The sequence below is a fragment of the Cordyceps javanica genome, chromosome 1 (assembly GCF_051103115.1).
Source record: "Cordyceps javanica chromosome 1, complete sequence".
Taxonomy (NCBI): Eukaryota; Fungi; Ascomycota; class Sordariomycetes; order Hypocreales; family Cordycipitaceae; genus Cordyceps; species Cordyceps javanica.
In genome coordinates, this window is record NC_139295.1 from 5,620,021 (window position 1) to 5,684,542 (window position 64,522).

Genomic DNA, 64,522 nt, shown 5'->3' on the forward strand with positions numbered 1-64,522 from the left:
TCCCGGTCGAGAAGGAAGAGAGGAGCTCTACTTGGCTGGCGCGGCTGTGTCTGTTGACGAGAACCGATCCGCAGGGCACATCACGCGATGGCCAGGACCTTGGGTGAGGAGTTTGTGCATCGGACGGGGTCAGTAATATCTCAATGAAAAGCACGCAGTACATGATTCAGCTTTTATCCTTTTTAGGAAGCTCAGCTTCGTTCAGCGACAGGGAGGTCGTCCAATAGCTCAGCAACGTCCACACCACCACCTTTTGCAGAACTGGACATTGATAAGTAGGACTCATGTTCCAAAGCGCACTTTGCGCATCGTGACCAATTAGCCAAGTAATGGAGGGGACCAAAGTTATGATGCTGGCCGGCCGTGTTACATTTATTTTATTTTGATCGATTTTCGTTTTCGTCTTCAGCGAGACCCAAACTCCTCCAGCTCAGCCGGGTGTGGGTAGCGCCTCCTTCCCCGTCCAGCCTTGCGGTGCGGCTGGAGCTGGACTAGGGTGCTTACTTTTGCGCAAGTAAGAACGAATCACGACGACGCAAAGAGCGGGCTGTAACCAGCCCAGCTCGTCGCAGCTGTGTGTGCGTCGTTTACTCTGAGCCTCACATGGCACAGCTGCGAGCGAGAGGAGACTTGCCGACGACCCATGGGAGAAGAAGAAGGGCTGGGGTAGCGGCCAACGCATTCGAGGCTTTACTTTGCTGATGGCAAATACCCGCGCGGGCGTTGCTAGCCTCGTTTGAACGACGTCAAAGGAGTCGTATAGTTTCATGGTTGGCATCACCTGACGGTCGTATTCCATCAAAGATGGGCCATTGGCTTGTGGGCGAGATATCTCCGAGAGGCCCTCACTGGGGGGGGAAGCTACGCACACCCAATGGCCAAGAGCCACTGCCATCACGTCAATCGTTAGCTTGACGGAGCTACTGTAAAGGTGGTCATTTCGACTATAAGGGCTTGGCACCCAGGAAGCATGCGTGCATGCTTAAACTTACTACTCAGTACATTGCAGATGCACATGCGCCAACGTAGCCTCTGTAAGCTCAAAGTCGTAGTAGGGCGTGACTGATTTGCAGCCTGCGAGGATGGTAGCCTCGGGTAAGCATCTTGTTTGAACCTCTTTGAGATCCACAGCGGTTCAGGTAAGAGGATCCGCGGCAGGCAGTAAGAGAAACTCGGCTTGAAGCATCGTACTATCATACTCGACATGTGGGAGCATTGTATTCTCCAACGAATTGCCCATTGAGGTTGTCAAAGATCTGCCGAGGGAGAACAAGTACCACCCAAATTCGGCGATTGTACAAGTTTGGCTCGTTCGCGAAAAAAAAAAAGAAAGGAAAAGAGAAAAGACTGGACAAGGAGCCAAGAACTTGCCGGCCGACAGGGCTGCCATCGCGCCCAGCCACCGTTCTGGGGTATCGGTAGCTAGCGGTCCTCGAGTCTTGCCAAGCATCTTCGGCCATAGTCCGGAGCTCAGCCGGTATGGAAGGGGTGTGAAGCATTACTCTCTGGAATGATTCAGCTGAGCATCACAAAAGTGCACCGAAGCAGCTTTTGCCAGAATGGAAGCGCCGCGGATCATCAGCGAGCGCGAAAGAACACGGTGTCATCCCCTCGGCGATCTTTGACGTTGTTTGCGTCAAAAGCCTCTCATCACCAACAGTAGCAAGTAGGAATCGAACAAAAGAACGGAGCATTGAGCTGAAATCCCGAATCTATTACGATCGTCAGAGTCTGAGTCGTAGTATAGATGTGTGGTGACGGCGGCGCGGCGACGGCGCGGAGAGACCTGCCATTCTCCCGCAAAAAAAGAAAAGAGAAGCTTCCCTTGGACGCTATTTTGCAAAATAGGGCTTGAACCAGCCGCCACATGAGGCCGTCGAGCTGAGAGGCACTTCTCACTTGTAGACTAGTCAGTTGGTCCAGGGATCATAAGTCAGGTATAAAAACGCCACAAAGCGAGGTTGGGGCGTCTTATTATCCTCAAGACGGCGCAACTCGTCCATAAGTTCTCCAAGAAGTGCTATTCAGAACGCATAGCTTGGCATTCTTCAGCGAGAACCCACCAGTGGATTGAAATTTGTATTTTCGTTTGTAAAAAGTTGAATTCAATTGCTCTGCCGACAATTCTTGCAAGGCTTCTTCCTGCCAGGTTATCTGGTGGGAAGCGGGGGGTAAGCAGGGGCAAAAAAAAAAAAAAAGGAAAAACTAGCAACGGCCAAGACTACTGGTAAGCCGCCCGGAATATCTTGTCCTCCTGTAAAAAGGCCAGTATATCAACACCAACAAGAAGGCTCACGCTTTCGTATACCGATATGGGTTAGAGGGCTGAAGGCGTCGAGTAGCAAGGTGAAGGGGGGGCCCAGGCTAGTCGGTAGAAGGGGGCGTGTAGTTTATGTCGAAGCGACTGAGCGGCTCAAAAAGATGCGCTATAAGATGTCTGGCATATTAGGCTGGAGCTAAAATAAAATAAAATTAGCAAAAAAAAAAAGAAAGGTCGAAAGAAGCTCGGAACAGCTCTCGCGGATGGGTGTGCGTACCAGTAGACGGAGCCAAGAGCAGAGGTTCCGGTGCCTGCCGCCAACGCGTTGCAGAGGCCAACAGAAGGTGAGATGTCACGGTGAGACGTCGGCGAACAAGACAGGAGCCGCAGGTGTAAATATGGGGAATTGTGCAATGCTGCAGGGAATCTAAGCAGGAAGCCAAACGTGGAAAACCCCGAGCAGTCAGTCGTTGTTGATGTTGTATGCCCACCGACCGGAGTTGAGAGCATAAGCTCGAGTGAAAGAGTGGACGATGAATCGAGATTGGAAAACGCGGAAAGCAGACAAAGACGACGTAATCCGCAAAAATGCAAAGGTGAACTACTAAGTAGCGGCAACGGAGCCAACGCCCGCATGGGTCAAGGGCAGTCAGTTTATGAGAGATTGGGGCACTACTCAGATCATTGAGCAGTGGCGCGGCATCAGTACGTTGGCGGTTTGGACCCTGGAACCGGACGGGTTACGGCGACGGGAGCGGCCTGTTACCGATTTGGGAGATTTGGAAAGGGTGTCTTGGTGGTGACGGGAGCGTGATCGCATCTGTCGATGGGCCCCCTTTGTGCCGCATGCCGGTCATGTTACATCGGGATGGAGGCAGTATGAAACCCGTCTCTCTGGGCTGGGCGCGGAGCATTGAGATGAGTTGGCTTACATATTTACTTGGCCGGCAAAGGCTGACGACTGGACAACGCACACAACACACTGCTTACACGGGCGAGGGGTTCGGCGCGAGTGCCGTGAGCAGACCTTGCTAGTCTCCCATTTTTCTTCGTTCTTCTTCCGCATCGTCTCGGTGAGGGCACAGAGGCGCGGCTACGCTAACCAACCAACTATACTACTACATGATCCAAGCTCGTAAGCGTCCGGGCGATGGAGGCCGAGAGCGACATGGGCGGGACATTAAGGGGAAAAAAAAAGAGAACAGAGCCGCGTGGGAAGGGGCACAAGGGCGTGAATCCCGTTTGCGTAGATGGCATCGTAGCTTTGCCTACTGCTGATGTTTGATGATGGTGATGGGCGGCTGCCTGGAACCAGGTTGGCCGAAACCGATAGGGCTTACAGACAGACGAGAGCGAAAAGAAGACTGAAAGGGAAAGGGGTGAATCGACGAGTTGGGAATGAGTATTGTAAATAAGTTGAATGGATAAGACAGCACGAGCCCAAGATGACGAGAGAAGGAAGAATAATGGGTGTACGTGGTTGGTGATGCTGGTTGTTGTTGTTGTTGTTGTTGATGATGATGGTGTTGGTGATGAAATCATGGTGTTTATGCAGGAAGCAATGGAACCGGTTACAGCTTATGGCGTACCCCTTAGGTAGTTGGTGACTACTTACAGCGGTTTTATCGTGGCATGCGCAGCGTCACGACACTTACCTGTAGTGCCTACAGAAATGTCTGAGCAGAGATGCAGAGTGATTGTGTGGTGACTTGTCCCGAGCTCCGGTTCTATGTAGTTGTCCAATGGGGAGACAAACGTAAATCATGCTGACCAGGTATTAGTACTAGGTAGTAGCCCTCATAGGGCAAGGGTGACCTGTAGACGCCGAGTACAGGGGCTACGGAAAGTTTGTCCAGACAGCTTTGCAGGGTGCTTCCTGGTCTGTCTGGGGTACGAATAGTTGCAAGGCCTACGGAATGCCAGGGAAGTTTATTGAGGGGGCGGTTTCATGGAAGAATAACATGGGTGGAAAAACTCGCTGCGTCATCAAAAAAAAGTAGAGAACCCCCCGTTCTTCTGTTGGTTGGCTGGCTGGCTGCCCGTCGACGTTGCATCTTGGCCGTTTTTTCCCAGCATCGTTTATCTGATACGACCTCAGAGTGGTATCCGGGCCGATTGTTTCCAAGAAACAAACCAGTCAAGATTTTTCTCTTGGTTGCACTACTCAAGAGATGGATCCCGGCTCCCGATCTTGCTGCCTAGGACAGATACTCGCCACCATCTACAGGCACACCCCTTTTATCATCGCAAGACCGGCGAGCCAAGACGCCAAACTCGGAGTTGTTGCCCACCGGACACTCTTTTGTCGCAAATCTAGATTCCACTGTGCTCTCCGAGATCCATGCGTAAGATGACTTCTCTTCTTTTCTTTCTTTTCCTTTACCTTTATCATTTTATTTTTCGTCTTTCTCTTTCCCGTCTCTCCATCCGCCGCCCGTCATCTTGCTTACGTACTGTGGAACCTCGGCATGTCATCACTCGGCCGAGAAAGTTGCCTTGTTTGGCTACCAATTCGGCGACGCACTTTTGACTCTCTACTTACTCTCTCTCTTCTGAGTATACAACTCATACCCAGTCACTGTTTTGGATTACTCTCTCGTGCTGTAATCTCAACCCCCCTTTCGGGATAATCTGCACCTAATAACCCGTAATCCCCTCCACCCAGCCCCCTGCGCCCCCTTCTCCCCCATGTCCCCCTCCCATGCTCGCCAATCTCACTGGGTTACCTGCATCGCAATTGCTCGTACCCTCCTCGGCCCCATTTACCCGGTCCCCATGTTGGCCGCCCTATTACGCCGTCACTTTTTTTTTTCTTCCCAGGCTTATCAGCCAAGCGCCCAATTTGTCTTGACCTTTTTTTTTTCCTTTCCGGCGCAAAGGCGGTGGGAAATCCCGGGCGGCGCGCCCCTGGTCATGCTCTGCGGCCCAATGTTTGACTAAAAAGCGTCTGTATGAGGCGTCATAAAAACCGGATCTCGATAGCGCGAGACCCGCGAGACAGATTTCACGGGCCAGATCCAAGCAAACGCGAGAGCCACGTCTCCAAGATTGATTCCGGAAACCCGCGGGACCATTCGCTCACAACAGGAACCCCCTTGGCAAACTATCAAAAATGATGCAGTAGCTCCGGATTTCGCTCATGCCGTGACACCTTCCTTCATCCTATCCCCCTAGACCGCGCGGCCCGTGTATCTGGGCGCCTTGCTTCGGTGTGCACTGATAATCTCTCTCCCAACTCGGTATACGGCGACATTGCCCCGACTAGCTCTCCCGGGCCGGGAAAGCCAAACAAGCGCCAAATTTTCACCTTGCCTCTTGCTCACCATGTTAGTTAGCCTCATCGCGACTCTCGGCTAGCCGTCTGCCGCTCACCGTCAGCTATTTCATCGGTTCTAGCTTCGCTTCATCCGGATCGTAGTCTCTCACCGCGGCAGTCTAGACTCTACTCTACGCACTATTGCTCTGTTTTAAAGTCTCATCACCGCATACACTCCGCATGCGGCAGGTTTAGCGGCCAAGAGTCATCTCCAAAGAGTCAAGACACGCACGCACAACAAAAGTAAGCACTTTCCCCAGCATAAGAGCATAGTAATTTCTCACTCAGGTGAGCAATTCCGGTGACCTGCTACGCGGCCAACTTGCGGCTCCTCCGGTATTGGCCGAAAATAGGATCTCGCAGGGCGATGAAGCCTTCTTGCCCGTCGAATTACGATGCGCGTGAAACATTGCATGGGTTTCGGTGCCCCAAAAAGCTCGAAGCTAGTCTACTTACAAGCCCGGGTTGGCGAATCCCGCCCGAAGCCAGGTGGGCGGTGCTGATACACCATCCAGATCACGACTAATTCTTGGTGGGCATGACGGAACACTTCGGCACCAACTTACACCGAGCGGGCTTGTTGGCATCATACTTCCGAAACAGAGTGCCCTGCCCAAAGTCTTTGCTACTAGGGGACTCTTTGGCTGAAGTGCGGGCATGCTGTCGTATAGCACGGTGCTCCGCTGCAGTTTGCTCACCGGGTAGCACGTGTACGAAATCATATCCATCGCATCGATTGACAAAAAAGGCAAGGGCACCTACTAACAGCGTACGTAATGAACCCAATTCCTGGACAAACTCACAGTTGCAGCTGAGTCGATGCGTGAGCAAACTCTGAGCTTGTGCCACTCCATTCACCGCACACGCCACAACCATCCCAAATGAGTAACTTTGCCAAGAAGGGTGACCGTGCTCGAGATTCCGCCGTTGATGTCTTTCCGAGTGTACTCCGTACTTTTTAACTAGAAATCTCTCGGTGTAGCGGCAAACGGCAATCGACACGGGCCCGTGAGTCGAGCCCTTGAGCACTAACAAACCAGACTAGGAGGAGTAGTACCAAGAGGCCACCCGATACCCGTCCGGTAAGTGAGATTAGGCCCAAGGACCGCAACCGGAGAGTGCCTGCTCAGGAAACACGTTTCGATGCACCGTGTTGCTGCGATGCAGGGGGAGGATGACGGGGGGAGGGAGGGGGGGGGGGGGGGGGGGCCTTCTTATCTCGCGATATTCAACAGTCATACATACATATACTCTGTACTTACTACTTGGTACTCCTCAGCATCTCCGGCGACCCTGCAAGCGAGGCTCTTGGAGGGGGGCGTGTGCGGCTTCAGCCTCGTATACAACAGAATATAGAATATAGAGTACAGACGCCAGACTGCAAGGGCATGCGGGTTTTCTCAGAGATGGAAGTAAAAAACGAGAAATATAGCAAGTGATAGTAGGTCAAATTAATGAAAATCCTACCTCGCTCTGCAACAGTCCAGTAGAATCACAAGACAGGCTGCCCGCATCTTGGCAGGACGCGTGAGCAGGCGCCGATTATTCCCAACACTGGCCAGAAGGTGGATGGATGCTCGCGGGAGGGAGGGAAGGAGGGAGGGAAGGAACCTGCATCTGCATGCACAGCCCGCTCTCTGTCAAGGTTGGACTACCATCTGTTGACCATCGCGTGGTTTGCGCTCCCCCGACATGACGGGGAGAAGACGCCCCCCAGCCAAAAGACTCTTTGGCAAGCCCCATGTCGTCGGCATCGGGGGGAGGAGCGGGAGCCCGGGGGAGGGGGGCGGGGGAGGAAGGCAGGCAAAATGACCGTAGACGGGTATTACTTTTTTATATTCGTGTCTCCCGTGGTCCCGAAAGAGGTAATGCTTAGATCCGTATCGACATTGCTGCTCCCGTCCCCCTCCAGGGAGGCAGAAGCAGCAATTTGGGGGAAGGGGGGGGCCACCACCGACAACCGTTACGGGCTGGGATATTTGGCTCGGCGCAGCGTCGCGCACTTTTGCAAGCTTCCGAGCTGGGAGGGAGCTGAAAAGGCGAGCTGCATCTACTCAAAGGTTGTGCGGGCCATCAGCCACTAGAATCAACGGGAGCATGGAGAGACCAGGAGCGGCTGAGAGACTAGTTTGCGGGCAATGTCTGGTTGGGGATCATTTTTTGGTGTTGCAAAAGTCAAGAAGCAAAAGTGACTCTGGAAGCAAACCGAGGCACAACTTTGTAGCATTCTGTATTTTTTTCTGTACGGAGCGCGTCGCTCCTCGCATCACCACAAGTCATCAGACCAACCACGACGGCGGTCATTCTCGGGAACAACACCACCCAGCACCACGTTGTACGTACATACATACATACATACATACATACATACAAACAGGGTTTCACGATGGGGTAAGTAGACTACCAGTAAGTATGGTTGTCGCCGGGGCTGATCGAGGGTTACATTGGCCAAGGGAGCCTAGAAGACGCCACCCCCGAGAGGTGTGGTGAGGTCACCCACCTGCCCTACAGAGGAGCCCATCAGCGTCCGGAATGTGTAATAGCTGGTAATGACAGCTCTGTCATTGCTGGTAAGTAAGTTGGTAAGTACTTTTTTTTTACCTGTCAAAATTGCGGAGACGGGGTTTCCTTTTTTTTTTTTTTTTTTTTTTTTTTGGTTTTGATTTTGGGTGTCAGGACGCATGTTGAACCAACCCAAGTTGAGCAGTATCTCCGATTATTACTTTTGAGCCTGACGGACGCTACCAACGGTGAAGCGGGACTACCTTGGTCCAACTTGGTAATGGCTCGTAAGGTCAACCACCGCTGGGGAAAAGGATTTGGCATGCGCGCGCTAGAAGGGAGGGCCGGATTAGGGGACATGGGGATCGAAGAGCACCACCAAATGCCAAAAGGAAAAAAGGAAAAGGAGAGAAAGAAAAGATGAGCAAAAAAAAAAAAAAGAGTAAAAAACGGGCATCGAATCTGTATTTGCTTGGGGGGTTCGGTCTTTTGCGTCGGGTCCGAAGACTGAGCCGTTCAAGCACGACATTGGGCGTTTCGTCTTGGAAAGTATTTATATACAATTCTCGTGCGTCTGCATTTGCATTCCCACTCGGACTTCCGGATATACTGGTAGTTGGGAAGACGGGCAAAGGGGGGAAAAAAGGGGGGAAAGCGAAAGGTGACAAATGCTCATTCGAGCCGAGAATCTATAGGCAATCAAGTTATATCGGCCAGCGGGTTTTGAGCTGGCTAACAGGTAGTTTTTTTTAGTTTTTAGTTTTTTTTTCTTCTTTGGGCCGGTGCCAAGACAGCGACGTGAGTGTTCATGCTTTGCCGTCAAATGGCGATTAGTCGGCTTTTGCCTTGCTCTCATGCGAGTTACAAGGGGGGTGTTGAGAGTTTGACTCTTGATGTATCAGTGTGCAACCAGTAAAAAAAAAACAGGACGAGTAAGTTACTTGGGCAGCGCTCTCTCAGCCCCGGGAGTGTGCTACTTACTTGGAGATGTGGCCTTGTTAGTCGGCCGAACCACGCCCATTCATTGAAAAAAAAAAAAGGGTTGAGTCAGCAAAGCCACTTTGCCTGAAGAGATCAACGACGCGCCGCCGACTGTGCCAGCCCATCACTTACTTACCCGCAAGACTAGCTAGGGTATCGGAAGACCAGTTGTCGTCGTCGTCGTCGTCCGACCCGCCTGTCGCTTGTCCGTAGACCCTGTCCAGCGGCGCCGCGCCCAGGCACGGTACATACTAATCCGGCGCTGGCTCTGCGTAAGAGCTTGACCAGAGTGACCGTATCATCTATTTATCCACTTCTCGTCATGGCTCATTCTTTGTGCAAGCCCTTGGGCTCCAGGACGCGGCCATAAAAAAAAAGGGTTGACCTTATTCGAGGGGACCTTGGAGAACCCCCCCCCACGCCCCTCGAAGCGTCAGCACCATGACTAGAAGGATGAAATAAGTAGTGATTACGCACAAGGAAAGATGAGCGGGATGTCGCCTGCATGGAGAAGACGAAAGCAAAGGACAAAAGGTCAACAAATTAAAAAAAATAAGCTACAATGCAAGATAATCACACAGGCTCGCTCTCCGAGACGCGGCGCGGAGCATCGTCACAGGCATGGGTAGAGAGGAAAAGAAAGGTGTGCAGACAAAATGAGCAAATCATGTTCGCCGGTGGCTTGGTGGCTGATTTCAAAGCTGCTCAACTGCCAATCTGGGCATGTACTGTTTCCGAGAGGGCCAAGTGAAGACGTCGGCGAGCCGACGCCGATGAAACAACCACCATTCCAGCCAGCCTTTCATCTCGAGTCGCTACTTGTTAGCTAGTCATATTTAGTTTATTCCTATTAGGGTCTTGCAAGTTTGATTCCTCAGCCGTGACAAAGCAAAAGACCAAAAAAAAAATTGAAAATAAAAATAAAATAAAGCGATTGGGAAAGCAAAGGCAAAAGAGAATGACAAAAGCCCAACGAGGTTGACAAGTCTTCAGCCTCTCTCTCTCTCTCACTTCCCCCTCCCCCCGGAGTTTTCATGGCCAAGATGACACGCAAAATCAAGCACGGCTTCTACCGACGGCGACGGCGGTGCCCCGACGGACTCCGCGCGCGCTGGCGCTGGCAAACCTTTGCGGCGCTACAGCAAGTAACTCCGTACTTGGCAGCGACGAACCACCACCCCCCAGGTCTCTTTTTTTTTTTTTTTTTTTTTGCCCTCCCAACAGCGAAAGGGCGAGCTCGGCTTCGGGGCGGCCACTAATAAGTAACAATAGGGGGGCGACGGGGAGCTCGGGGCGGCGCGACATAACTGAGTATGGGCCATGCTGCCCCCATGGTCGCCTTGTTCCCCGCCACAACGTATCAGTAACCTTTTTGCATGGGCTGGCCCGCAAAGCCCGTTATCAGCTATATGAGCTTCTCATTACTTATAACTCGCCTGATCTTGCAGGAAACTAGGCACATGGCAGGCATGATTTCTCAGATCTGGCATTGAACCCAACGACTCATGCGGAGGGCGAACCCGAGAAAGCAAACTCTCGTCTGCTTCTCCTTTTGCCCCTCTCTTTGAGACCCTCTTGCCTCCTCTTCCCTCTCCTTTATTAGTAAAACAGCTTTTGTTGCGGTGAGCAAAGGCTTTTGACCTTGACCGTTTGAATGTGCTCGCTCTCGCTTCTCTTTCCATGACCGCCACAATACTCTTGATGTTGTCATTGTCTTGCCACTCTTTTTTTTTTTTTTTTTTTTTTTTTTTCAAATCACCGGATGACGGCAAAAAGTCAGTAGGTTCCGCCTCTTTCTCGGTTCACTTTTTCGGGATGGAAAGGAGTGTGGCGCGCGACCTGGATTATTTCGCTGGCCGTTGCCGCAAATCATTGGGAGCAACAAAAAAAAAAAAAAAAAAAAAAAGAGGACGCTGCTTCTCGCGTGGAACTTTGTTCCAGAAAACTACGGAGTATCCGTACCAAGTAACCAACTACTGAGTATCAATGCCAACGCCGTCGCCGACGCTGCCAAAGGGGGCCACCAAGCAAGTACTACTGAGTACGACACGCCCTAGGACACACGCCCTTTTTCCAACCCAAACCTTTTTTGCCCAAGTAAGTAATGCTTTGTAACCACCCGAGGATGATTTATTCAACGGAGAAGCCCTAGACGGTCATGTTGGAAAATTTAGCCGGCGGAATCTCCGTGGACCTTGTAGCATCGAGTTCGGGGATCGAGGCCGGACAACTGTGTGTCTCATTGACGGGGAAAACCGTCTTCTCATTGCGCCTCGTGCTGTAATTTTCCCCCTTGTTAGTTTTCTGGTTGCTTGTGCCCCCGTCATTGTATGAGCCTGCCCTTGCTGCACATCTCTCCCTCTCCGCCCGTCCGTTCTCGTCATGTATAAACCCTTGGCAGCTCATCCTGCACCCCAGTCTTCATCATTTCTCGGCGCGGCGCCGTCATTGCCCAAAAGTCATCATACATTTGTTGGGCAGGGCTCGTTCGAGTTCGGGTGGTTTATTAGTGAGCAGAGCCCGCTGGCCAAATCCAAAAAGAAAAAAATCTCACCACTCTGGATGACATCAGTCCACAAGTCACCCAACCGGCCAGGAAAAGATCGGAGCGTGCCCGACAAACGCAGGCAAAGTAATGCAGATGGAGCAGGTTACAAAAACCTCTTATAATAGTGTCCAACTCGGATTTGGCTGCCTCCTCTACCTCTTGTTTTCCCTTTTTTTTTTTTACCGCGACGGACTATATTTCACAACTATAATCTAATCCAACTACCCTTTTCTTTTCTCTCTTCATTTCTTTCTTTTTTTTATTTTTCCAACGCTGTTGTGAATTTTCCCGCCTTGGTTACACGGTTTCCCATCCATATACAGACGGGAAAACACGAACCGGGCAAGACTGATATAAGTCAAGGATATCAATCTTCAGCCATTTCAAGTGTGGTCCCTTTGTTGGGCTGACTACATATTCCCTACCAGTACGACCTGCAGGCGCAGAGACAAGTACACCCCGCCTGTGGAAGCTCCAGCATCGTCATCGCCCTTTCACGCCACCCCCCTCTCCCCGAAGAACTTGAGGCCACCCCCCCCCCTGGCTTCTCCCTGATAGCCTTTTTCAGTGGAGTTTGCTCACGCTGGTCCCGTTAACCGCGAGCCCGGCCTATTCGTTAGGAGACAAGGGGCTACTGAGTAAGAGAAAGAGCGAGAGAGAGAGAGAGAGAGAGCCCAGTCTCGTTCCAGCGGTCTCGCCGGCTTTGGCTCGCCCGAAGTCCGCCCACTACCCTTGCGCCAGGCCCAGCATACTTACACACTCACTCACTCACTCACTCACGCACACACTCTCTCCCCTACGGATTACCCATAGCTCGGTCCCCTCTCGACACGCCCATCCCGAGCCCTGTCTACAAGTACTGGTAACTGCTTGGTACTCCGTAGTTCGACTACGAGACAGTAGACACTAGACACCACCATCTCTCGCACCCCCCCTTGCGCCCCCCCCCCCCCCGGCCCAACCCCCGAGAGCTGGACAAGAGAAGCAAGCCTGGCGAGAGAGAGAGAGAGGAATAGAGGCTCCGCTTTCCTCTTTCTATCCGTCGCCTCTTCGTTTTACACAAAAGCGCCTTGATGCCCGCCGCATGACAGGCCCAGCCGCAAACCACCAAGCCTCGCTACTTACTACTTACTCTCCCTCTTCCTCCTCCTCCTCCTTCAGCTCCCAGCTCTCCACCATCCGCGACATTGCCTAAACATTAAAAAATCCTTGCATTCTTCTCATTGCTCCAGGATACCAGTGCATTGCAAGACAACCACGACCTACAGCGACATTGACCCTCATCGCAACGTTCACTGTCCATAAAAAGAAACCTTGCAGTGGCGATACGGCTCCGGACCTACTTACATACATACTGAAAGCCCACTTCCCGCTGCGGCCGCCACCACCAGAACTGAAGAGGCGGCTCACCTATATACAGCCTCGACGCCGCACAGTCCCCCCCAAGGAAAAACCAACATTACAAATTCGCATCCCGCCAATACACCGGTCGACGGCCTTTTTTTTTTTGGTCTCCGGAGAGAGCTCTCAACTTTCTTCTTCTCCCGTTCTCCTCATCACTACCACATCATAATACGAAGGCGGCCAGCATGGCAACCGACACGGACGCCTCGTCGCTGCCTACAAACTCGCAGGGTACCGATGCCCCTACGCCCGTCACAAGCTCCGCCAACGATGGAACCAGCCGGCAAGGCGAGGATACCATGGGATTCGGCTGGGATGGCAGCGCCTGCATGCCCACGGCTATAAACTCGGCCGCGCCGGTACCTTCATCGTCGGCCGCGCCGTCGACAACACAGCACTGCCCGAAGAAGCGTAAGATGGACGACTCCGAGTTGGACCCTCGACTCATGGGGTATGTAGTATACGCCGACGGCTTTTCTCGGCCCAACGACGTTGAGCCTCCCCATTCTTCTCGTCCCTTTTCCACTAACAGTGTCTACAATAGCGTCTGCCCGACGTCACGGAGCATCGAGGAGCTCTCGAAGCGTTCGCTCGACCACTTTCCCTGCCCCGACCTTCTCTTTCCTATGCCGGCCCTCGAGTTTGACTTTCGCATCGCCGTCTCCCTCAACCCCGAGCTGTCGCGCTCCGAGAACAGAGTCCACAAGGAAATCATCACCGTCACCAGCGGTAAATGGTCCGGAACGTTTGGCAACGGTCGTGTTTTGGTACGTACTTATATTTCCTGCCTCTTTTGAGAGTTTCATATCTTCCGTCACTTTCCTGCCGACTAACAGCAAGAATTGGTAGGCTGGCGGGTATGATCTGGGCCAAGCCCGTGGCTTTCGTCCAATCCGCATTGTTGAAGGCGCCTTTGTCCTGCAAACCGACGAGGCGGCCCCTGCTGTGTACGTTCTATGCCATCGTAGCCTTCCTTGTCTGTCTGTTGCGGTTACTAATAGTCCCCGCAGCTTCGAGATGCGCACTCGCGGCTCACTCTCCGGCCCCTGCAACGTCCTCGACGTACTCTTGAGCCCTCGCAAGCCAAAGGATATCGATCCTCGACAGTACAGCTTCCGCATGTTCTGCACCGTCAAGGCGGCTGACAAGCGCTATGCCGAACTCGTCAACTGCGGCCTTTGGGTTGCTAGTGGCGTATGGAAAGGCGAGGAACTCATCATCGAGTACGTGTATGCCCTCGCAACATTTCTTCAAGCACCTTTATCTAACCATGGTGTAGTGCCTTTCGCGTCACGTAAATTCTCAACACTCTTCATCTCAAAATTATGCCCAAATTACCCTCTTTTCCGCTCTCCATCACAACACGGCGTTTTGGTTTATCAGGAGACGCCCAGTGCCTCTATGATTTGTTTCATCTTTGATTTTCTTTCTTGTTGCCCTTATTCTCATTTACATGGCAACTTGTGATGTTCTGTTTCATGGATTCGGAGTTTTCAGGCACATGGTTGGTTGCATTTGCATATTGGCGCCCTGGAATGGTTTTGCGGACACCAAGATTGGTCCGAGGTTTTTTCTTCTTTTTTTCTTGTTTCATCCCAATTTTCGGAACATATACACGTCTTGTTCTTATCAGCGATACCATGTAGAAGCAATGCCCACAATATCACGGCAAATGAAAAATATCCATCGCTGTGCATTGAAATGTGATTCTTGTCTTCTGCCTTTGGTGGGGTCCAATATCTGCGGGATGTATGCACACCAATCGGCCCGCTTGCTTGTGCGAATATCGGACGCAAGCCGCAGATACTGATGTGGAAAACGGATTGCAGAATGGCAACCGGCACAATTTTGCCGCCAGCAAATTTTGGAGGCAGTATTTAGGCCGGGGTTTGACTGATATTTCGAGAAATTGGAAAGCCACATAGCGAGCCTCCGTGGGCTCCGTGGGCTCCGAAAGTTCCGCCTCCGCCAAGCATAGACTTCGGCGACATTGTGCTAGTCCGCCACCCTCCAAAACGAAGGCACTGCTTGCGGAGAACTGTATACTTATCGAATCTCTCATATATGTGCGAGTCGCAGCTTGCCCTGCCGCTCCGGTTCCTCAATTGATTTTGGGGCCGGGCTCCGAATGCGGCTCCATTTATGCAGGCGCGGCAGGCACGTCTACTTCAAGCTCACGACAACTTCCAGGCAACTTAACCGACGGAATCGACTCTCCTCTTCCTCTGGCTCCACCGCATCCGTCTCTCCCGCCGCCCTAATGCCATCCACTGTCGCCACAGTCCGTGTCCTGACCGCCACGGCGCAGTCGGGCTGCTGCTCGAACCAGCTTGCTAGCGAGAGCGTCTTTTCGATTGCTTTTCCGGTACCCATGAGCGTGACGGTCGCACCATACTGCTCGTTGGCACTGCCGGCGCTGCCGGCGCTCCGTTCCACGTCGCGCTTCAGGTTCTCGATGCGTGAGTGCAGAGACGCGTTCTTGCGCGCAGCCTGTGAGCTCCCACCTGATTTGAGGGACCGGTCCAGCTGTTTCCGCACGCGTTTCACAGCCGACATGAATGGTGTGCTATAGGACACGTAGATGATGCGATCCTTGGAGGACGCTGGCAGCGGCCGTCGTATGAGCGGCCGCTTGTGCAACTTGAAACCTGGATTCAGGAGCCATCAGTCAGCAACCTTCTGAAATGGTATGGAAGAAGGGACTCGACCAATTGTAGATGAGGAATACCTTTGGGAATAGGGTTCAATTTGGTGGCAGAGCCGACAGTTCGCCCTTGACGCCCAATTGCTGCCTTTTCATCATTGCTTGCCATGGCGGGTGATCTGTCTAGGCTACAATATTGCAGCCTGTCTCGTTTTCAACCCCGTCAGCTGTATGGTCCAAGTGGGAATGACGATTCCAATAGCGGATTCTGTGAAGCCTCGCTAGTGATGGTTTGAGAAATTATGACTGTTAGAGACAAGGTTGTATAAGTTGAAAATTGTCCGCGATGGTGTTTGCCATTCAAAAGTTTAGGCGACCTCCAAACTCGAAGCGCTGGGATCCACTATTGTACAGGTACCTGTGAGCAGGTACGGAGTATAAAACAACGAATCAGGGAATTTGGACGCTTTCGCTCAGAATACCTTGGAAATAACACATGTAATTTTGAGCGGAAAGAATCGACTTCGAATCGCGCCTATTTCTAGATCTTTTCGGATCTTTTCAAGTTTCTTTCCCCTCAATATATCTACGCACAGTCGTCAAGCTCCTCTGCCGCTCGACCCCACGGCACGTCACCCGGCCCACCTTCCAACGACAAGCTCGCTCTCTCCAACCGTTTCGCATCAACAGCTTCCTCTTCTGCCTGTTCTCAGAACGACAGTAACAGGGGAAATGGCTGCCTGTGCTGCGCTGCAGCCGCCTCCCTAGACCGCCCTGGTTATCTTTGTCCGTCCAAATACCTTCTCCAGACACCATGTCCTTGGAAATCTGGCCACCTGTCTCCCTCGAGGAGCGCAAACTTAAAGAGGTAGAAACCTTGGTACGTTTGGCCCTTCTGGTCTTGGTGTTGCTGTCCTGCTTTTTTATGGGCTGCTCGAATCTGATTCATCGCGCTCCCATCATGCTGACTCGTATCCAGAATAATGAACTGGCCTGGATAACGGCCGAGAGTCTAGACATCTGCCGCGACCTCAAGCATGGCCTCGAGGACTGCTATGCGCTGCTTGCGCCCGTAGACCCGGGCAGCACGCTCGTGATGAGCACGCCGCGCAACGAAAAGGTCAAGGGAACCATTACCCGCGTGGGGACTCGCCTCGTCAAGGGCGTAAGTCGAGACAAAATGCCACTGCTGGAAGCATCGACAATCGCTAAACCCATGACCTGCACAGACTCTGAATCTCCAACTCCGAACCACGTCGACGACGTCCCTCACCATCGCTCCCCAGCAGCCCATCTACATCCCTGCCCTCGACTCGCTCTACACACACCTCACCGAGGCCGTCAACCTGCTCGATGTGACTCTGGGTCAGCAGCAGCCCGACCCCGCGACGCTCGCCTCCTCCCTCGCCATACTTGCCGAGTCGCTCGATCAAGCGACGGCACTCCTCAAGGGCCGCCCTCTCACCGAATCCGATCCGACGTGGCAGACGGGGTCCTGCCCCGCGCAACATTTCACTGCCATGGCAAGCACCAGCTCCGGGGCTGGCAGCGGCTCAGCCAGTGTTGGGGCGTTCGCGGCTGGCTTCGCAGCCGGCAGCGGTGGCAACGCCAACAATCCCATCAGCTTCCACATTAGCATACAGGAGAGCTGCGTTGTGCTCTGGCTGCGTGTGCTCGAGCCTGCCAACGCGCCCGTGCATTTTGGCGTCAAACTGGGCCTCGCCATCGGCACGATGCGCCGCCTCGAGCACGATGAAATGGACACCGTCTTCAACTATAATCCATCTGGCGATGGCTCAACGCTCGGTCATAAAAGGGGCAGCGGTGGTGGGGGAAGTGGACCTGCTCTCTCTGGGAAACGCGGTGGAAAGGGCCCAACAGCTGCTGAAGAGGTACATGTTCGAGAAAAGGTCCGCGTTGTCAGTGCCGACCCTTCCTTGATTTCTCTCTTCTCCAAACTTGGCTACCTCAGCCATGTTCTCGGACAGACACGCCGCAACCTAGCCGCGGTGCTCGGTAGCTTCCCGCAAGACTAGTAATAATGCAATTAAAGAATGCCGAATACGTCAATGATCACGACGACCGATGAAGTGTGGTGTCTAAAATGTGCACATGCTATTGAATCCAGTATTGCTAATAAAAGACGTGTGAAATGGCTGTTATACAGGTTCTCCTTGACCAAAAGCCAATACGCAAACATGACCAAATGTGTCAGATTCCATCTACAGCCCAATTGTGGCTATCTGATACCGTCGACTTGATTCTTTAACAAAGGAAAAAGCATGCCTTGATGGCTGACAGGTCGCTTCATCTATAAGTGTGCCACAGATGGAAACGTCGGAATGCGAGGGATGCGATTAGGCCACAGGAGACCACGGCATGGGGATCAAGATGCGAGACTGCATGTTCTGGATCAAAGGTACGGTTTTGTGCACTGTGTCACTCCAGCCTTCAACAGACCAGCTCTTCTCTCGGCGGTCACGGCGTTCCTCCAAGTTGGCAAACTGCCAGAGGTGATGGACGGTGTTGAGATCACCGATCTGGACAAACCAAGCACCAACTCCCTCCATGACCTCACGGCGGGCCTTGAGGCCACGTCTCCAGTGAGTCTCCCATTCGAGCAGATTGCCAGGATGAAGCGTGTAGGATCGAAGCTCAAAGACACCACCTAGTTGTCTGGGAGGGGTCGTCGGCCAGAATGAAAATTCTTGCATGAGATCAATCTTCTTAGAGTCGATGAGCTTGTGAAGCTTTTTGTTGTTCTCGGCGAATTCCGGATGGTTGCAAATGGAGTGGCGAGACTGGTGGTACCCCTCATACTTCTGGTACTCCCAAATGTGAACTGCATAAAATTGTTAGACTGAACTGCCTCACGTTTCCAAGAGGTTAAACGTACTGAAAGTGTCACAGTCACCGATCTCCGTCCTCCAACTTCCTACGAGGTGAACCTTATTCTCGGGCCTGTTAGCAATGGTGGGATACCAGTTGCCAACGAGGTCAACGTATTCGTCAACCTTGTCAGGCTTGACACGGTGGAAAACTATCGAGTGGACGTATTTGCCGCGAGCCAGGACCTGGCTAAAGCTAGCCTCGAGCTGCGCCTCCATCTCACGGCCTTCCTTGGTGCCGTAGATGAGGTTGGACAGCGGTCCTGACTTCTTATCGGGCGTAGCCTGGGTGGCTGCGGCGCTCGCTCCTGCAGAAGTTTTGGGTGAGCTGTCTGCTGACGCGGCAGACTCCTGAGGGTGTTTGTGGGCATCAAACGCACGAGCTCCTTGTTCTTTCTGTGCCTGGACTAGCTTCTCTCGGAACGTCTTCTGCTTGTCGTGAAATGCCTCGACGGAGGACTTGGCTGGATCAATGTCGCCCATGCTGGGAGTCTTGGACTGCATCGCAGCCGTCGCGCTGATGGTCCGGACGCCGGAGCGCGCGACAGCTGCTGCTGCCAGAGCTGGTCGAGAGAACCGACCGGGAAGCATGTTCGGAGGCGATTTGTCGAGAGTGCTGAAACCCGCACGAGTATCACAACACAACGGACAGGGACGAACTCGAGGAGGGTTCGATGACGGGCGGCTTTTTCTAGCGCGTCCTAAATCGAGACAAAACGATATAAGACGGACAGAGGCGGAGTAGAGAGAAACAGGACGAGAGAGCGAGCGAGACACAGACACAGAAGCTAGGAAGGAGCCGTGGTTTAGCAGCCGGGTGAGATGGAGGGTTGTTCCTGCTAGTGATTGGGTGTAGCAGAAGAGGAGGTTGCAGTAGAATGCTGTCACCCCGCACTTTGTATTGCAGGAGTAGCGTCAGGACGAGTCGTGCAGGTATGAGGTAGTGGTGGTGTGGCAGTCGGTGCGGTAATGGCTGCCTTCTTATTGCTTGCGAGTGTCGAGCTTTGCTGCGCTCAAGGTACGTAGATATTACTACTGCCATGACTACTAGTCTGATGCCTCCGCATTCTAGGTGGACCTGCCTCCCTCTGGCCAAGCTGTCCTGTCTGGCCAATCATGTACGCCAATGTGTATCCACCTCAAAACATGGCTGGTCGCGGCTTTGTGCCTGGTAGCAAAACGGGCTCACGTGAGCTGACGCCTGACATGACACTTTGACTGGTCTGCTCTCTCGGCCGGAGAAACACGTACCGCCGACTTCCGAGGTTTCTCCCTGCCTCAGGCCTCGACTTCTGATTCGACGAACACCAGGCTTGCAGGGAGCTTTGCTTAGGTAGACGAAAAAGGCTCGTTCTATCTCAATCTCCAAAACAACCATTCAATCTCTCCCCCCGCCGTCCGCCGCAGATATATTCACAACCGCCATCATGTCTTGGCTCGGCGTCACTCCCCTCAAGAAGTTCCCGGCTCCTTTCCGTACGTCAATGTCGCAACGTCACGCGCGCCGTCCAGCACCGCGAGATCCCCCCCCGAACGATCCCGAGATTTCGTGCTAACCGCCACCAAACCACAGTGAAGCCTTACTGGCCCTTCTTCGTTGCCGGTACGTAATGCGCAAATGCAATTCCGAAGCCGACGACAATTCCTACCGCGGTCCTGCGATCCAATTGCGAAACTACGATGTCTAGATTGGGGTCGACAACGAAGCCTGTCGATCGAAATGCAACCTACTAACTCGACTTGCAGGTGCTGTCATCGCCTACGGCGCCAACTCTGCCCAGAACGCCATGATGGCCTGTACGTTATCCCGACATGCAACTTTTGGTTGGATCCGGAGAACTATTTGCTAACTCGATACCAGCCGATGAGTGGAAGAACGACCCCCGCAACCCCAACGCCAAGTCTGCTGGCGGCCACTAAACATATCTTGAACAACGGGAAGGAGGGAAGAAGAAACGAGGGGATGAACATACCTACCGGATGCAGCGAATGCAGCCACAACCAAACCGTCTGATTGTACCATAGACTCGCATATCGGGCATAATAGACCCTTTGTACTCAACCAACAACGACCCCTCGTGATGTACCTTTTACTTCTCGCTTGAAGAGAATCCGCGAGTCATTATTGTGGGAATTGAACATCATTGTCAACGTAATGCTTGACAAGCGCCTGTTGGTTACTAGGTCATAACTTGCATGGAATAGCATTGTTGATGCATTCTCATTGGTTCCAGAGAGGAACATGTTGCCGATATGTGCATGTTTAGATGCTTCATATTGAAAAGGAAATCTCGTCCTCGCAAGCAATTTAACCATTATCCGAACTGTTCTTGTGCGTACATTGTCCGCGGCAATCATTATGGCTTGGGGTGTCTAGTCGCCGCGGCGTATGACGCTGCTCGCCGGAAACCCACTAATAAGGCAAGAAATAGTTACAACATCCGACCACGGACAGAGCCTGGACATCTTACTTGAAGAACAACCCTCTTTCTGTTCGCGGCTTCTACGTTGTTGATCATTCTCGCCGCCTCCACTTCGTCCCTTCTCTTTCTTTTATTCAGAGTTGATGAGCCGTTCTCTCTGCGTGCTCCCTTCCCCGAGATTGCGTACCGCGGTTCTAAGACTCTCATATCAACCGTCAGCCCTCATCCGCCGCCGCACCATGTCTACAAGCACAACCGGCGCTCCGGCGCCCAAAAAGTCGACTGCGCCCGAAAAGAAGACTGTCAAAATTCTCATGATTCACGGTTCGGCCCCTTCTCTTCCTACCCTCCAACCGCCATTTAAAAAAAAAAAAAAAAGTTACCTTGTCAACCTAACGCTTGAGCCCTTTCCCTTCCCTCCAATCTTAGGATTCACGCAAAACGGCCCATTGTTCCGCGCCAAGACGCGCGCGCTGGAAAAGGCGCTCACCAAGCTGCTGGCGCCCGTGTCGCTCGTCCCGCAGCTGCTGTACCCGACGGGGCCGATCCGGCTCAAGCCGAGCGACATGCCCTTTTACGAGCCGCCGCCGGCCGGCGCGGAGGCGCCCGACTACGAGCCCGAGACGTGGGCGTGGTGGCGGCGCGACGACGCCACGGGCCGGTACGCCGGCATCGCGCAGGGCATGACGACGCTGGCGGGCGCGGTCCGCGACGCCGGGGGTGTCGACGGCGTCGTGGGCTTCAGCCAGGGCGGCTGCGCCGCGGGCGTGGTGGCGGGCGCGCTCGAGGCCGCGCGCCGGCCGCTGCCCAACCCGGCCGCCGTGGACGACGGCGATACCGAGGCCTGGGTCGCGACGCTGCGCGCGGCCAACGGCGGCCGGCCCCTCAAGTTCGCCGTCATCTACTCGGGGTTTCGCGCCGCGGACCCCGAGGTCGCCTGGCTGTTCGAGCCCAAGATTGCGACCCCGACGCTGCACATACTCGGCAGCCTAGACACGGCGGTGGACGAGGGGAGAAGCAAAACGTTGATTGATGTTTGCGAAGACCCTCTGGTGGTTACGCATCCAGGTGGCCACCATGTGCCCGTCGCCAAGGAATGGGTCATGCCCCTGGCAGGCTTCATCAAGCAGCATGTATATGACAAAGAAGTCAAGGCCGAGCTATAGAGCTGGTTTTGCGGCACATACCTTAACGACTAACGCAGACATAGAACAGTTTAGACCAAGACTCTAATGATGTTTCACTAAGAATGGTTTGTTTGCTTCCGCTACTTCCCTCTTCTATATCCCGGCTATCTTTACAATTACACCAACTAGAATTCTCACCCCTCTTCCTACTCTATTTTGTGCTTGTGGGTTGGATACGTGCCATCATTTCCTCCTTGGTAATAAGGTGGTCAATTCTCTCCAGTAGACCGAGCAGGCTCTTCATGTTGTGGCTCCATTCGTTCAGCACGTCGTCGGCATCTCTAGGCTTGGAGAAGCTGACGATGCGCGCCGGACGATCAATTCTCGCATAGACTGTCTTTGACGTGACCAGCTCGCTAATGTACTTTTCCGTCTCATCTTCCGTGAGATCAAGGAGCTCAGTTAGGCGTCCCATCTGGACGCGGGTGTAGTACTTGGCCACTACGCGAACATTGTGCTCAATGACGCGCTTGCGAAGGTCCTGCCAGCGCTGGCGCGCTTTTTCGTCTGACGAATTGCCCTTGGCGTCAAAGACATCGGTGCCGCACAGGTGCGGACCAAATTTCTTTGCAACCTCGGGCCAGCGCATTAGCTCGTGGATGGTGAATAGTCGTAGAAGCTCAGCGTCCAGAGATACCTGGGCATTGCGTGAGTCTTTGTGAATACGGTGAAGAAGGTCATGTTGCTCATTATCATATGGTGCCAGAATAACAAAGTAAATGATTCGTTGTAGGACCTATGTCGGATTAGCGGGGCCATTGGCAGCGAAGATCAGGTGATAGGCGTACGGGGTGAAGCTTTGCGGGATCAATTTCGACAGCTTCAGTGTCGAGGACCTGTCTGTAGTTTTTGCAGACCTCCAGGTACTTGTCGTCGTGCTTGGCGAGCATGATCTGCTGCTCGTAGTAACGAAGCTTGAGGTCGGTGGTATCGTCCTCCTTCTCCTCGGGAACCTCCTCACCACGAGCCTTCTTCTTCTCGCGTTCCTTGGCCTCCTTCTCAAGCTGTTCAGCAGTCTTCTTGGGCTTGCGCGAGAGATACTTTGTGCTAATCTTGCGGCCAAGGATGCCTGCCTGTGTCCAGTCGCCACTCTCAATGCAGAGCGCGACTTGAGCGAGGATAAACTCGGTCTTCTCCCTACGGTCCATAGACCCAAATGTCTCGACCTGTAGCTCGCACAGAATCTCGGTAGCAGCCTTGAGGTCACCTTGTTCCTTCTTGATATCGGAGAGGATCCTGGTGACGCGAGCACGCTCGACTTCGACGAAAATCTTGCCCTCTGTGACGGTTCTCAGGGTCTCAATGACGGAAAGCTTCGTGGCCAGGTCGGGGGTATCGTCGAGGAAGCCCACAACAGTCTGTACCATCTTGGTGATGGCTTGCTTGAGCTGACTGTGCTTCTTGGAGAGCACAAGCGTTTGCTCGTTCAGCAAACTCCAATCGCCCGCATTCTTGCATAATGTTACGATACCGATGAGAATCCGCGATGTCGAGGCCAAATCGGACGCCTGTTTTTCTCGTTAGCGGGTATTCCCAGAATCGCCACCTCGTCTTGTCGTACCTGACGTGTTTGTTTCTCGAGGGCAGCGAGCTTCTCGACAGCACCTTGGAGGTTGCTCTGTCACTAGATTAGCACCCAGCTCTATTATATCATCAATGCTATCGCGGAAGCTCACGGTTGCAAGCTTCTCGGCCTGAGGAAGCTGCTCATCAACCTCCTTGGAGAAGTCCTTCTCCGGCTTCAATGTTCCCTCGGACATGCTTGCGGCGCTGGGGTCGCAGGCGCGGACTGTCGTGCGGTAAATTTGACGTTATTTTCTGGTCGAGGTTGAAGTGGAGATGCGACTGTCACACGTTGGTCAGGAGATGTGGTTATTTAATGGGCGTGCACGAATTGGCGATTGCTGGAAGCTCGATGATGATGAACCAGGCCGCACGGCTGCACACTGATGGAGCCCACCACGCAATAGGCGCCTGCCTGTCAGCGCGGCGCACCCACCACAAAGCTATGGCGGGACCAACTGTTAATCCGGTAGAAGCATTCTGGTGTAGAGTCACGTGCCATCTTGCTGTACGCTGCTGTCGTTTCGAAGTTTAAGTATGCAGTTTCCTCCTTCTTACTCTGATAAATGAAATTAAATAAATGACTACTCAATTTGAATGCAAGGTCTCAATTTTGCAGGCTGGCTTGGTGCCTGGCTCTAGAGCTTGACACCAACTCATGCTATCCGCTTGTTGAGTTTGTGCCTTCACGAGGTCGCGCCACTACCCTTGACTTTGCTGCTGCTCTAGTCGCCTGACATCTTGCAAGATACAGTGATGTTGATTTGCTAAAAATTCTTCTATTGGCGCCTATTTACTCTTATTTTATCTGTTTGGTCTCTATATCTACGCAGTAGGCTCAGCAGTCGCTGGCGCCGTGTCGGCCTTCTTCGTCTCTATTGCGCCTCCTTCGGTCGGCAGGCTGTCAGCGGCGGGCTTGGGACGACCGGGAAAGCGAGTACCCTTATCCTTGACTTTCTTCACTTTCTTCTCAGGAGGAGGGTAGGCCTTGAGGGTAATATCTTTCCACTCTTGCGAGTTCTCGAAGGCGGCACGAATCGGCGCCGTCAAATCGACAAGAGCCTGGGCGACCGCAGGCTTGAGGGCTTGGGGCGTAAGCTGCAATTGAAAGAAATTAGCAGACATTCGAGCTCATGGTTGAGTGGCGTGTATATGAGGCGACAAACCTTGTCGTTCTTGTAATCTTCGTGCATTTCCTCAATGCTGGTGTAGACGAGTGGTGTGTCGTCACGGCGAGGGACTGTGAACTCTTTCTTGCCCTTGAGAGCGGCAGCAGGCAGTAGCACGTACTCGGTGAAAGCGAGAACGCCATTACCCTCGACGACCTTGGGAGCGCACTCGGCCTTGCTGATCTTCTTTCGGATGGCATCCTCGGAATCGAGCAGGTCAATTTTGCTGTCTTTTTCCTTGTGTTAGGGCCGTTCTTGGCGTTGAAGCGCTTTGGAGTTTACATACTGGGATCGCTGGAGCTCATCTTGGCACCCTGAAGACCGGGGACTAGCGGGTTCATCAAGTGAGCACGCTCTCTGTATCCAAGCTTAGGCAGCCACTCCTTGGCGGCGATGAACAGTTTTCTTTGATCCATGCCTACAGCAATCAGAAAAAGTTAGTCGCGGCCCTCTGTATATGATTTGATGGCGAACCCGCACCTCCAAACTGTGCGTCGACGTCTAGGTACTGCTCGTCGAGAATCTGCAGGACAGGGTAGAGCAGGCCGCTGAGCGGGGGGTTGGCCGATTGCTTGACTGTCTCCGAACCGGCGCGGCGGGCGTCATGCTCTGACACGACCGAGGCCATCCGGTACACATCCATAACGTAGTCGGGAGTCTTTTGGTAGGAACTGCCGAGCACAAACTTGAGCTTGTCCGTCGGGATGCCCACGGCCTCGAGGATAGCTGTGATCATGAAGCGATAGTACTGTGCGCGCTGCTCCACCATTTCGATCGGTGCCTTGAGGTTGTCGAGGAAGGCGTGGATATCGGCGAGGAGAATCGTCATCTCGCAACCGGCGGCGAGCAGCTGCGCAATCTTGATGGCCGGCACGAAGTAACCGCAGTGCGGCGGTGCCGTCGTGGCAGTACCTGCGGACCCGCGCCCGTTAGCGAGGACTTGCTCGAGACAAATTGACTGTCCGTGAAGCTGAAGATGCCGACACTACATACCCCAGTAGATCTTGGGGTTGCGGCCCTCGTCGAGAATCTTTTCGAGAATCTCCTGGTTCAGCACCTCGGCCAGGTTCTCTTTGATCAGCGCAAGGCGCTCGCCTTTGGTTTGCGTAGCCATGCTTTCTGATGGCGTATTGTGCGGCTCGGATGAATCGTGTACAGAAATGTCAGGCAAGACGCGCAATCGGTCGCCGAGTGATTTGTCCTCCTAATGCGACTTGCTCTTGTGAGTCAGAAAACCTTGGAGGGGCACTCTTTCGGAGGGGTTGAAAATGGCGGGGCGCGGCGACTGGGCCAGCCCGCATTAACAAGCCCACGTACCTTAATTTGTGCGTCAGATCTACTACAGCCGATCAAGCTTGTGCTTCCTCATCTCGTGGCTCATATTTTCCTCGAAACATGGTAGGAATCATCTTCATCTAACTCTAGCGAGAAACCCGTGATGAAAGTCAAGATCATATCATGTTCCATACAAAGTGCCCATGCAAAACCGTCTAGTCATCCCGTGCTAGAAGAGTCAAACTAGCATTGTTTTACTTGGTTATAAAAACGATCTGTATACACCAAAGATTCCGTTCTATTCCCTTTAATTTCGTTCTATATAAACTGAGCATGATCAGCAGTTGAAGTATACACTCAGTGATGGCTTTGACTCTTTCTGCTGAAATTGTCCCTGCTCGCCAAGCACACTGCGCCGTATAGAGTACACTAATAAACAAGATCCGAGCCTTCGCGATTCCTGGCTGTGCAAAATGACACGATTCCTACTTTTTTTCACCTGAAATGCCGAAACGATGCAACCAACCGTTCTATACAAACAATAAAAACGACATTGTGAGAAGAGAGTAAAAAGTGAAGAAAAGAAAAAAAAAGGACTCATGCGTCGACCCTCTACGGTCATGCTCGCATAAAACGCACGGAGGACTCATCGAGGGCTCTTTTGTGTGCGGCTCTTCGCTCTGCCATTTGAGAGCTTTCCGACACGATCGTGTCTTCAGAGCCTGCGGTTGATGATGTCGTAGTGGTTGTCAGCCACACATCCTGCTTTGTTCGTACGTCTCCCGGTGGCTCAAGTCCCTCCACCGTCATTGTGGAATCGACGGAGCCCTGCCGGTTGACATGTCTTATTGACATCATGTAGGATCCTTCGGTCTCATTTTCTGACGCCGAGATGGCACGTCGTCTGGCAGCGCGTGCTGCCAGTTCCCTCTGCCGCTTTGCTCTCCGGCGCTTTCTGTAAAGCAGACATGTGGTCACACATGCGAAGTAGAGAAAGAGTAGCAAGCATACCGGCACCAGAAATGGCGCGGCCCACGTAAAGCTGCGGGCTTTCTATCATTACCAGTCAGTATGGAGTGTCAGCTTCACACAAAGTACGAATTAGGTATACCGGTTGCTTTGCGATCCAGGGCGGAGAAATGGCAAAGCTCGGGTTGGATCCACGATCACTCGCCAGCCAGAATGAGTACAGATCCTCTCCCAAACTCTCGGGTTTCCATTTGCAGTATGTCGGTTGAAGGCAGTCTGCGACATCGTGTCAGTTCGTAGCTTGCCAGGGGAGAATGTGCCCACAAAACTAAAGATCATAGGGGGCTGTATAATGCGACCTCGCCATTTGCGCCGGCAAGGTAGAATATGCCAAGGTGAACGGGGAAGGGAAAAAAAAGATATAAAGAGACGCTCCCTCTACACCTCCAAATGATAATGAAAGGGTTTCAACTCACTCGTGATATTTTGGTCCACTTCGTACACCACAACACCGTCACTCGGGTAGGTGACCTTGAACAAGCCCAATGTGCCCATTTTGGCGTCGACAGTTTCGTTCCAACGCAGAGTAAAGACGTTTCCGTTGGCAATTGTATTGTTCCAAGCATCGTTTGTGAAATGCAGGCCATGTTCTCGCCCGCCAAAATCATCCGTTAACTGATGAACGCCAGCCATCGAAAGGAGGCCGCTCCCAGGCGGGGAGGGAACCTGGCGGCTTGGCACTGATTCTTTTGCTGGAGATAGCAGTTGCTGTCTACAGGCTTTCGATAATCTTTTCGACCCGCAAATAAAAGTAGAGAAGCAGGACCAGCGCCATTAAGTAGTAGATTGCAGATGATGTTGTGCCCACGCTAGAATGCCTTGATAGCTTCAAGGTCTCACCTAGCAAGGGAGGTGGCCGGGCACGGTCTGTTGCTACCAAAACAAGCTCGGGAGAATGGGGTCACGGTTCCAGAGACAACGCCACCATGGGTACCCCGTGGTCAATATTCGAAATGTGAGCGCTGTGGGTGTGCAGCCGGCGCTCTTCACGATGGCCTCGTTCATTCGTGGTGTGGTGGCCTGCTCTGGTCGTGCCGCGCGGCGTGGGTTGGCATTCCCAGTCCCAGTCTTCCTTATCCAATGACCCGTGGCCCTCTGGCAACGCTCTTAGCGCTTAAAATGTTTGCGTGTGACGAAGGAAATTGAGGTGAGAAAAAAGATGACCAGCAGTTCCGAGAAAAGTGAGAATCTGCATGTCGGGATGCTTGGTTGAACTCTGAATGAGAACATGCACGCCGAGCATCTTTATTTTACCATGCGAGAACTGAGCCAACTGAATGGGTGTTCCATAGAAGCATTCAAGAAGCAGCCGTTTATAACCACTGTCCTCATTCTCACCACCAATGCATGACGACCTGCGGAATGGCCACCTGCCGGAGCTTCCAGGCTCCTTGACTGGCCAAGACCACTGGCAGGTGTCTGAAGCTGGGCTGCTAGGCTGCCTCCCGCCAAGTAATGGCCGCCGAGCATCGGGGCAACAAACAGAAAAAATGTCTTGAAGAATTGTGCCAACATGCCGCGATGCAGTCATTGCATTCCAGCTCTTGTCTGGAGGCAACGCCAAAGTGAGACACGACAACGAGGGCAGATCAGCCTTCGGCTGCACCGGAGATGATTTTTGGTCGAAAAGTAGTGATTGGTGATCATAATCATGATGGTCTTAGCAGAAAATGTAATCACCAAAACGGAGGCTTTATTCCCTGTGTATGACCATGTCTCGACAACGCCATGTAAGTGAGTTGAAAGTGCGAGGAAACGAAATGCACTGTTTGCGCACACCGTGCGGTAGGAGCGACGACGCGTATCTGACGAGAGGCGCGGGTCCCAGCCTGCTGCGCTTGATGGCTCCAAAACACTTCCACCACAGACAACTTCATTAACATACTACTCAACGACACAAATGGGCGGACCATTGTGACCGTCCCGCCGAGTATCATTTCATCGTCATACTCCGGCAAATCACATCCAACCTCTCCTATCCCGGAGCTGCATGAAAGCTGTCGGCCCCCGCATTTCTCGCTGCAAATATCAGCCCCTCGCCATCATTAGCTCTCATCACACAGCCATCCTAGGAAAAGGTCTCAGCTCGCTGCATACCAAGACGCTTCACTCCAACCAAGAAAAAAAAAAATAGAAATCAAGATCATCTCCCCGCCACCGCTGCAATTTGGTGGGCCGCCACCTATTACGCCCTCTTCACGATGGCCTCGTCCGCATCCTACTCCGATTGCGTCTCGTCGCTACGAACGTCCCTCAAATTCCTCGAGTCATCTGTTGAGACGCTGGACGAGGGTGTCTCTGACTTTCCGCGTCTGATTAATGTCCTCAAGTCTGTCCGGGTACGTAACTACACGGTGTTGTTTTCACGATGACTTCCCCCCGCCGACGAGACCGCCCCTGGGCTTAGTGTCTCTTGTCACTCTCCGCACAACTGGCTACGGCTAGGAAAGGGGGTTTGCTGGTCCCCCCCTCTTCTTCGGCCTGGCCTTGTCCCCGTCTTCTCACTCTTCTACACCGGTTACCTGTTACTACTGTGCATCTCTCACATCGCTAAGACGCTGGATTATAGCATTATGAGCTTGTCCCTCAACCAAAGTTAGCCGCAGCAGAGGCGTCCCTGCGAGATGAGATTGGCCCCTATATTGCCTTTTTGCTCTCGCGCGCGGACGCGCAGACGGAGCGGCAGGAGCGTCGCATAGAGACTCTCAAGGCACGCTCAGATCTGCAGCAGGGCCGCATCGCCAAGCCTGATGCCAGCTCGACGGCGGTGTCACGGCAAAGGAAGGGCCGCATGCTAAGCTCTGAGGACAAGCTGAGAGCGCGCGCCATACGGCAGCGTAAGGAGGCGCTTCGCTATGGCGTTGAACGTCTTGAGCTAGAGGTGCTGCAAAAAGAGAGAGAGTTGCGGAGGCGCCTAGGCAACTAAGCGACCCAAAGTAGTAATAATCTGTCTATATTGCACTGCCCACTACGGACCTGGCGAGCTCGCGTCCCGGGCAGCGCTTTCGGTGAGCTTGCAACCGTGGATGCGTCGTTTCCTGACGCGGCAACCCGCCAGCCTCGGACATGAACATGCAGCGTTGCGTTGTGGAAGCAGGACGAGCACACAGCAGTGCGGCATCGGAACATGGTGCATGTGCAGCCTCCTGTTGACTCCATGGCGCTGATGCGACGTTCACACACTATATTTAGCTTATGTCATGGCGGCATTGTGGTAACTTGGCGCCATGTACTCAGTCGGGCGCTTGTGACGGCGAAACGGCGGGCGTTGAAGAGAAAGCATAGGCCATGTTTCAAGAGGTGGTTCGCTGGCGGTGCAGATCATCAACCGGGGCTTGGTTGGCGTGGGAAGATGCGGGAAGCGGGGAAGGCGCCGTATCGATGGCCGTTTGTGCCACATCAACGGGCAGTTCAAGTACTTGAATGCTGAAGCTTTGGGCAAGTGTTTTGGGATTTTCTTGACTTTTGGTCGAGCACGTCGACATGTTGTAGACAGTGGCTCGAGTAAACATGGAACGCAACCGGCGACTGGTGCAGGTGCTCATTCATGTATGGGCATAAGCCTGGGGAACTATGCTTGCTGGAATGCGTTTGCTAGCCACAGAGGTACCCATTAGCTAAACCTGCTGATGTAATCGTAAATTAGGGCAATGTTGAAACGAATCAAACGCAATGAGAGCTTACTTGTGCTCGCCATGATTATTTGGTGTTGGCTCTGCCTGATACTGCACAGTGATCTGTACGCATCAAGGCACGAGCCGCTCATCGCTCACACCACCACATATGAAGAGATGAAAAAAAAAGAAAAAAAAGAAAGGAAGAGAAGCTACAGACGTTTTGGACAGCGAGAAGAGTTTAATGGGGAAATGTGTTCATGTTGTATGTATGGTAGTTGCAGTAGTAGTAATGACAAAGATACGCGACAACGACAACCAATCGTTTGGTTATTGTAAAAAAAAAGGGAGCAAAAAAACACAGAGGTAAGCAATAAATGTACTCCATCCAATACATGTCCCAAGCACCCAGCATGTGCGACGCAATAGACAAAAAAGAGAAAGAAAAGGGAAAAAAAGAAAAGGAATGAAAAAAAGGTCGTGTTTTATGTAAAGAATTGTTTTCCAAGTCGCGAGATCTTTCTTCTTCTTCTTCTTCTCCTCCAAGACGTCAGAGGTAACAATATGGCGAGACAGCAGGCAAAAAGAGAAAAGGGCTTGGATATCAAACATGTGAGCCATTTACTCATTGCCGTGTTGCCTGGGAATCGAAAAACTCAAAAAAAAAAATAATGATAAAGGAGGCGACTGATTACGGCGTACAGCTACCCATCTGATTATAATAGAATGAGGTAATTGCTGGGGGCGATGCCGGTCTCGCCGTTTTCTTTGCGGGCTTGCCACCAACGGCCGCTGACGTCGGAGACTTCGAGGATTTCGTGCTTGGTGAAGGAGATTTCGTTGGCGTCGTCGGGGTTGGCATCATAGCTGTAGATGGCCTTGGCCTTGTAGGGGTACTCGGTGGGAGGGACCACCTCAGTGTCGTGGGTTGGCTTAGCCTGGGGAGGCTGACCGGACTGCTGGCCGGGCTGGGGGGTGCTGGCGCCAAAGTTGGAGGTTCGGGCGCCCGTCATGGTGTTGCCGAGCGGGGTGGAGTTTTCAAAGCCGTTGAGCTGGGCCGAAGTGTACATCTGGGGCGGCTGGACCGAGTTGGAGGTCTCGGGACGGCCGGTGCCGCCGTAGGCAGTCATGGGCTGGCGGTTCATGGGGGCCGACGACTCCTTGGAGAGAGCAAACGAGTCGAGGAAGGCACGAGGTGTAGAGGAGGGCGTGGAGCCAAAGTAAAAGATCCAGACAATGTCGAGCATGGAGAGCAGGATGAAGCCTGCGCCGGCGGCTTGGCGGGCGCCAATGTTGGAGTAGACGAGGGAGTTGACGCTGGAGCTGGAGAGGACGAGGCCGGCAGCGAGGTAGCTGCTCAGGGCGACGTGGTAGGTCTGAACGGAGTCGGAGGCGACGACGACAAAGACACCAGCGTTGAGGAAGAGGGCATAAATGACGGCCCACCAGGAGAACTTGGGGAAGCTGTCGCTCTGAATTTGGCCGACGACGCATGCGACGAAGCAGATGAACCAGGCGAGCTAGAAATGTGTGTTAGTGGCGTGTGATGTCGAGTTGAGGAATGATAGCTAGAACGAGAGCAGGGGCGAGAGAAAGAGCAAGAGCAAGAGCAAAGCAAGAGCAAAAACGTGGATGGGGGAGAATGAGGGCGTACCATGCCGACTGAGAGAGTAGCGAGAGCAAAAGGGTCACCAATGATGTTGCCCATCTGAAGGCCTCGACGGCCATAGGATCGCGATTGATCCATTTTCTTGATCGAAGGGGAGTATTGCGAGGCGTAATTCTGCATAAGGCTGGTTATGGGGGTGGGCGCCGAGGACAAAGAGTCAGGCGTGCGGGCGTGGCGGAGGAGAAGGGGAAGGAGGCGCTCGTGGGATTCGATGAGGACGTCGTGGCTGATTATGGTCGTCGAGGGTGCGTGTGCGAGTGCGTGGTTGTCAGTTCACGGGCGGGCGGGCGGCCGGGCTCGCGACGGAAAGACTCGTTGATCCTTGTATTCCAATCGAGGTGTGCTGGTGGTACGGGTAATAATGACGACTGACGATCTACGTAGTCGGCAAAACGGGGCGTAGATGCGGTGTCGCGAAGCAGATTGGGGCCAAGAGGACAAGAGCTGTTGCGTGTTGCAATGCGTCGGCGCAGCCGTTTCAGAATAGGGACAGAAAAGGTCTGGGGGGGGGGGAGAGTGGGTGTTGAGAAAGAAAGGCGTTGGACGTTGACAAGGAAGCGTGAGACGAAAGGGCCACAGTAACCAAGGGCAAAAAAAAAAAGAGACGAAGAGAAAATAGGTTGAGAGAAGAATAAAGGCGAAAAGAGTGAAGGCGTCAATCGAGTTTGTGGGAATGGGAGAAGAAAGAAAGAGAGAGAGAAAGAAAGGGAAGAAGAAAAGCGGCTTGAAGAAATGACGAGGCCACGAAGAAAGGAAGACAGGCGGACGGGCTGTTCTGGGGCATGAAAGGTTTGCAGGAATGGGAGGGCGGAGAGAAGTGTCTTGGAGCGAGGCCTTTGCAGCGCAGCAGTAATCCGTACAGGCGAGAGAGAAAGAGAGAGAGAGGCGGGTGGAGGGTGGGAGGGTGGAGGTACTAAACCTAGGTACCTACTACCAGTAAGTGAGTGGGTGGGTGGTGTGGGCGCAGCAACAACAGCAGAGGCGCAGTACAGGAGCAGCACAGGAGCAGCACAGGAACAGCACAGGACCAGCCAGCTAGGGCGAGGCGCTCACAGGTATGTGTATGTACCTAGCTAGGTGCCTAGGTAGCCTATTTGCCTACCTAAATAGGTACCTAAGTAGTTATCTTCCTCACTGAGTACCTAGGTAGTACTGCGCATTGGCGACTTGGGACCTGCGTTGGCACATTGGTTGGTACCGGGTCGGCAGGTACCCAGAGGTGCTTATAGCGCTAGAGGCACCTCAGGGCAGAGGCTGTGTGGGCTGTCTGTTGAGGAGGGGGGGGTGTAGTCAACAAAGCAAAGGGCATCCAAGGCGCAACAGGTACTGCTTGTCGTGCGCTGGTTCTTTTCTTTCTTTCTCTTTTCTTTTTCTTTTCCCTCTCTGTTATTTCTTTTATGTGTATGATTCTGTTCCCTTTGGCCCTTTGGCCTGCTTCCCTGCTTGGCGAAATGAGGGGGAGTCAAGCAATACCGGGAGGGGCCATTTTCTGGGCGTTGCGCGCTGTTGGGGCTGACAAGCTGGCAAAGGCCAAAGGAACGACAGGGGGTGTGTGCATGCCGTGCGACTCTTTGCTTAGTACTCTGTAATAGTAGGCTCTCGCTAAATCAGCAGGTACTTGCTCCAGTACCGAGAAGCTACCAGTACACTATGTACGCACTGATAGGTAGGTAGGCATCTACGGAGTACTGATACTGAGCCCAAGGATATGGCTTGTCGGCAAAGTTCAGCAGTGGGGGACATGACACCGATGACTGGCCCGATGGACACCGTTGCAAGAAAGGGGAAAGAAAAGAAAAGAAAACCCAACTTAGAATGGCGTGTCTATATCGCAACGTGATGAGGCGTTTGTGGAGATGGAGCTGGGCTGTGTGGGTGGGGTTCCTTTTTTTTCTTTTCTTTCCTTTTCGAAATCCAGGAACCGAGTGGAGGAGCACAACATGGCATTTTTTTCGTGTCTTTTGTCGCGTTGAATTTATTTTTTCTTGACGGTCGTTATCTCGCCGAACCCAACCAAAAAAAAAGTAGAAGAAGCGAAATCGGTCGGGCGATTCAGCGCTTCATGAGTGCATGATAGTATCCGTAGATGTAGCGGGCCAGCGTAGCAGCATACCTAGGTCTTTAGAGGTAGGTGGTAGGTACTTGGCTCCCCAATCCAGCGTCCAGAGACATACGTGGACCTCGCAGAGGACAAAAAGGGCCCCCCTGAAGGCGCTAATCAAGAACGACAGCACCAAGTCATTGGATCTGGCGGGTTCCATCGTCCGTCTCTTTGTTTTTTTTTCCCCTTTTTTTTTCTTAATCAAGCTTGTTTTGCTGCCGCTGCTTTGATCTCACCTGTATATAACATGTATAAACCTCCCTTGTCTTTGTTCCGCTCGGCTCTCTCTCGCTTGCGTGAATCGTGCGGGTCGGCGACTCGCAGCCCGGCCGTGAGCGGCTGGCCGAAGAAAAGGGGGCGCGTGTGTTCGGATAGTACTTACTTGGGTAATAAGTAATAAGTACGGATAAGTACTGAGGTAAGTCGATGCCGGGCAGTGGAGATAATGTCCGGGATACCAAGCCCCAGGGCGGTACTCAGTACCAAAGACAGCAGTTGGTACTGAGTACCCGCGTCGATGCGCCTGAGGCTAACAATAGCCGGGTACGGTGGGATGGTGGGAGGGTGGTGGGATGGTGTCAAGGTGAGAATTGAAGAAAGGGGAGGTGTGTGCGTTGTTTGGAGTTTTGATATAAGCACTTAGTTTTTCGTGTTTTTTTGTTATGGGCGATTTTTCTGATGAATCATCAGTGAGCTGCAGTTGGAGACAATGTAAAGGAATAGAGAACTTGGCAATATCAAAAGGATTTTTTTCTAAAAAAAAAAATACAGATATACAACAAAAACTTCATTTTCCTCACTTCCTTCCTTGCTTCTTTTTCGGCGCATTCTCTTCTTCCCTTTTTCTTTAGCGTGTCGATACCCGCCTCTCATATGTCTCACTAGGTGCTTAGGTAGTTACTAGGTGACCAACTACCTAGGCAGCTAGGTAGCACCTAGGTAGCCATCTAGCTTACGCCACCTGGCCACCTATCAGCACCTACCAAGACACTCTGTAGATGCTGCGAAAGTAACCGACTCGACGGCTGAGGAATGAAAAGGGGCGGGGGGGAGAGGGATTCTTCCCCTTTCCGGCCGTACAAGCAGAACCCTTGAGATGGCTGGAGCCGCCATGCCAGACACGCACTGGTAGTTTTGGTTACCGAGCTGCCGAGTACTTTACCACGCCTCTTGCTGGAATGTCGAGTCTTTGTGCGAAAGGGCACCGCCAAGGCTAATAAGCGCTCGAGTTGGGCAAAAAGAAACTTCTAACAGAGTTGTACATGGCGCAATGGGCGACGGCTTCCTGTAATCAGATTTTTGAAGCCAAGAAAAAAAAAGAAAAGAAAAAAAAAAGGACAAAAATGATCAAAAGGGAATCATCAAGGATGAAATGAAAAACAAATCATTCTTGATGCAAGCTCGGCGCCGGTGATTGGTCGTCCATGACAGAGTCACTTTCGGATTCAACGACGTGATACTTGTAAGTTGTAACTTACCAGCCAACCTCCCTCCACACCAAAAGGAAGAGGAAAAGAGAGACATGCCCAACCATGAGCATCTCACAACACCCAATCAATCATCAACCATGAGACTGCTGCGACACGCCGGTTTGCAACGTCCAAACTTGCGCTACTGTGTGCCTCGCGTCTTCAAATCGCCATTGCCATCGCCATCGCCTGAACCTGCCACAACGCATACTTACGCATACTTACATACCCAACTACCCAGTACACCAACTATCCCCATATACTGAGTACTGAGTACTGAGTACTCGGCTACGTTCACTTTACTCCTTTTCGCTCGATACAACCTTTGTCAGTCTTTTTTTTTTTTTTTTTTTTTTGCTTTACCTCTTCTTAACTCCTTTCTTTTTTTTCTTTCTTTCCTTTCTTTCTCCCTCGACCCATACTCGTGACGCTTCGCCGTCGCCATCCTCGACTGCTGTGCCTTCTGTCACCTCCACAAACCGTGCCCTTGCAGTAGAGCCGTTACAGGCATACTACCCTTGGATCCCCTGCCTTTTTTTTTTTTTTTTCGACGCATTCCTTTTGCTGCTCACCCGCATCATCTCGGGCATCGCCGCAACAAGCCGCAAAAAGGAAAAAAAAAGACGAATCAAGAGTAAAAAAAAAAGAAAAGAAAAAAAAAGAGCACAGATAATGCCATTTTCCTCTTCTTACAAATACTCCTCCCACCCCTCCTAAAACATCACTAGTAAAATCCCCGCCGTTTCATGATGCCGTCTCCTGTATCCAACCTCAGCCATTCATCGTTGCTGCTTTTCTGCCTCCCCACACTCTCATACTCACAAGTTCATAACTCACACTCACACGGGGGCGGCTTTTTCTTTTGTTTCTACTTATTCCCCTTTCCTGGCAGCCTTCCTTCCACAAGGAGAATAAAACACAAATCATCTACTTTTGTTCCATGTCCGTTCTAGGAAAGCCTGCACTCTGTTTCTGTTTCTGTCTCTGTCTCTCTCTCTCTCTCTCACACAAACACACATACACCCCCCCCCGCCCCCCTCTAGAAACAAAGTGACCGATATAGCTTCAAAAAACTCCCCGCCACCAGTTTGCACATCCTCAGCCAACCGCCCCAAGTGTTTCACCAAAAGACCACACTTTCTTAACAAAAGACCCTGCCATGCTTCCTCCATCCAGAGGAGCCGCACCATCTTGCGCAGTCGTGGCCCAAGTAGCCAAGTCTCCTTGAACATGAACCCTAGTCCTCCTCGCCTTGCCAAAAAGGTCTTGTGTGTTCAACTCTTTTTGTATCCATGACCAACCGACCAGAAGAAAGCTCACACCTTTTTTGTCATTTTATTTCAGCCGTTGCCGTGCTTCTGTGGACGTTGGCATTGCCAATTGCGAGATGCCCTCTTCCCATCTCCCCTCCCCCTCCCCCACGGTCTGGAACGTAGATCCCATATCTCGCCGTGGCACCGTCGTCTTTGCAACCATCCAGCAGCCACCTCAGCGTGCGTGCGCGCACGCGCAAGAAAAAAAAAAGTCTATGGACCGCACATCGACAACGTTTTTCAACTCTCTCTCTCTCTCTCTCTCTCTCTCTCTCTACTTACTTGCGTAATCTAGTGTTGCCAGTCGACTTACAACAACTCGAGTCACAAAACTGTGCGTTTCCTTGTATCACTACCTGCGAGCCACCAAAGAAGCATCTGCCCGCCCCCCTGTCCTTCCAGCGCATTGACTGGGGATTATGGGCCACCCTCGCTTTTCCTACCAGAGAGAAACATGATTCGTAGAAACAAGACAGCTCTTCTTCTTTTTTTTTGTCTCCAGCACAGACGTACCCGAGCCACGCCAGCTCTGTCAAACCCTTTTGAGGGAGAGGGGTAGGAGGTCTTTCGCGCTTCTCTGCAGCAGCAAACTTCAAACACGCTCTTCTCACTTGTCTGTGCGGCTTGCCCATGTTCCGATTGGGACGATTATGGCAGTCTATTTCAGAGCTGAGCTTCGATCAATCGTCCTTTTTTTTAAGAAAAAGAAAGAATGGAAAAAAAAAAAACAATTTCGGCCCTGTATTTCATTTTCGGCCGCCCCCCTCGCCGGCGCTCAACCTGATCGCCACCACGCGTGACAAAACGCCGACTACACTCAGTTTTCGAGCATATATTCCATGTATTCGACGTAATCCGTTTTTATTAATTAGCATTGCTCGAAACCATTAATAGTATCCTCTTCCAGTACAAATAGACTATTCAAGTCCGACAAAGCCCGCTCGCTGATGCTCGGAATTGAATGCCGCACACTTGTATGCTAATCCGTCTCGACCACACCACATCTCTTGTCTAGGAATCAGGTGTCTTTCCTGCTCGGTTTTTTGCCCTTCTTCTTTGCCCTTCCTAGCTCATGACCGAAACAGAAACGCACACCTTCAGACGAACCATGGAGCCCTGATTCTGCGTCAATGACGACCTTGGTCGGCCGCATCAATGACTAGTCCATCCCCGCCATTCCTCCCCCTCCTCCCCCGTTTTATCAGAAACCGGCCGGTGCGATGCCGTGAGAGCCAACACACCGACGAGCAGCCTTGTCGCAGGCATCACATGCCCGACGCCGCCGGGTGGGCGCATCGGCCGTGAGGAGAGAAGAGGGCTCTCGGTTCAGCGTGTACACGAATTTCAAATCGAGTGCCCTACGTCATTCATCGTCCCGGGCTTTGCCGGCTTGCCGAAACTCGCGGCGTAGAGACCGCCCACAAAGTCACCCTGAAACGCAGAGGTATCAGTAGGGAGATGTTGTCTATATCTGTTTCGCATCCCATCAGCGTGGAGAGGAAGCAGGGCCATTGACAAGAGTTCACATGGTCTCATCGTTTTGCAAAGAAGAAGCAATCAGTTGTTTACACGACACATATTTCGTCGCAATCTAGCCATGTACATGCACCGAGTCAAACTCGCTGCCAGGCAGAGTGGACGACGGAATGCGAAAATCTGACTCGTTTCAAGGGTATCATTGTTTTTTGGGGGGCGTTTTTTTTTTCTTTTCAAGGGCGCATTACCAACCACTCAACGCTCAGCCTCCCTCGTCGCATTAACAATTAATCTTCCGCTGGTTCCGCAATCGACGTGGGCTTTTTTCTTTTGTTTTCGCATGGTTGCGTCATGCCATGAACGGGGACACGCCCGCGGTAATACCGAGTCGCATAGTGGTAGATATGCCGTGCATAGATGTGAACGTGGGCATTTGCCATGCGCCAATTCCAGATGGCACCCAATCACCAGTCCTTTGACCAGAATCAAACCAGCAAGCAAAGCTCCAGTCTCTCAATAATCACTCGCGTCCGCGTCCGCGGCCCCCCTCCCCTGCTCTTCCCTTTTCAAATCTCCTTTTCCAGGTCCCGCTCCCGCTCTTTGCGTCGCACCCGCCGTTCGATCCCGCCCACGCGCGCTTCGACCCTGGCCGTCGCGTCCGACGTCGGCAGCAGACCGCCCTCGTACCAGGTCCGTAGCACGGCCTCGCTGCGTCCGCGCAGCTCCGCCGCCTCGGCCTCCTGCGCGCGCTGCGCCGCCTCGACCGCGCGCATGCGGCCCGTCAGCGCCACCAGCGCCGCGCTCTCGCCCGGGTCCGGCACCGGCGTATCCTGCACGGCCGTCAGCGCCGACACGGTCGCGGGGAACGACGGCGCCGCCGACAGCACGATGGCCCGGACGGCGTCGACGGGCAGCTGCGAGGGCGGCTCGGTCGCGGCGGGGGTCCTGAAGAAGTCGGGATGTGCTTTATCTGTAGAAACAAAAAGGCGAGGGAGAAAACCCCCCCCCCCCCCCAAGTCTTGGTCAGCAAAAAGGAGAACAAGAAAGGAGTGTAGACAAATCCGCACGCCGTTGGCAGAGCAAAGGAGAAGGGTCGTTACGTACAGATCTTGAGGAGATCGCCGTAAACGCGAATCCGCGAGGTCAGTGTCGAGAAGCGCTTTTCCAGATCGGCCATTCGACGCAGCGCCGAGTCGTGCTGCGTGGGCGGCGTCGAGGAACCGTAGAGCAGGTGCTCGATGCGCAGCAGCCGCGATTCGAGCAGCGAAAGGGTCGACAGCGTCGTTTGGTCCAGGGGGCTCTCCATGATGCGCAGTCCGCGCGACGGCTCCCTTTGCGCGAGGGTACTACTAAAGAACACCTGTCCGGTCCGACCCAGTCGGGAACAGCGTCGTCACGGCTGGTCAATTTCGAGTGCCAGTGTTGAGCAGCTGTGAATGATGCTTGGAAGACGTTGAAGCTCCGAGAAGCTCGACGTAGCGCCCCACACGTGATTGACTGCGGTGACGTCGTGTGTACAACTATAAGTACATCGATGCAAATGATGTCAGATGTTATATCATGAAAAGAAATATAGAAATACGTGCATCTGCCTAATTAACAAGTGATTCTTTGCCGTGTTTGTAATTTGCAATGTCGTCACTATGCTATTGCTTTCTTTGTTCGGGAATCCGCCGGAGTTGACTCGGGTTGAGACGGCTTACAATTATCGAGCCATTGAAAGAAGAACTATAACTTTTCAAGATAGAAATCATATGAATATATACCCATTTCATCACACACGATACATGCAAATTGTTGAAAGCCGTTATTCATGTGGACAATTACTCCAAGCTCCGTGCCCTGCGGTGCCTTGGCTCTTCACAGTGCTATTTATCACCAGGGCCTCCGGAAGACCCTCCAAATCACTGCAAGCGAGTCGACGGCTAGCGTCACGTAACCCTTTCCGCTGCCCGATGTTCTCAATAAGAAGAGTCCTCTTCAAGGGTTTCGCTAGTTAGTGATGTGGCACTTCATCTCGGCTGTCGCTAAAACCGGACGGCTTTTCCACTGATGCGAAGCAACCTCGAGCGATTCGCCTCGGTTCAGGCGGCTCTTTGATGTCAGGTTTGTGTTGGACCTGCCCGACGACCTCAAAGAACTCCAGAAAAATGGACCGAAAAGGAAAGCAGTCTCGTTCCAGGCCGGTGTTGCGTTTGCAATCTTTGGCGACCTCGGCTGGTGAGCCGTCAACCTCACGAACCTGCAGCTTGTCCGAGACGACGCAGGAGAAAGCTACGGCCGGTCATGTAACGGCATGAGGTGGAAGACTCCGAAACAACTCTTTGCGCAATTGCACTCATCTCGTCATAGCGAGCCGTTTGTTGGACTGAGCACTGCCAGAGATTGGCTTACACCTAGGTGGACATGCAGCATGCCGACTTCCCAGATACGCCTGATCTTGATATTCATGAGCGCCTCGAGCTTGACTTTAAAGTCGTCGTACCAGATAGACCCAAGACAACCATGATGCATCCATCTGTAGGAACTAATCGATTCTTGGACCTTGCCAAGTACCTGCGGTTACGGCGTACAATCTGCCCTACTTGATTACTGCGGCCGCTCTGAGCGGCATGTCCCTGCATTGCAACACAATTTTTGGCTTTTGTAAAGCCTGTATTCACTATAATTGGCCCGAAAGGAGTTCAAGCGTCGGATCCGTACACCGACGGGATGCAGGCGAAAATACGCAAGCCCTGGTACCGCGGCCGTGAAGTTGTCGATCTTCCAGCCGCCGGAGACGGGCAAGGACTCAGCCATCCACTATCTGGCTCGGAGATGGGGCGGCGCGCCAACAAGTTAGTCCTGTATATTCACGGATGCGGCTACATCATCATCATATCGGACAGTCGTCTTGATCTGTCTGTGCTGGGAGAGCTACGCTGGTGGGTGCGGAGGCAGGGCGTCGTGGTGGCCGAGGGCGTGTATAAGCTTGTACCGCGCGGCCGGATGCCGACGCACCTTGCGCCAAGCCGTTGCCGCTTCCCACGAGTCGATATCCGCGCCCAGGGGCTCACACCGCGTGACACCATCGTTGGGCGGCAAGCCCTGGAGGTGGTGGAAAACTAGGCGATGCAGTCTGTCGGCTGTGGAAGCACCCGCAGATTCCCGCCGTCAGCCTTGCTAAGGCGCCGGAGGTCCGTTGTCTCCCCGGAAGAAAAGCCTTGACATATTTGATTGAAGGTGACTATGGGAACGGAGGGCGGGAAGGGATGGGGAGCATGGTATAAGACACTGATTGGTGTAGAATCGTAGGATGAGTTAAAGGTTCATGTCCAAACGCTGAATCACGTATAGTATGCGAGCCACACGACGTTCCTGATTCGGACATCTGGTCATGTTTGTTACGGCATGCATGCAGAATTGGTTCTGGCGCCATGAGAACGGGATACTGGAGGAGCCGCAGTCTATTGCGAATGACTCCGAGTATTTCAATATTTGGCAAAACCGTACGAGCGATACAAATGCCGGACATGTCGTTGATATGGCTATCGCCGCCTTTAGAGGCGATTCCGGTCGCGGAAACCAGCTTGGAGGTACGAGTCCATTTACACTGCCACAGACACTGGCTTCAATATGTTAACTAGATATGGGGGCGAAAAAAAGTGTGGATGCATGTCAGACGAAGAGAATGCATGACGGCTTTGCAACCCGGTGAAATGACGACTGGACTTGGCCGTCGCGGACAGCTCTGACGGCGATGTAGGCTTGGCCACAACCTTGGCCCGGACACGAGTAGACATTACGCCTCGCTCTCCGTTCTATAGCTGTCAATTTTTTTTTTGGCAAACCAGATGACCGTAGTCTCTTGTTGATATTTTGACCTGGTGTAAGACTGACCCCCTTGTCGCAATTCCTCATCCATCGCGTCATCGGAGACTGTATCGTCTCTTTTGCCCACTTGCCCGTCTTTCTCGCTCTACATGTTTGTGCGGCTCACGACGGTTGACGATGACAATTTTCGTTCCCAGGCAACTGCGATCGGATATGGGAAATCGGGGTCTTTTTTAAGTGTACAGGTGACGCCCGCAGCGTCGTCGTCGTCGTCGTCGTCGTGTGCCAGTATCCGCCCATTTTGTGGACTGCGGGGTCGGCGAGGAACGAGGCGTGCTGATCACTAACCAAGTACCAGTACGCTTTCCCAGTGAGGGTGCCATCACAGGCATCTGTCTGCTATTGGCCAGAGAATCCTCAGGGCAGGTGACCATGGAGAGTTTGCGACATGCAGACTGCCAGGGAGAGCTGAAGAGGGGGTGCATGGCTGCGCTGGGCGGTACCTGGACGCATCTGTAGACTGTATCTGGATGGATGTAGGGCCGGTAACGGGAAACCGGGGTGGATGGATGGGAATGCCGAGGACAGACATTGGACGGCCGACTAGTCGAGTACCACTTGGTAATGAAGAAGACGGCAGCCATTTGGCCAGGTTGTTGTGATTCAAGGCTCGGCCAGAGTCGGGTAGTTCTTGGCTGTGCGGCGCGGTCTTGGGTAATTCTCCATTGACTCGGTATCGGAGTGATTGAAAGGCTTTGTACCTGTATTAGTTGGTACTGGTAAGTACTTGCATGACAGTCATCGGATCGTGACTAATAAGTAAGTACTACTTGACATCCCAAGCCAAGTCGGAAGCCGGGCGGCGCCCAATCCTTTGGCGCCATTTTGCAAGGCAAAAAGCAGAATAGATACGAGGGGACAAAAAAAAAAAAAGGCGTGAAAGCTTGTTCGGCACAAGTACCCATCTGATTCTGCTTACTGGCCTGCCCCAACTTGCCCGACTTTGTCCTCTTGTTTCTCGGCTTTCTCTTGTCACCATCACACATCCATCTCTCTCACGGATCTTGTATCTTGTTCATTTTCACTCGTTGTCTTACTCCCCCAGCAAGGTTTTTTTAAAACCACTTTTTCTTTCACCCTTCTCGTTGTCTCAGAAATACCAAGTTGGTCTTTGCGCAAAAGTACTACCATCTACCTACCTAGGCTAGCAACTCACGTCCCCCGTCGACTCGCTCGGATACCTGCTACCTTGTGCCTCTCTCTCTCTGCCTGAACATCGACTTGGCTTCAGTTTCAGCATTGCGGCAGCCCTTTTTCTTGCCCTGCCAGCCAATTGAGCCCCAGCAGCCTGAAATCGCGAATCCTCCGAGCGCTACATTTCTTCGGCAACCCCAATCCGCCCACGGTCTCGGGCTCTTTTTTTTTTTTTCCTTTTTCTTTTTCCCTTTGTTCTTCAGAAAGTCAATTAGTCTTCCTCCTCGCCCAAGACTTTTTTACCCACATACGTTGCTGGCAATTCCACCCCCCGGTCGAGTCGCCCAGTGCGTCGCCCTCTTTTCTTCCCACCTCCTCCCTTGCCCGCCGACTTCTCCTCCTCTCAAGGCGCACTTTCGCACCTTGAATCTGGAGGCGGCGCTACTCTTGCGCCGGCTATGACGAATTATTCAACCATTACAGATGCACAGCCCTCGAATACAGACGCCAGCGACATGTCGAGGTACGCCTTTTTTTTTGTTTCCTTTTCTCCTCTTAATTTCGTCCTAGCGGAATCGAAGAAACGACGCCATGCTCCCACTTCCCCAGACCCAGTTGGCCACGTTGAAGCTAACATCAGGACGTTGTTCTTGCGACAATAGACACCGACGACGCGGCGGTAAAGATGCCGGCTACGCAGGCAAAGCCTCGCGCGTGAGCAGCATTGTCAATCTCTTGAATACCAGTACGTTTTCTAAACAATTCTCTCCTCACTCCTCGTCACGGAGCCTCCTCGTCCGGAGCCTCCTCATCGTCAACTCGCACCGCCGCTGCTAACCACACCCCATCATCCGCGCAACAGTTGTTGGAGCTGGTACCCTCACCATGCCCTTTGTGCTTTCTCACATGGGCATCATGCTCGGTGTCATCCTCATCCTCTGGTCCGCCTTCACCTCGGCCTTTGGCCTCTACCTTCAATCGCGATGCGCCCGATACCTCGACCGCGGTACCGCCTCCTTCTTCGCCCTCTCCCAGCTCACCTACCCCAACGCCGCCGTCATATTCGACCTCGCCATTGCCATCAAGTGCTTCGGCGTCGGCGTCTCCTACATGATCATCATCGGCGACCTGATGCCCGGCGTCATGCAGGGCCTCACCAACCACGCCGACAACTTTCCCTACCTCGTCAACCGCCACTTCTGGATCACCGCCTTTATGCTCCTCGTCATCCCCCTCAGCTTCCTGCGCCGCCTCGACTCGCTCAAATACACCAGCATTGTCGCCCTCGTCTCCATCGGCTACCTGATTGTCCTTGTCGTCTACCACTTCGCTGCCGACCCTCATGCCGACCCCAGCGACATTCGCGTCATTGAATGGGCCGGCGCCGTCGAGACTCTGAGTACATTGCCCGTCGTCGTCTTTGCTTACACATGCCACCAAAACGTAACTACCATTCTCGGCACCCTCTCCACTACGCCTTGGCTAATGTGCATGCTAGATGTTCTCCATCATCAACGAGATTGGTGATAATACACCTGGCAGCATGGTCGCTGTCGTAGGCAGCAGCATTGGTTCGGCCGGCTGCATCTACTTGCTGGTCGCCATCACTGGCTACATTACTTTTGGCAACTCCGTCGTCGGAAACATCATCATGATGTGTAGGTCCCTGCGCTGTCAACTTTTGTCTCTCCACAGTCTAACCCCGCGCAGATGCTACCGGCGTTGCTTCCACCATTGGCAAGGCTGCCATCGTTATCCTCGTCCTCTTCTCCATCCCCCTCCAGGTGCACCCCTGCCGCGCCTCTCTCGACGCAGTCCTCGGCTGGCGCCCCAATCGCTCGCAGCATAGCAGCGGCCGGCCCGGCTCCCCTGCGCTGACCGCCAATCGCGGCGATCACGGCAGCACCGCCCCGATGTCGGACATGCGCTTCGCCCTGCTCACCACGGTGATCCTGACCGGCGCCTATGCCACCGCCCTCTCCGTCAGCAGTCTTGACCGCATGCTCGCGTTTGTGGGCAGCACCGGTTCCACTTCGATCAGCTTCATCCTGCCCGGCCTGTTCTACTACAAGATCAGCGACCCCGACAGCATCCACCACCAGCGCTTGCTCAAGACGGACGACGACATGGACGACTCCGCCTCGGACCTTGAGGACTCGGCGGCCCTGACACAGAACCCAGCCGCCACCGGTCCTTCTGGGCCCAGAGGCGTTTGGCGCTGGCGCAAGAAGTGGCGCTGGGATCTCGAGCACATTGACCACGAGGTCATCCGCAAAGCTGCCCTGGCCTTGGCCATATATGGCGTGGTTGTCATGGCCGTCTGTTTAGTAATGAATCTCTTCTTCACCACATCGCATTAGATTGTTTGTTTTTCGTTTTCGTTTCTTTTTTTCGTTTCTCAATTATTTTTCCACATCTTCCCCAAAGCCGAGTTTGTCGGTATGAAAACATGTACACACAAAGAAAAAGGACGTTTTGGCCTTGACACATGGCTTTGACCCTTCTTTTATCCTTTTTTTTTTGGCCTTTTGGCTTTTCGGCTTCGTCAGGTTAAAACCACTTGGAAACTACCACCAAAAGCGGGAGAGCATTGGTGTGCCCCCCCCCCCCCCCCCCCCTTGATTATTGTTTCTTTTTTTGCATTGGGTTGGTTATCATAATTTTCTAGCCTGCACGCGCCCGCTAGAGGAATTTACGAGTTGACTTGGGTAGTACATGTAGAAAAGCGTATATTTGAGGAGCGCCGCTGGCATTATTTTTTTCTTTTCCTTTGTAGCGAGCGCGGTATAGCAAAAAATCCATCATGATTCTCACTGCAGAGAAAAAAAAGGTCATCTTTCTGTTTTCCTTGCTTTTTTCTTCTTGTTTCTTTCTCTCAATTACGTACTGGTGCTCAACACAACGCCAGCGACTCGTCGACTGGATAGGACATTCAAGAGATCATCTAGACGGCCGTCAAGAAGCGCCATCCAAAAGCGAGTCCGAGAGCGAATCCAACAAGCACGAAAATTCCGGTCCGTACATGTGCCGTAATGAATTTGAAATTGTTTGATACTTTTTGTCTTTCTCCATAATGGAGCCCAGAATATATCCACAACTATTTTGTACAAGGTTTGTCTCGCCCCAAGTTCCCAACGCCAGTTTGAAAAGGAAAAAAAAAAAAGAAATATGCTTCTTTTGTCGCCGCATCGCATGTAGTAATACAAGAAGAAAAGAAAAAAAACAACGACATGTAACAATGGTGTACATGGCTTTCGACGTCAAGAGTTGCACCAACGCTTCCTTCTCCGACTTGTTCCAGGGGCCGCCATCCCGGTTAACGAACCACCACCCGGGGTATCGTCTTTTCTGAGTCGAGGGTTCTCTGCTCGGTGATGCTCGTCGTCGTCGTTGTCGTCGTCAGTCAGTCGTCTCTGTCCCCGAAATCCGACACTTTTCATCTTTTCATCTTTCTTCCCCCCCACGCACCCTCCCCCCCGTTTCAGCGGATGCGTACGTCCTTGCCGTCCACCGTCTTGGTCGGCTCCGGCTGCGCCGGGCCAAACTGCTTCTTGGGCAGGATGCCGACCATGCTGAGCAGCCGCCAGGCCGTGTCCGTAGGCTGCGCGCCGACGCCGATCCAGTACTTGGCGCGCTGCGTGTCGAGTCGAATGTCCTTGTGCAGGCGTCCGGTGTTTTCGTAGGGGTCGGCCTTGGGCACCGGATCATATGTGCCGATGACCTCGAGAGGTTTCGAGTTGCGCGCCGTGCTGGAAAGCGGGGGAAGTCTGTTAGTCTTTTTTTTGTTTTTCGTTTTGAATCTTAAGAGGACACGAGCGAGCGAAAGAGAGAGTATTGTGGACAGGTGGAAGCGGCGCATACCGTGCATGGGCAACGACAATGTTGTAAAAGGGCAGGTTTCGACGCCCGAAGCGTGCGAGACGGATCTTGATGACCATGGTGGCCAGGCGTTGTGTCGTCAAGAGTTGGAAGGAAACTCTTCTCCTGATGGGGATTCCTCGTCGAGGTTCGCTTTGCTGGGCTGCTCGTCTCCACTTGTTGCCTCTTTCGCTGTGGGTTTTTGCTGCTGTCCGGAGCGCCAGTTTTGCCGCCCGCCGGCCGAGGAGACAATGGAGCAGCTCTGGTTCATGCCAGGCCGTCCGCCACCCGCTGCGCGCGCGCCGCGCATGTAAGTCCGAAAGTAATCGGATTATGCCCAAAGAAGTGGCTTGTCGCCTGCTCGATTCAGCCCGCCTTGCTCGTCTACTTGCAACGTTGATTGTATTAAACTTCCGTCTCCCACCCCTCCGTGGTAACAACGTACGTGCCGTCCCTCTCTTCTCTCCCTTCTCCTCGCCATGCCTGTCGGGCCAAAGCGGTATAGCGCCCAAGCTCTCGCTACCAACTACCCTTGGCTGACTGGCTCCCAATGTAGACCGTTAGCAGTAAGTAGGTAGGTAGTGTACTCAACGCATCTCTTACATCATAGCAGAGGCAAGCCCGTCACACCTCGCCCTGGCATCTGTCATGACTCTCAAAGTAGGTGATTTCCATCCAGTTTGGGTATTCTCGTTAGAAAAGATGCAAGCATAGCTGACCATGTTGTTTGCTGAGATGATAGACCCTGGGCGCCAAGGCCGCCGCCGCTCTGGACCAGGAGCTCATGAGCACTTGCGCTTTCTCGCTTGATCAACTCATGGAGCTGGCCGGCCTGTCCATTTCCCAAGCTGGTATGCCATCCTCTTGGAATGAACTCTCGAATGAAGCCCCGGTATAGGTAGGTTGATGGTGTGCTTGACTAGTCTCACTAACATCTGCAACCTTGATGCAGTCTATCGGGTTCATCCTCCTAGCATGGGGCGCAATGTTCTCATTGCGTGTGGCCCTGGCAACAACGGTATCGTTTTGGCCTGTTATTCATGAGTGAAATACATTATCTAACGAACCGTGTCAAGGTGGTGATGGCCTCGTTGCCGCTCGGCACCTCTTTTACTATGGCTACCAGCCATCCATCTTTTATCCCAAAAGGGGCAAGAACGAATTGTACCAGGTGAGTCATTTGAATCCGCAAGATCCCTTGTTTTTGGTTTTTTTTCTCTTCTCTTTTCGATTTGTTGGCAACTATTCCTGAGGACATATTTTTGTGCTCTTCTATGTATATGCGCCCATCATGTGTATTTGCCTTCCAGCTTCAACAAACTACTCAGCCAATAGCTAGAGTTTGGGATGACCTGGCATCGGCCGTCCTACCATCACAAACGTCGTTTACTGTCGTGATCATGTCGCATCTAGATGAAATTAGAATTAATTGCTTGGGGGTTTTTTGTGGTCGGTCGCTCATTTGTCTTCTTAGCGCCTTGCAAAGCAGCTGGAAGATCTCCATGTCCCGTTCGTCGAGGATTTCGTATCTGCAGCAGAAAACACTGATCACATTGTTGATGCTGTCTTTGGTTTGTCGAATCGTGCCAGATGGCCTCAAACTCCCTTGTCTAACCGGTTGCCAGGCTTCAGTTTCTCTGGAGAGGTTCGAGAGCCGTTTCCAGCAGTGATAGAGGCCCTCCAGAAATCGCACAAGCCCGTCACGTCGGTGGACGCGCCATCGTCGTGGGACATTGAGCAAGGGCCGCCGAAATCAGGCTTGGGCAGTTCTTTCATGCCTACAACGCTCGTTAGTTTGTCTGCGCCGAAGCCGTTGGTCAGGCACTTTACGGGACGCCACTTTGTAGGTGGCCGGTACGTTAGCTCCCTAACAATGGTGCTCGACTTACACGGTGCGGACAAGAAATCTAACACATTTGACCAGTTTCGTGTCACCTATGATTGCTGAAAAGTACAATCTTCAAGTGCCCGAGTACGAGGGCGTGGATCAGATTGTCGAGGTCGACGTGACGGGAAGGAAGCTCTGAAGTTCCGACGTGACAGGGCGCAAGGCATGAAGCTCTGACTGGTGAGTGGTCGTCCAAGGTGGTTTGCTGAGAGGCGCCAGACTACATGACAGAGCAACCACCCCTCAAGCTGTTTGGGCAGACGGGGCTCGGGCACTGGCCGTCTCGCATATCATTCCGGATGAAGAATGTGCCGTTGGGACACTCGAGATAGGGCGGATGGTACGAATGGCAGAATGCAACATAGACGAGATATTCTTTCCCGCAGACTGGGCAATCTGCCGTGTGGGCTGTGCACATTTATCTCGAACTGGGTGCTCCAAATGCGAAACAATCTCTGGCCAAACCGCGAAGGTGAGGAGTAATGAGATGTAGCCGACGACAGTGATTCTTGGTGGTCACCCCCATGGAATTCTTTGCAGCTCTGGCTGCGGGATGTGTAGATGGGGCAAAAGGTGTGAGATGGCGTGTGGTGTCGGCGATGGTGAGGCTGCGGAGGAGCAGTTTGGCAGATGCGCGAGCAGGGGTGGCGACGAGCCTGGGGGAAAGCCGATGACCAAGAGGAAGAGAAATCGAAGCAGGCCGTGAGGTTATATGCGCACAGTAGCAGGCGCCGGGGAAACGAGGCGAGTTTTTTTTTTTTTTCCTGGTCTTCTCGATTGGCCGCCGAGGAGCGCTTACTCCGGCAAGTCGACACCGACAACAGGCAAAAAGGGCCGGCCCAAAGCAGGTGTTGCCGTGCAGGGCAGGATCAGCCACAGGTAATTGAAGCAGGAGGAATCAAAGGCGCGGTAGACGAGACTCGCCACAGCCCCATGTGGCTAAGAAGAAGGGGAGACGGCAAGTCGAGATCATTGGTGCCCAAGACCTCACCAACAGCGACAAGCAAAGACTACCTTGGGAAGGGGCATACTGTGGCAGGGCGAAGAACATTGGGGTAAGTAAAGAACTCGCCACACCACCAACCGCGCCGCACGATGAGAAATCCACACAAGGGAGGAGAGGAGAGGAGAGGAGAGCCCAGGCAGGCAGGCAGGCAGGCAGGCAGGCAGGCAGGCCGACATGGTGCCTACTTACCTCTCTTTACCTTGCCTTGCCTACAACCCATGGCCAATGTATCGACCGATCTGGTAGCCAGGTACGTAGGTAGGTACCTGGTTGCCTGCCTACCTAGCTGCCAGCTACTTGCCTACTTACCTACTAGCACGCTGGCAAGTCAGTAGCTGCCCGAGACAAGCTACCTACTCCGTACTCAGCTACGTACTAACAACAAAGGTACCCAGGCACTGCTAAGAAAGATAGTGTACCGGCCAGCCAGACTGAGCGATACGGACTGAGCAACCCGCTGGCGGGGATCGTCCAGGCGGGTTCCGGGCGGGCAGGTGAGGCGACAGATACGGGCGTCAGAAGGATAGCCCTGAGAGGCCCAACAGGCGAGCACGGCTCAGTGGTCTACAGAAGGTGTGCTCTGGTCAAGGAGCGCCAGGGAGAGAGAGAGCGAGAGAGAGAGCCGACGCGTGCGCGCCAAGGAAGAGAGAGGGAGAGGGAGGGAAAAAAAAAATAGGGCAACGGTGGCCATAAAACAGTGGCAAAAGTAATGCGACAATAGCTCCGTACTGCGACTCGAGAGTCCAGATGAACGTTGACGAGGGCTGACCGGAGCAAAAGCTCCTTGCAACACCTAATTGGTTCGAGACTCGCAGAGGTGGCATGAGCAAAAGGGGACAGTGAGCTGGAGAGCCACAAGAACGGTTCCACTATTCACTAGCCACTCCCAAAGCGGGCTGGAGCTATCAAATATGAGTATCAAGGAGCCCTGTAACTGCTTTAGTTACATGACAAGAGCTCTCTCTCTCTTTCCCTCTCTCTCTCTATTGCGTGGCCTTGTTGCTCTGTCTCGTCTCTTCGTCCATCTCCGTTTCTGTCTCTCGCAACTCGCAACACAAGTACGGAGTACTTAGGACCGATTGCTCCTCACCTGCGGCCCGCTTTCCCATTTTCAACCCATCAGCAATTTTTCAATTCATTACACTTTCTCCGTCTTTTTCTTCTTCCTTCTCTATTGGGCTAAATGGACTAAATGGACCAAGCTGGCTGCTTTGCCACGTTCCTTGTCCCTTTATTAACCATTGCTTTTCTTTCCGAAGCTACCGGCATCAATTTTCCGTTCCACGTTTATGGTCATCGCCTCGCCTTTCTCCCCGCGCCGCCGGTCACTTCCGTCCGCCACACCGCCACACACAGCCACAATTCCTTCCTTTTTGACCTTGTCAATCAGTAAAATCGACAGAAAAAGTTGACTCAGCCGCCCCGCCGCCGCCTCGGTCCGCTTCCCCCCCGCCAGATAGATGCCTTTACCATGAGGGTACAAAAAAATACCACCACCAGTCAAGATGACTCCTATTAATCAAGGAAAGTCGTTTTTGTAAATCTTGAACCATGGTTTGAAATAAAGTATTCAAGGTAACAAAAGAAAGAAACATATATGAATGTCGGTAGTTTGTACTCTTTCACCTTCTTTTTCTTTTCAAGGATGAGTAGTATCGGAATATTTCTACTTGTTCCTATAATACCCGTTTTATTGCTCTTACTAGTGTCGACCACGTTGGGGATCGTGAGCGAATAGGACTGGGACGTGGTACGGCCTCAAGGGAAGAAAGGCACTGTATACCTTGGGGGGTGAAGCTTGCTGTTCTCAATGAGATACGGCCAACATTGCTGTTTTGTAGATGAGGAGTCATACGAAACTTGCTCGGCGACGCGAGATGGAGATTTCTGTGTCTGAAGGATCATCACAGAATCGATGAATGGAATGATTGCCAGCACTTGGGAGTGCGATGGCTCCCGGGACATGGTAGCGCATCTACGTGGCATTGCAGCAGTATTGATTTTCCTCTCCTTGTTATCAGGAAATTTCGAAACGCACTCGACGAGGTCCTCGCGATTCGTTGAGAGCTCACTTTCACAACTACCGGCCAAAGACCAACTATAAAAGTCCGCAATGGGGCAGTTGCAAGTAATAGTGACCATAGTCATAGAAGCGCAAACATGGACCAATGATCGTAAGCCACACAAACAGTGACTAGCGCATTACAGAAGTTGTATGATCACAGCCTCTCTCTCCCTCTCTCTCTCTGACTACTCGTCTTCGCCAACGCATCTTTGAGCCGGTAGCTTGGAGGCTACTGCCAGTCCCAGTACGGCTTCTTCTTCATCACCGGATCACGGCGGGGAACCCTCATCACGGACTGCCTTTCCGTACCTGTGATGGTCCCCTCATGACCTCTGCCTAGTAGCGGACCTTTGGGCCCCTTGGGCATCTACGGGCCAACGCATGCAAGTATTGATGATTGGAAACTACTCTTCCTGGGCCTTTTCTCTTTGCAGCCCACTCGCCCAGCACGGTGCGGAAATCCTGCATGTCATTGCCTAATCTCACATCTGCGTGTTTCACCCATTACACTCGCCACAGCAAAGTCTCGGCGTCTTACTCTTCACCGGGGAAGGGGGGTGGGCGGAGGTGGCCGTCTATAGGGCAGTGATTTCGTACACTCATCGCGCCGTGTTATACATCATTCTTCTTAATCATGAATGCATAAATCAAAGTCAAAGATGCAGAGCTCATCGTCTTCATTGATGGGAAGCCTACGGCAGGGCAACGTCCGAGAGCTCAAGTCCGCAAGGACAGTCCGAATTGTCAATGACTGAGAGAGGGGGGCTGGATTTGACCACTCAAGACAAAAGGGGACGACGCGTGGCGCTGGTATGCCAAAGAGCGCCATCCGAGATATAGAGGCTCACGAACCCGACTACGCCGCCTCCCGTATCGATGACCACTGCGTCAAAGGGGACGGTGTGTGGGTGACCCCCGGGGGCAAGCGGCTCGAGCACTGAAGCTCATATCCCTTTCGAAACATGCCGTTGGGGCGTAAATCAGTATGTGAAGACGCATTCGTGCGCCTTTGCGATCGCACACATCGCCGGCGGTGCCGATGATGTGACTAGGTCTACTCCAGGCTGTAATAGCTCTTGCTCCTGTCAGGTCCCCAACCTGAATCGTCATGACCACAAAACGGCAACTGCAGCGCTCGCAACTGGTGCCAGTTGTTGTAAAGGGTCACGTTATTCTTGAATTCTCGAGGACATGGTAACGGGCCTGTTGAGGATCGGAGAAGCGAACTGCCAACACGTCAGCGCCGAGGTCGTCGTCGAGCATGTTTCTGCAGCTTGGCCAGGCATATGCCCTCGGTGGCCGCGAGGTCGCCCTCGCCACTTTCAACAGGCGCTGCCGGGCAATCTTGTGCTTTGCAAAATGTGGCTTTGCTCGTCGAAATCGGTAATGTACCACGTGTATCGCTATTTCGTGAGTTGATTTCCGTCGCCAGCCCACGGCCGCTCCCCAGCATCAATCGTGCTTGGAACTCGGCGGTCGTGTCGGTAGGCCGTAATCAGATGGCGGAGGCGGTGAGAAATGAGGGAGCCGATTAAATACATGGCAAGTTGAAGACGTACGTAGTAAGAAAAATATCCAGATTTTCTTCATTTTTGCTTTTAAATAAAATCACTCGATTCTGTAACAAATGCCATGAAAAGGCTTCATTTTCTCTTTTTTTCCCTTTTATTTTCTCTAATCTTCTGTTCTTGTCTACTATGAAACTACTTTCCGATATTGAGGATACTCTCTTTACCCAGTATACACTACAATACCGGTAGTCCTTGTACATCCCAACTCAGATCTGGCTTCAGATCGCCCCCCCTCCTTCTCCCCTCCAAGCCCGTGTTTACTATGCTTATAAGCATACTCGCTAGCGAGCCACACTCCTGCACAAACACAACTCACCAAGCACAAGTTGCGTATCCGCGCACTTCCCGTCGGGCAAATTGGCCATGAGCAGAAATCTCTGGTGATTCGAAACGAAAAACCGCCTTGATGCTTGCCACCAATGGCCTCCGTCTATGCCTCCCAGCTTGCCAGCCAAGTGGGGGACAAAAAACATCGCCGCCAAAACCTTTAATAGAACTTTCTTTAGATATAACTAATTACATAAAAATACTAAAAATATAAAATAAGATATTATTATAACCTTTACTTATTATTTATTATATTATAGATTTATTTTACTTTCTTCTATTTTTATAAAATAAAAAAGAATTTATCTTTATAATATTCTAATTTAAATACTTTTATTATTAGAATTTCTTAGAATTTTTTCTTAAACTTAAAAAAGATAGATTATAAAACTTTAAGATAGACTAAAGTTATAATATAGTTTTTATAATTCTTTAGTACTTATAATCTTAATAATTAGAATAGTTTGATTCTGTTATAATCCTAAAGTACTCGCTCCCCACCTATTTTAGTGCAAATGCCAGGCGGCGATGTTTTTTGTCCACCCCGGGCCAGCCTTTGCCTCCCAATCGACTCCATCGTTGCCACACGCAAATCCTGTCATCTGCATGCAACAGACAGAGACATGGCGCCTGTGGCCACCGCCACAGATTCTCCATAATGCGAACGCCATTGCCAAATGATCCAACTGGATACCAGCTTGGTCCGCTTCTTTATGCTGGTCATCCATCTCGGTGAGGCACCGATGCCTGCTCAGTCAATTCTCACAAAATTTAAAAAAAAAAATTGTCGGGTCCGAATAGCCCACTCCGGACCAGATGCCCCGGCCCTATAACGGTTTTCGCTAGACGAATCGACGCTTCTGTTCGCAACAACGGCAAATGAGCCATATGGGCCATAAGCGATGGGGCCAATTTGACTGATCTTCCAATACGAACAGCCGTTGCCAACTAGCACGGAGCAAATGCACCACCACCGCCTTGCCCCCGAGTCCCGGCATTGGCAACAGGAAGCCCCGCGCGAAAACGTGTGCCCACGGTCCAAACCTGTTTCACCGGCCGTCAGACTTGTCTCAGAGAAGAGGTTTTCCCAGCGTACAAGCAAGATACAGCATTCAGACCCTTGCACCCAGAATATTGGGCACTCGACCGCTCTCATGCCGCGGAACTGCATTCGGTACGGACATGGTCACGCGATGTTCCCAGCCAGCCTCGACACCGAGCTTCCCGCATCAACGAAAAGCGTGGGGGTTTTCTGGCTAAAAAGTCTCATGTAAGAGCCTCCAGGATACTCGATTCATGGTGATGCTTTCATTCAGTCGATCGGAGTCTGGATAAGGAAGCGATCGCGAAGGCACTTCTCACTGCTGCTATATACAAGATCAACCAATTCTGCATCCTACTACCCGCGTTTGCTTCTGGCCGGAGCCGCTTCAAACATCCATACTATTAGCCAGGAACTTCCACATTTTGCACCTCTCGAGTGACTCAGAAGGAACAGTCTCCATCGCCGTGTTTTTGAGTTCAAATCGCAGACGGTGACCCTGGCCACCAGAAGTCGCCCCCCAATTCTCCCACTTTGGCGATCCAGGCTGACGTCTTGTATTGGGATCCAAGAACTGGACAAAGCTGGTAAAGTAAGCCATGGTCAGGGGCACCATTTCGGCATTGATGGTTCGCAGAGACCTTTGTCCCTGCCCCTGTGTATTGTCCGGTCCAAAGATGGCGCCAATGTCAGCAACGTGCGGCACGCCGAAACCATTGGCCATCTGGTCCGGGTCAGCGACATTATATCGGTAGTTCCACGCCTTTTTCTGGCCCACGAAGAGCGTGACGGCATCGGCCATGGTGTTACCCGCGCAGGTAAAGGTGCAGTCCCCATACGCCGCGGCGGCGCTTGGGAAATAGGCGGCGTGTTTGGGAAATGGCTCCATCTTCGGATAGAGCGTGCTAATCAGGTCCAGCTGCCACTGTTCGAGGCGCGGGTAATTGGCCCGCAAAAACGTCTGCACCTCTGCCGCCGTGCTGGCGTTTACACCGAAGTAGGTGCCCTCATCAGTGGTATCACCGACAAGCAGGGGCACACGCTTGAACCGGCCGGATAGAAACTGCGCGTACATGTGGTCCTGGACAAGGTCCCCGTCGATGACAGGCAACCAGTACCACATCGGGAAGCCATCTCCGGGTTTGCCCTCGGGGAATGGTGAAGGAAAACTGGCTCTGCTCAGCGTACGAGTATCGAGTCTGCGAAGACAATCGATAGAGTCGCACTTTGTGGTATTGAGAAGACGGGTGTACTGGAACTCCATCTGGGACACGGTGCGCTGCGTCGGCCAGAACGGGCTCTCGGGTATGCCAGCTGCGAACAGGTTCTCCTTGTCTTTGCCTCCGTAGGCAGTCAAGTGGTAGGAAACGGAACCACCACCGGCTGAATCGCCTTGAATTACGACGTGGTTGGGGTCACCGCCAAACTGCGGCGCAGAAACAAGGAAAAAATCAGCTCCTTTGCACTTCGCGCTTGGTCCCTATCCTCCTTCTGCAATGAGATGAATCACGTACCTGGCTGATATATTTCTGCACCCATTTGAGAAATAGCCGCTCGTCCAAAAGACCAACATTGAGCGCGCCGTCCTTGCGCACGTTTTCGCTAGCCAAGAAGCCAAAGACGCCGACGCGGTAATTGAAGTTGACAAAGAGGATGTTGCCGCCGGTCTGTTGGATAACCTGGGAGCCGTTAAAGTCGGCGTTGCCGTTTGCTGCGTAGCCGCCGCCTTGGATGAAGACCCAGACGGGAAGCTTGGACGTGACGGTGGCATTGGTGGGTTTGAAGACGTTGACGAAGAGGCAGTCCTCGCTGTACTTGGCGCCCGGGCCGCCAGGGGGGCCGAAGCCACTACCAATGCAGCGATCACGAAACTAGGACTCGCATTAGAAAAAAGCGAAAACGTTGTTGTGATGCAGGCAAGCGGCGAGAACGTGTGATCCTACCTCGGTTGCGTTTTGCACCTGGTCCTCTTGGGCTGGCTCCTGCGGTGCGCGCCAACGCCGGTCGCCTACCGGCGGCTTGGCGAAGCGCATGCCGAGGAACTGCTCGACGGCACCGCCGGCCACGCGGGAGCCCTGATACGTGGCGTAGTCGAGACGGACGACCGGGTCAAAGGTCGGCGGGGCGTTTGCAGTGTCTGCCGTGTCTGCAGGGAGGGCGACTGCCACGCCGAGAGCGCCGACGACGCACACGAGTTGCTTGAGAAGCATCATGGTGTACGCGCGTGTGCCTTTTGCGTTTTGTGCGTGTGTGTATAGGGTTTGCTTTGTCTGCGCTGCCTGGCCGTCTGATTCTACACCAAGGCGAGAGATCTATAACGGGCTGTGGTGCAGAGAATCACGAGTGAGGCTATCGTGAACCAGAAAGCTGCCTCAAGCTGAATTGAGGGGGAAGTGAGGGCAAGGCGCGGGTCTTACTTATAGGAGGAAAGAAGAGACGGGATGAATGCCATTGTGCAACATGATGATGCATCTTCCACTCGTCCGGACGGTGAACGACCGGGCTCCGTATGCCGTGCGTCCAGACAGGGTCACCAGTCTTGTGTTCTAGAGCCTTTTGCTCCAATACGGTTGTGACGCTGTGCCGCCGTGCTATATGGTCTCTTACAACCTCGTCGCCCTCGCCACCGCCCCTTCTGTCCCGAGAGCTACGTTGCATGTTGATCTTTTTGATACTGCAGTCTTGCGATGGAAGGAGAGACATTGTTCTTCTTTTTAATACTTGATTTCTAAAAGTTACTGCTTATATCACCTACACTGGTGGACAAGAAGCCCAAACAGTTCATAAGCAAGCCTCGGCTCCTCGGGGTAAACAGGTCAGATAGGAGCCTTTTTGCCAAGATATGGTTAGGAACTGAATAACGGAAGAGACGGGTCGAGTTCTCGAAGGGTGGTGTTGTGTAACTACTCGGATGGTTGTGTTTACCCCGCAAACCCGGGATTGCTGTAATTAAGCGAGCTGCTGTCAATGGTTGAACAATATGCCATCAATATCAGGGAATATTACATGACGGCCCTTTTTTTTTTCTCCACTTGCTATTCATTGTTGAAAGCAACAAAAGAACCATGCCGCAACCTTTGTTTTTTATAAAAAAAAAATCACTTTTGGTGGTGTCTTTCTTTCTCTCTTTCTCTGTTTTTTTTCAAGAAGAATTACAACATAATAGAGCACCCTGTAAGAGTAGCCTCGCCGTTTGTCGAAAGTGCAACAAGTACACACCATGAGCGGGCTTTGGTGTTTTTAAGCTTCTGGGGCCGTGGGTTGGGGTTTCTCCATCCGATCTCTGCCAAATGCCACATTAGGAAACCCCTGGTGGCCCTACGAGTCCCCAGGCTGGACACGAGAAGGAGAGACAGAGGACAGAGACAGAGTGAGGTGATGGATCCTCGGGCCGCTTAGCTGCAGGTAACCACAGAAGTCAAGTCCAAGTTGCGGCCCTGGCAATGTTCTTTTTTCCCTTTTCATGTTTTTGTCTACACGATTCCAAATTAAAAAAGAAAAAAAAAGGGAATACAACATCTTTACAAAGGTGAATTTGTAATCTGTCTCCTCGTATGGTCTGCCGGTGGAAGGGGAGGTGAGATCTACGGCAAAACGGCCTGGGAACTTGTGGGCGTGAGCGATAGTGCGGGATGAACGAGATGAATTGCACACCTTTTGCCTTCGGGTCCGGAGTTTTGGGCAAATCACGACGAAATTTCTAAATTTGGGCATGCATCAAGTGGTATTCGTCGAACCGGTGGCTGCATGGTGAGATGCGACCCCAGAGGTTAGTGTAGTCCTGTTTGGGCAATTGAATCGGCATTTCGGAAATCTGTCGAGTATAGATGTATTTGTGTGTGTGCAAGTATTTGCGAGTACAAAGCCGGGAGACATGGGCTGTCAAGGAACGTGACGGTCGTATAGGCTCAAAGAATCTAGATGCCTTGGAAACGATTGGTCGCATACTTGTTATTTGTTGCGATGCGCGGCGGGGTTGAGTTGATTAGGCTTCAAGACATGCTCTGACATGGATCTCTTGCCCGCGGTCTCGCCTGTTTGAGTATTTGTCAAAAGAAACCTAATACTTTTATTTTTTTTCTCTTCTTTTCTTTTGCCAGCTGGCGGCGACTTCTCAGCTCTACTGGCAAGTTCAAGTCGTATTTACTGGTCAAGGCAACCCCGGTTCGATCTCGTCAGCGCGCGTCGAGCCTAATTCGTGCAGCTGTCGCAGCTGTGACGCACAAAGTCAACCTTGATCTTAGTTGGCAAGATCAATGGAGCAATGGGTTCATATCAGCTTCGAATCGGCCGCAAACGCGTCGCCGAGTCCAAAATTTGGGTCATGTCGCGTTGGTGGCGGAAGAGTTGCGGCGTGCAAAACGGCCTTGGACAGGTTCACTTGGGAGCCCTGGAAACTTGGTCAAGAGTCCCAGCCATGGAGATCCGGAAAGGCGGTACTAACTAGGGCGGTTTTCGATGTGTCACTCCCGTTGCATAAAGGTAGTTTTTCTTTACCGGGACTGATCGCAGGGTAGAAGCGCCGGGGTTGTCGTCGAAGGCTTCGCCGTCTTCTAATCGAGCGGGGTTTCGGCCTCGTCGGAGTCTTCTGCCTAGGCAAGTCGGCGGTGAGATGCTACTGATAGACGGAGAGGCCTCGGCGCGCCAAGCGCAGTATCAGGTTATGGTCTCTTGATAGCGGAATTCTGGGTCTCGTGTCAAGGTGTTCTAGGCGAGGTTCTGTGGAGTTTTTTGTCTGAGATCCACGTTTGCGGCACTGCACATGGCACTGCCGTGCCCACGCTGAAATGGGCTGGATAAGGAAGAAAAAAAACCGCGCAAAAGCTTCTGGCCCGTGCGAAACAAGACTGAGGGGTGCAGATTTTGCCCAAAAAAAATCGAACCTTGTGTGGGTATATGAGTACGTGAAGAGTTTAAGTGTGTACGAGCATGATTCAATGCCCATGTAGAAGAGGGCGCGCGCGCGCGCGGCTCTGGAAGCTGGGCAGGGTTTTCATGTACAAAGGAAGCTTCTGCAAGGTGCTGCTAGACCAGGGCGGGTGGTCGGTCGGTCGCTGGCCTGCGGAACCGTAGTTGCGAACTTGCGTGGGAACCATGAAACCCCTGGGCACCACCGCATCGAAGTCAAGCTGGTGGATCATGGTGATTTTAGCCTGTTTTTTGTCCCTTTTCTGGAGGTGGAACATTGCGACTTTGCGAGATGCGAATCTGGAGAGGGTTTTTTGGCCGTGATGGATCAGCAGCAAACAGATGGCGCAGGGCTGGGCCAAAAGGTACGTATTCTACCTACCTAGGAACGGGACGGGGTGTGGAATCTGGGGAAGAATTAAAGATGGCAACAGGTGAAAAGCTTGATTGTCGAGAGAGGCAGGGATGATGGAAAGGTTGAGCGACTGCTTGGTGAAGGCGGGCGACCAAGTCGAGACAGTCGGCAAGGTACAGGGTTCAATGCAGGTATCAGTACAGAGTAGCCTGTAGGTACTACTTAGTAAGGTGAGGTGATTGCAGATACACAGGTGGTGAGGTTCCCAGCCGGTAGACTGGCAAGCTGGCAAGCTGGCAAGCGGAGTGCGGAGTGAGTCGTGCTCGGTGATGCGTACGGATAGTGCGGTTGGCAGAATGGCAGATGTCAGTCGTAATCCGTCCTTCATGCTCGGATAGTGAGTGGTATGTGCTTTTTTTTGGTGTTTTGAGCGTGTGGGGGACCTGGGGCGTTGGATGGTGGCAAGTGGGTGGCTGAGAGTTTTGGAAAAACAGAAGAAGAAAAAAGAGGAGCCAACGACGGCTTGCTTCGGCTTGACGATTTTCAGGATTGGCCTTGGCTGCATGGGTTGGCTAGCCTGTATTCTTGCTCGAGTGCGAGAGAATTGGAGACGCAGAGAGAGAGAGAGAGGCATCAAACATGAACAACTACTCGACATGGCGGCCATAGGAACTGGGCGCTGGTTCATTCCCGCGGCCCGCCTTGGCAACAAAATGGAACAGTAAGACAGAAACGCCAGGACTATCCGTATGGAAAAGAGACAAAAACACGCTGGCAAGACACGGGCCAGGAAGGCAAGCAGCAGGGTTCGCGGCTTCGCCTGAGCCGGTTGGTGGTGGCTTGCCAAAGCTGGCTGTCCCCAGACGGACAGACAGGCCATCAGCCCAAAATGATGCCATGGCGCATGTAGTGGGTGGTGATCGATGGGGCGGTGCTTATTTAACATGCCAGCATGCGTACTGGTACTATTACTGGTAGCTGGGCATAAAAAATGGCCGGGGCTTGACCGGCACTGGGGCGGATTCCTCCTGTTTTTTCTTTTTAAGGTTGGTTGGTTGGTTGGTAATTTGATCACGCAGCTGAGATGGACATGGGCCTGCCTGGCAGCTGGCAGTGTCGTGCCGTGTCTTGCCTGGATGAGCGAGCAGCATGAGCCGGGGAGCCGCACGCGGGTGGAGAGACAGAGTCTGACAGACAGGCAGCCTTGTTGTGACTTGGATCAGCTGAATTTGCAGCTGTTTTTGCTTCCTTTTGCCGCTCTTTTTTTTTTCCAATTCTTCTTTCTTGTTTGGCCATCTCCCGACGCCAAGAGTTGGCCATCTTCACTTGTTGGGCTGGGCATCGCCGAGACCAGAAAAAAAGAGGTTCCTGTCTTGCGACGCCTCCCCGAGAACGCCATCAACAGGGGACCGACCGAGTTGGGAGCATCATACCTACTTACTGAGTACTGAGTAGTATTAGCTGGCTGGTGAGACTGCTGCAGTGTGCGCTCTCAGCTTGGCGGTGGCTTGGTCTCTTCGCCTTCTTTTGCGAGCCAGCCAGCCAGCCAGCCCACCACCCCGAGTTGAGCCAAGTCTCCAGTCGGGCGACCAGCGCGTGCCAAGTGGGGAAGGAAGCAGCCCTGATGCTTCCCAAGACATGCAACCGACAAAGCAGGCCTTGTAACTCGGGCAGTACCAGTTCGGGCACGCTAAGCAAAATGCGAAAAAGAAGAAGAAAAATGGTCACGGTGCGAGGCAAGGCAAAAGATTCGTTTGTTTATTTTTATTTTTTTTTAAGAAAGAAAAAAGCACGAGGCTGGGAAAAAAGCAGCAGCAGTAGCAGCAGCAAGGCAGGCCGATGCCGGGTGGTAACAGTGCATGACTAGTAGGTACTACCAAGGTACCAAGAAAAGTATACAGTTGACAGCGCGCTCGCGCAAGGGGCAGTGTTGGACGGATATGCAAGCCACCGAATTGGAAAGTGGTCAAGGCAAGAAAAATATGCATATTGAAAATAAGATGATTAAACTGTGCATCTCTGCTGCCTGGCGCCACGGTTTTCCTTACCACCTTCTTTTTACAATTTACAACATGCTCGGCTGGTAATGGAAAGCTGGAGGACCATACTCGTTTTCGACCATGACGCTGACAGCCTCTTCCCCCCGCCCACGAGAACCAACTCACAAGTAGCGCGCCCGCACATCAGAGACATGTGGCCCAAAACAGCAATAAAGACGAAAAGTATGGATTATAGTTTCCGGAAATAGGACCGTCTCATGTGCTAAAGTGCTAAATGCTATTGTTTTCCCCAAACACACACCACATGCCAACATGTACACGCTTGTCTGTATGCGTGTCTGGAACCGCGCACATGGCCCGCACGCCCGCAACGCCCGCTGACGACTTGACTTTGAGCGACGAACAAGAAACCACACAGAAAGTAAACTGCCTATGACTGAACTGAGCCGCGTCCATCCGCAAAGGAGGAGGTGACCACCGTGCCTACAGATACATGCGGTACCTAACTAACTATCAGTGCACACTTGGGTGGTAGGTGGCAATTGGTGGCTGTAGACATGACCGTTGGAGAGGGGAGGGAGGAGGGGGAGGGAGGCTGAAAAGGCTCGTGCTTGATTATTCACTCGACAAGTTGGGTTGTAAAATGCATACTGATGCCATTGTACGGATCGTCTGTAAGTAGATTTATTGTTCTATTTTCTCTCTTCTTTTCTCTTTCCCTTTTTTTTGTTTTGCGCTTTACCTTCAGAATAGACGTCGTTGGTATGCTGCCCTGCCGGCCGTCCGCCGCAATCAGCATTTTGTTAATCCTGCATCCCTGCCACCCTGTGGAGCCCCAGGGCTGTTTACGACTTTCTGGGGCACGACGACTAAGTAAGTACTTACTTATTCGCTACCAGTACCTTGGCGTCTTGGTACTTACTTACCCCATGTCCTAACCTGCCCAAGCTACCAAGGCAAGGTCGTATCGTCAAGCCAGCCGTCTTGGCCTAGATTGTTTTCACTTACATCTTTACGTTTCCATGTATCGTCACTTTTACCTAAAGGGCTTTGTCCTCTTTTTTTTTTCCTGTCCGTCCGTCTCTGGCAAGTAGTCTTTTGGCAAGTACTGTGTAGCCTCTGGCAGTTGCGGGGAAAGGCGCTGTCTGGGGCTCCTTCCCCAAATAAAAGACTGTATATCTACCGAGTACGGAGTAATCTGCATGTACTTAATGATACTTCTCTCCGAGTCTGTTGGTAGATAAGCTGGTACCTCCACTTCCTTATCCGTCACCACCAAAATCCCAGTACCTCCAATGCCACAAAGCCTCGTTTGCTCCCCCACTCCGACGTACCCTCCCACCCTCACAATCCCCGTTCGTCTGTCTCCTCTCTTTTTTTCTTCCCGCGAACCCCAAAACCGGGCGCTCACTCGCCCACACACACACGCAGGCACACCGGCACACCCCAACCTGTATCCATCCAGCTTTGTCGGTCCTTTTTTACCTTTGCTTTTCCCTCTCTCTTTTTTTGCCTTCCCTTCTTTCTTCTCTGCATCCTCCGTCCTCTTGCGCATCTCACGTCCTATCAGTCTTGCTCTCTTTTATACCCTCTTACCTCTCATACCCTCCCCCCTCTCGACCTCTCTCTCCCGACTCCATTTCGCCTCTTACTGTCAGTGTCCG

The 64,522-nt window shown here is 52.6% G+C and overlaps 17 protein-coding genes across 17 annotated transcripts; 8 read left to right on the forward strand and 9 right to left on the reverse strand.

Annotated features, from left to right (window-relative positions):
• Nucleotides 1-13,196: 13,196 nt before the first annotated feature.
• V2A60_001691 (DUF3237 domain-containing protein) lies at nucleotides 13,197-14,309 on the forward strand (the record flags this gene model as incomplete). Its single annotated transcript, XM_083253048.1, has 5 exons — nucleotides 13,197-13,462; nucleotides 13,556-13,778; nucleotides 13,861-13,958; nucleotides 14,022-14,234; nucleotides 14,291-14,309. The coding sequence occupies 5 exons, from the start codon at nucleotides 13,197-13,199 to the stop codon at nucleotides 14,307-14,309; spliced, it is 819 nt and encodes a 272-aa protein (XP_083109174.1).
• Nucleotides 14,310-15,174: 865 nt separating this feature from the next.
• On the reverse strand, nucleotides 15,175-15,824 carry V2A60_001692 (ribonuclease P/MRP protein subunit POP7; the record flags this gene model as incomplete). Its single annotated transcript, XM_083253049.1, has 2 exons — nucleotides 15,175-15,659; nucleotides 15,740-15,824. 2 exons carry the CDS (start codon nucleotides 15,822-15,824, stop codon nucleotides 15,175-15,177), a joined length of 570 nt encoding a protein of 189 aa, XP_083109175.1.
• Nucleotides 15,825-16,469: 645 nt separating this feature from the next.
• On the forward strand, nucleotides 16,470-17,691 carry V2A60_001693 (RAVE subunit 2/Rogdi; the record flags this gene model as incomplete). The annotated part of the gene is made up of 3 exons (XM_083253050.1): nucleotides 16,470-16,535; nucleotides 16,635-16,820; nucleotides 16,885-17,691. The coding sequence occupies 3 exons, from the start codon at nucleotides 16,470-16,472 to the stop codon at nucleotides 17,689-17,691; spliced, it is 1,059 nt and encodes a 352-aa protein (XP_083109176.1).
• Nucleotides 17,692-18,012: 321 nt separating this feature from the next.
• Nucleotides 18,013-19,134, reverse strand: V2A60_001694 (NIPSNAP-domain-containing protein; the record flags this gene model as incomplete). The annotated part of the gene is made up of 2 exons (XM_083253051.1): nucleotides 18,013-18,497; nucleotides 18,552-19,134. The coding sequence occupies 2 exons, from the start codon at nucleotides 19,132-19,134 to the stop codon at nucleotides 18,013-18,015; spliced, it is 1,068 nt and encodes a 355-aa protein (XP_083109177.1).
• Nucleotides 19,135-19,970: 836 nt separating this feature from the next.
• V2A60_001695 (F1F0 ATP synthase subunit i) lies at nucleotides 19,971-20,463 on the forward strand (the record flags this gene model as incomplete). The annotated part of the gene is made up of 4 exons (XM_083253052.1): nucleotides 19,971-20,019; nucleotides 20,117-20,146; nucleotides 20,290-20,340; nucleotides 20,405-20,463. 4 exons carry the CDS (start codon nucleotides 19,971-19,973, stop codon nucleotides 20,461-20,463), a joined length of 189 nt encoding a protein of 62 aa, XP_083109178.1.
• Nucleotides 20,464-21,205: 742 nt separating this feature from the next.
• Nucleotides 21,206-22,132, forward strand: V2A60_001696 (serine hydrolase-domain-containing protein; the record flags this gene model as incomplete). Its single annotated transcript, XM_083253053.1, has 2 exons — nucleotides 21,206-21,290; nucleotides 21,396-22,132. 2 exons carry the CDS (start codon nucleotides 21,206-21,208, stop codon nucleotides 22,130-22,132), a joined length of 822 nt encoding a protein of 273 aa, XP_083109179.1.
• Nucleotides 22,133-22,304: 172 nt separating this feature from the next.
• On the reverse strand, nucleotides 22,305-23,913 carry V2A60_001697 (proteasome regulatory particle lid subunit RPN5; the record flags this gene model as incomplete). Its single annotated transcript, XM_083253054.1, has 4 exons — nucleotides 22,305-22,889; nucleotides 22,942-23,661; nucleotides 23,715-23,771; nucleotides 23,830-23,913. 4 exons carry the CDS (start codon nucleotides 23,911-23,913, stop codon nucleotides 22,305-22,307), a joined length of 1,446 nt encoding a protein of 481 aa, XP_083109180.1.
• Nucleotides 23,914-24,541: 628 nt separating this feature from the next.
• On the reverse strand, nucleotides 24,542-25,999 carry V2A60_001698 (tyrosine--tRNA ligase TYS1; the record flags this gene model as incomplete). Its single annotated transcript, XM_083253055.1, has 5 exons — nucleotides 24,542-24,814; nucleotides 24,883-25,115; nucleotides 25,172-25,303; nucleotides 25,366-25,797; nucleotides 25,879-25,999. 5 exons carry the CDS (start codon nucleotides 25,997-25,999, stop codon nucleotides 24,542-24,544), a joined length of 1,191 nt encoding a protein of 396 aa, XP_083109181.1.
• A 1,035-nt stretch (nucleotides 26,000-27,034) lies between these two features.
• On the reverse strand, nucleotides 27,035-27,822 carry V2A60_001699 (uncharacterized protein; the record flags this gene model as incomplete). The annotated part of the gene is made up of 4 exons (XM_083253056.1): nucleotides 27,035-27,115; nucleotides 27,172-27,213; nucleotides 27,272-27,405; nucleotides 27,606-27,822. The coding sequence occupies 4 exons, from the start codon at nucleotides 27,820-27,822 to the stop codon at nucleotides 27,035-27,037; spliced, it is 474 nt and encodes a 157-aa protein (XP_083109182.1).
• A 1,568-nt stretch (nucleotides 27,823-29,390) lies between these two features.
• Nucleotides 29,391-30,115, forward strand: V2A60_001700 (DASH complex subunit Spc19; the record flags this gene model as incomplete). Its single annotated transcript, XM_083253057.1, has 2 exons — nucleotides 29,391-29,528; nucleotides 29,759-30,115. 2 exons carry the CDS (start codon nucleotides 29,391-29,393, stop codon nucleotides 30,113-30,115), a joined length of 495 nt encoding a protein of 164 aa, XP_083109183.1.
• A 1,404-nt stretch (nucleotides 30,116-31,519) lies between these two features.
• Nucleotides 31,520-32,550, reverse strand: V2A60_001701 (osmosensor SHO1; the record flags this gene model as incomplete). Its single annotated transcript, XM_083253058.1, has 2 exons — nucleotides 31,520-32,323; nucleotides 32,458-32,550. The coding sequence occupies 2 exons, from the start codon at nucleotides 32,548-32,550 to the stop codon at nucleotides 31,520-31,522; spliced, it is 897 nt and encodes a 298-aa protein (XP_083109184.1).
• Nucleotides 32,551-39,397: 6,847 nt separating this feature from the next.
• On the reverse strand, nucleotides 39,398-40,137 carry V2A60_001702 (uncharacterized protein; the record flags this gene model as incomplete). The annotated part of the gene is made up of 2 exons (XM_083253059.1): nucleotides 39,398-39,801; nucleotides 39,936-40,137. The coding sequence occupies 2 exons, from the start codon at nucleotides 40,135-40,137 to the stop codon at nucleotides 39,398-39,400; spliced, it is 606 nt and encodes a 201-aa protein (XP_083109185.1).
• A 1,406-nt stretch (nucleotides 40,138-41,543) lies between these two features.
• Nucleotides 41,544-41,939, forward strand: V2A60_001703 (uncharacterized protein; the record flags this gene model as incomplete). Its single annotated transcript, XM_083253060.1, has 1 exon — nucleotides 41,544-41,939. One exon carries the CDS (start codon nucleotides 41,544-41,546, stop codon nucleotides 41,937-41,939), a length of 396 nt encoding a protein of 131 aa, XP_083109186.1.
• Nucleotides 41,940-44,296: 2,357 nt separating this feature from the next.
• Nucleotides 44,297-46,198, forward strand: V2A60_001704 (aspartate/glutamate transporter; the record flags this gene model as incomplete). The annotated part of the gene is made up of 5 exons (XM_083253061.1): nucleotides 44,297-44,361; nucleotides 44,501-44,583; nucleotides 44,701-45,281; nucleotides 45,337-45,496; nucleotides 45,549-46,198. 5 exons carry the CDS (start codon nucleotides 44,297-44,299, stop codon nucleotides 46,196-46,198), a joined length of 1,539 nt encoding a protein of 512 aa, XP_083109187.1.
• A 1,121-nt stretch (nucleotides 46,199-47,319) lies between these two features.
• V2A60_001705 (mitochondrial 37S ribosomal protein bS16m) lies at nucleotides 47,320-47,776 on the reverse strand (the record flags this gene model as incomplete). Its single annotated transcript, XM_083253062.1, has 2 exons — nucleotides 47,320-47,587; nucleotides 47,700-47,776. 2 exons carry the CDS (start codon nucleotides 47,774-47,776, stop codon nucleotides 47,320-47,322), a joined length of 345 nt encoding a protein of 114 aa, XP_083109188.1.
• A 399-nt stretch (nucleotides 47,777-48,175) lies between these two features.
• On the forward strand, nucleotides 48,176-49,723 carry V2A60_001706 (NADHX epimerase; the record flags this gene model as incomplete). The annotated part of the gene is made up of 8 exons (XM_083253063.1): nucleotides 48,176-48,248; nucleotides 48,307-48,356; nucleotides 48,439-48,547; nucleotides 48,649-48,714; nucleotides 48,773-48,867; nucleotides 49,171-49,267; nucleotides 49,322-49,550; nucleotides 49,621-49,723. The coding sequence occupies 8 exons, from the start codon at nucleotides 48,176-48,178 to the stop codon at nucleotides 49,721-49,723; spliced, it is 822 nt and encodes a 273-aa protein (XP_083109189.1).
• Nucleotides 49,724-55,983: 6,260 nt separating this feature from the next.
• V2A60_001707 (Alpha/Beta hydrolase protein) lies at nucleotides 55,984-57,808 on the reverse strand (the record flags this gene model as incomplete). Its single annotated transcript, XM_083253064.1, has 3 exons — nucleotides 55,984-57,021; nucleotides 57,110-57,466; nucleotides 57,539-57,808. The coding sequence occupies 3 exons, from the start codon at nucleotides 57,806-57,808 to the stop codon at nucleotides 55,984-55,986; spliced, it is 1,665 nt and encodes a 554-aa protein (XP_083109190.1).
• Between the last annotated feature and the right edge of the window lie 6,714 nt (nucleotides 57,809-64,522).